We start from the raw sequence: 70,840 nt of genomic DNA, 5'->3' as shown, positions 1-70,840 counted from the left end.
AGAAAGTAGTTTAAAAACAGTTTTTATTTTATTACAAAGATGTGAGTGCAGCTCCAAACAATAGTGGGTTAAGTTGAGAAGTGATTTGTGCCCGCTGAACTGATTGTGTTTGTTTCTTGAATTCTCAAAGAGTTATTTTTTCATTCTCAACTGGTTTGATAGCATAAATGCCTCAAATAGGCTCTCTGAAAGGAGAGCATGGGAAAAATAGCAGTCGTTGTGGAAACTGCTGGGAAAAGACTGAGTTCTCATTGGTAGCGGTGCAGGGCATTGTGGGATGTGAGTGAGCACAGAAAGACTGTTTTGCTCCCTGTGAGCAGAAGAAAACATGGAAACATGGACACAAAAAAACAGTGATTAGGCCAGACTGAGCAGAACCAACTCGCTGCACTTAATGCTCTGCTGGCCTCACTTCCCTCGGCGATGGGAAGATCAGAAGGTGGACGGAGAGTGACAGTAAGTGTGGCGAGCCGGTGCTGGTGGCTGCTCTGGTTTCTCATTCGACTGCTCCGGCCGATATAAAATCCCCTGACGTCAGCCCGAGCAGTGGTGGCCTGCATACCGACATACCAGGTTGATGGTTGCCAGCCCATTAGCGAGGCCCAAGTGGTGGAGCCCACCCAGGGCTGCCGACCCTCTCCTGCCCACCTTCTGCCTTCCTGCCCAGCCCTGGCTCTGGATCAGAGGCAGGCCGCACGTCGGGGGACAGCGCTAATGATGGCCGCGGCCATGCCGTCTCTTTCAAGCCCCAACCCAAGAGTACAATTTTGGCTAATGCTATTTCCTGAAGATAAGATGCAAACAAGCTCCTTTTACTTCTTTTTCCTCATCAGAGCTTTGGGAGGTGAGGGCTGGGTGAATAAAATACGTGATTGATGTCTTGCTCTGTTTCATCATCATCTGGTTGGCTGTTGTTTACCTCCACCATCAGATTGTATTAATTCACTCAAGAGTATATATATAAAGTGGAATCGATGGAGTTAAAGGAAGATTGGCCACTTTCTGTGAGTTATCTGTATCAAACCATTTTGCTCTCCATCAGTCCCTAAGTGGCTTAATCGAGGCTGTGCAACGTGATTGTTTTACTCACCCAAGACCTTCTAAATCGTTTCCAGCCTAAAACGAGATGGTTGGAGATATTCATGGTGCATGGAGTTGTTTTTCAGCTCTGTGGCTACGCATCGTCGTTCTTAAAGAGTCAAAATAAAAGCTAGTTAGTGCGTCTTTGGACTGTTTTTCACTGTAAAGGTTTAAACGCAGCCCTGGCCTTCTTGCTCCAGTGCATCCAAAAGTTATTGTGTTCTTTACTACACACACAACAAAAGTCTCATTCATAGGAGTGCATCTAATAAATGTTATGCGTGTTTTTTAAAATCAGGTTGTTTTTCTGCATTCTAAACATTTTGAGATTAGATTTTGCCTTGTCATTTAAAACAGACAATAATCAGATTAATTTTAAAAAGGAGAAAAATACATGAGGTGTGATCAGAAAGTTCCAGGACTGAGTTAAATTTGTCTCCTCGCTCCTCTACAGCACCTGTAATCTGGAGGTGCTGTTCTCTAAACATGTCAAACACTATCTGTGAAGAGCAGTGAATCTCCTAAACGCTGTCAAGACAACAATGCTTCAACTTGAATTTCCGTTTGGGGAAGAGGAAGCCGTCACCGGGAGCTAAATCTAGCCAGGAGGACGGGCAGGGAGCGGTGATTGTGTTGTTGTCTGCTCATTATCACGCACAGTGCATCACAATGTCCTCCCTCAAACACCTCATGACATCACAGGACAACTCTTCCTGGAAAGCCGAACCTTATGAACTCATTTCCAGAACACAACAATGAGCACGCAAACTGCAAACTCCTCGATTGTAGAAACTGCTGCGTCTTCTCTCGGTGGTCGCTGCAGACCCTCCTCTCGTCACCAGCGATGATCCCCGACACGACGGTTGACTCATCTAAGGTTGCTGACTGACACCAAATGTGATGTTTGCTCTCTGATTTAGGTTGCGGTGCACGGAGACATTGCAAATGTGCGCCTACGTTTGGTCACGAAAACGTGCTGAGCTCTGGTCTGATGACGCGAGGTCACACAGTCTCCTGACTCACGGGGTTTACTGCTCATACGTTTGCATGCACACGACCTTCTTGATCCTCGTAGGTTCTCCTGTGCAGAACCTTGCACTGGGTCGGCTCACTAAAATAGCAAAATCACAATAAGACAGATTGAGCAAATTTGCTAATTTTCCTCTTGATTGGGATTTAAAATGGCACGTTATTATCCTTTACTGAGCTCATCTGACTCCTGATACATCACCGAGAGGAGCCCTGTTCTTTAATAGTCCATTTGAAATCAGAACAATGATGCAAAACAAACTGACTCCTGGATTACATAAACCGTATGATTTTCTGTGGATGACGTCTGATGAATACCGTGTGATATCGTCACATCAGACTACGTGTTACTCCAAAGGAGGAGGGAAAAAATGCAACAAATGTGCTTCCTCTTTCAAGAATGTGCATCACAGGAACAGGCCAGCTGTTTACAGTTTGTGTTTGGTAATTGTGGATCCACTTGGCATTTGCTATTATCTCTCCGTCTGTCTCTGTCTCTCTCTCTCTCTCCGTTTGAGGACGACAGCGTTGTCGGAGGAGGTTCGGGATTGGCACAGAGCGCACGCATCCGTCCACGTGTCCGTCTGATCCCAATCATTCATAAATTCAGCCGGAGAGATTTGCATCCGCCATCCGCCCTGCAGTGTCTCTTATCTGTGTCCCCCGCCTCCCCCCGGCTATTAAGAAGGAATGAGATGTCACAGTACACAACAACACGCTCACATGTCTTGTGATGACAGCTGTTGGTCTCAACGTGCTCTCGTTGCTGCAGCACATTTTATTCTGTTTTTTCTATGTGCAGAATTTTGGTTTGTTTATGCTCGACTTATTTCATTTTTTTTGCTAATAATTCTCTCAAGACGCAACTTTAGCCACGTCTTTTGTCTTTAGCTCTAATTTTCCTGTTTCTTAGCTCTTTCTTGCTGTCGTATCTCCAGTTTCTCACCATTTCTCCCTGTCCCTGGGCCAGAAAAGAAACAACAACAACAAAAAAAACCAGCAGTGAAATTTCCCCCTCAGTCATTTAGCCCAGATTCAACAGTGCAGGCAGGCAGGCAGCGTAGAGGCTGTAACTTAACAGAATGTAAATAGAGCAGTGTTTTTCACATTACTTCACCACTTATTTTTAGTAGCTGAACAAGAGCAGGCAAGGGTGTGCCTTTTCAAGCCCCGACTGTAAGTCTTATCAGCTGAATACACAGAAGAAGAAGAAGAAAAAAAAAAGGGGGGGGGGAGAGAAATTATAAATCAAACAAAACAATAATGACCCAATACAGGAAGTGATGTGTTGATTTATGGTTTAAGTTTTAACTGTAACTGGCAGACAATCCTGGAGCAGCTTTTTTAAACATAGGGAAAGAATGTTGTCTCTGTTTTTCTCTTTCTCCCTGATGTACTGCACACTAACTCAACATGTCATAAATTTTCACTTTAGCTCGAATGCAGCGTATTATGTTATAATGTTTGGTGCTGTATTTATGCGGTCTTAAGCGATCAGCAACAGACACCAGACTTCCGTCATTTGGATTTTCCCACCCAGTGGTACCTTTAAAAGGTAGCTTACTCTAATTTTTTGTGTACACAGTGAAAGATTTTATTTCATCTCCTACCGCCAACTAATGCCCCTCTCTAGGGAGGTCAGAACCCAACATGAGCCGCAGATCACTTTGGTGGTTTGCCTAAAGGCTCTTCAGCAGCGTTTTTCGAGCGTGGCCGCCAGCCATTCCTTGATTACTGGTCCACATCCAGCCCTTACCTTCCCCTCACTTCCAGGGATCAAAACCAGTAACACCGGGCTGTTTTTAGCAGACGCAACATCTGCAGCAAGTGGGAAAGCGGCGTGGTCTCGCTGCCTTTGTGCATGGCAGTCGTTCCTCCCAGCCACCCCTTCGCTCACACCAGGAAATGTCTTTTTCCAACTCATTCTCCAAAGCACTTAATTCCTCCCTGTGCTCTCCAGCGACAACGCCAAAAGCAAAAGAGATCAGTTGCTGGCGATTGTTCGCACTTCTCTTGCATTCGCTTGTCGTCTGCCACCTCTTTGATTTTCCTTCTGCAGAAGTTGCGTGCGCCGAACAGAAAAGACCGTATCAGCACTTGTGAACGCGGCTTTGAAAATCAGACCACTAAGCGAAATCTGCGAGGCGACGCGCGTTGCCGTTCTCACGTCGCGCAGACGAGCTCGCTGTTTTCTGAACACGCAAAAAAAAAAAAAAACAAAAAACGAATGAAAGCAGGTTGAGGCGTTTGCGTGCGTTCCCGTGCGTGTGTCTGCGGAGGTTACGTGGAGGTGCTAAAGCCTCCATGTTCGGTGCAGCCGCCGAACATGATGACTCAGTTGAATTTCCACTGAGGTAAGCTGTCACTCTCTGATGAACAGTGAACTCAGAAGCACTGAGTCACACACACACACACACACACACACACACACGCCATCTAATGTCCCCAGCAGGCTTTCGAGCCAGCTAGAATTATATGCTGAATGTTTTGAATTGAGCCGTCAATAAATACAACAGAACACAGCACTCTTTCCTTCTCTGTGATGATCTTGGTGCGTAGCCATAGATACACACACACACACACACACACACACACACTTGCGCTTGGCCTTGTCCCTGTCCAAACAGCCCTTCTATAGTGAGAGGCTCCAATGGAGTGGATCAGCTCCAGCTAAGACACCCTTTCACACTTCCTCCCTCCCTTTTCTCAAAAAAAAAAAAAAAAAAAACCCTCCCTCCTGTGTGACCGCAGGGCCTTCCTTCCTTCCTCCTGACACAGAGGCCTGGGGGAGTCGCAGGGGAGTCAGGATGGCCGGATGTGGCCCTGATCAGACGGACGCACAGACAGACAAGCAGACAGACAGACTGACAAGGAACAGACCCGCAGACAGGAGGATGCTGCCGCTACTGTGGACCTTGGGCTTGAGGGTTCTTTTTTTTTTTGTGTTGTTTTTTTTTTTTCACTTCCCATCCGGAGCTACAAGGAGAGTGACATCATTCCTGTTTTGATAGGACAGCAGGAAGGTGGAGGGGAGACAGAGGCCAGCGGGGTGCGTGGGCGACGGCGTGAAGGAGAACGTGGACAACAAAAGGGAAGCACAAGCGTTGATCGGACAAACCGGAGCTGTCGACGAGCCGGCGGAGGCGTATTTTAAACTTCGATTTGCCACACAGGGACTTTTTATTGTAGGAAGTGTAGCATAATTTAGCTCCTTTTTTCTCTCTTTCTAATAAAACAATAAAATAAAAAGAAAAAAGGTGAATTAAAACTGGAGCTGGATTTGCCTAACAAGAGACCTTTTATACATCAGTCAAATACAGAGGGTTAGCAAGCACAGGGTTAGCAGGTGCAGCCTGCGCCTCACACAGGAAGAGCCCCGGCTATACAAAGCAACCTCATGTCTTAGCGTAGACAGCTCTGCACCTATTGGTACAGCCAGACCCACAGCACTTCTCAATGTAGTTCATCTCCCCTGCAAGACAGCCATTTCCTCTGTCGTTCTCTGGGGGGGACAGAAAAGAAAAGAAGTGATTGCTGGAGGGGAAAGAGAGGAGAAAATGAAGGAGCGAGGGAGGGTGACAATAATAGCAATCCCTCCCCTCCTCTTGTGTCTTTTCTTTTTTTTTTGTTTGTTTCTTGGAAGAGGTTACAGTGAGTGGCAGCTGTGCTCTGCTGCTGCTGCTGCTGCTGCTGCTGCTGCTGCTGCTGTACAGTGCACACTACTTCAGAGAAGTCAACCTAACTGCACTCCATCCATCCACCCCATTGAACTGCCAGCTCTGGTAATCAATTCTGGGCCTTGTGCTGTCACTGCGGGCCTCTGCACACAGCAGCTGGCTGCAGGAAGACAAGCGCTCTTCCACAGTCTGTCCAAAGATCAGCTGCACCCAGCTGTCTAGCAGCAGCCCCACTATTCAGAGCACTGCTGCTGCTGCTGCTGCTGGTGAGGGAGGCCTCTTTTTACTGCTGTCACCGGCCTCCGCTGACTGGAGTCCCCTTCACCGTACTTTCTTTTTCACTTCTTCCTTCCTAAATTTTCAACTGTACACATACATCCGCCCCTTGAGCCGCGCAGCAGGCCTCGTATGTCTGTCTGGGCTCGCTTTCTGTCTTTCGTTCTCTTTCTTCCCAAGTCAAATTGTCCATCTGTCTCTGCATTTACTGACTTTTTAGTCCACTATTTTCATCTTGCTTTCTCTCGCCCGGCCATTCTCCTCCTGTCCTCCATGCTGGGTCCTTAGATTAACTTTCCTTCTCCCTTTTTTTTTTTTTTTTGCCGTCGTTGCCTTTCTTTCTATTACCTCCATCCATGTCCCTTCTGTCTCTCTGTTTTGTGGTACCCATTCCTCTTTTCCTTCTTTGTTAGTTGCCATGTCTCAGTTTCTCCACTCCTTTCTCTGCAGTTCTGTCCCCTTTTTCTGCCACTCGCTCTTATTTCCGCACAATTTCCATCTCATTCTTTGTCACTCTGCCGCAATCTAAACTATGCCCCCTTTTTTCCGAATGTCACAATACTGTATCTTTTCTTCCCCCTTTTCTTTAGAGTAACTTCTTTTTCTGTCCCCCTTTCTGCTGTATTTTTTTCACAGGTGTCTGTAAGGCGGGGATTTACATTTTCTCAGGACAGGCAGCCCGTGGAGAGAGGCCTGCTGGCAGATCAAAGGCTCCGGCTGTAAAACGATCTGAAAGAGTCCGGCATTAGCATCCATCAGGGTACCTTGAAAGCTCCCTGATCAGCCGAGAGGGAAGCTGAGGGCCCCCCAAAGTGAAAGCCCAGTCTGGAGAGGGGTGATGGAGGGGTGGAGGGAAGGTAGAATGAGGGTGGAAACAGAGAGAGAGAGAGAGAGAGAGAGAGAGAAAGAAGGAAGGGAAGGAAAAAGGGATGAAAAATTCCCACCACGAGATTTCTCTATTCATCCCCCCCATCTCATCCTTCAGCCCTTCCTCTATCTTTCTAACTTCTTCTTTATTGCACCGAGGCTGAGAACATCTCCATCTGTGCACCATCTCCACGCTGCTCACCGAGCCCAGAGTTTTACTACCCCACCCTGGTGACTACTCAGAGGGTCATGTCTGGTCTGGTATGGGAAGGAGAGTAAAGGATGGAGAGGGAGGGAAGGAGGGTGTAGGAGGGAGATAAACCTGGTCTGGCTTCACGTGTAGAACAGAAAAGTGTGAAAGTAAAAGAAGTGGCAGCAGCGTCTAAGCATGGTCCGCAGTCTTGAAATGGATAGGTACCCGACATGTGTGATAGGGATCAAGATTAGACCTGCATTCCTGCTGCGTTCCAGGGCTTCGGTGTTTGTGTCGTTTTCAATAATAATAAAAAAAAGAAAGTAAGGCTCTGCTCGTCACATAAATCATGAAAGGTAAATCAGCGTCCTCCGGGCTGGTCTGCTGATAGAATTCCCTCAAGAAACGAGATTTATAGACGCCCAGACCTGCGGACACTGAGCTCCTCGTTTTCCTGGAAAGAGCCACGGCGGCGTGTTACGCACAAATTAGTTTCAAATTCACAAAAGTCAGATTAGAGGTTTTTTAGGCTGTGCGCTGTCTGAACATATCGTCTGACATGATGTATGCGGAGACGTTTTAGTGCCGACTTCCTCCCAGCAGTCGCCTGCTGTGATACATGCTTGCACATATGAAGCACACTCACACAAAAAAAAAAAACCCAACAACACTCATGGATGCAAAGTACTTCCCACAAAGGGTCACCCAAACACACACACACACACACACTCAGATACACACTCCCTGGTTGTGTGCCTCAGTGTGCAGCTTGCTGACATGTGTGGAGTCTCCTGCGTGCAGGGCCAGGGCTGCATGCCACTGTCTCAGCTCGGTAATGGATGTCCCGTTTGCTGCACACACACACACTCAGACAGACAGACAGACAGACAGACAGACAGACAGCGGCGGGGCTCAGCTTGGCCGTCCTGTCCACCCGAGGATGAGTTCCTCCTCTGTTTAGGGAAAAGGATGTGATCTCACTCGTTAAAAATCCAACCTATGTCGCTTGCCACTCATGACTTAATCCAGGCTTCTCCTTTGTGCACAGCGCCCTCCCCTTCCCCTCTTCTCCTCTTACTTTCTCTCGCTCTCTCCGTCTCTTCCTGTATCTCTGCTGCCCGTCTGTCTGTCAGTCGGTCTGTTTTCTTTGCTTGTCTTTGCTGTTGATGATAAGGGAATATGAAAGAAGACAATGCTTGTGTAACTTAGGGTGGACATGTAACTTTATAGGGTGCAGATGTTCCTGTTGTCCTCTGGCGTACACAGCACATGTGTACTGCTCTTGCAAAGAGAGAGAAGCCAATCAAATGGCTTTGCAAAAGTTTTTTGGCTCTTTAGATGATTAGATTCTTTCATCAAAGAATACCAGAGTTTGCATTTGGGCAGTACAGGCATGTGTCTTAGGTGTGTTTTGCGAGGACAGGATTGTCGTTAACAATATTTGAGCAGATTTCTTCACATCATCTATGGAGAGAAGTAATGTTATCGTTCCGATACGCCCTCGTACGGGATATGTTTCCAAGATCACCAATTTAGACTTATTAACTTTTATTGGCTGATGCCTCTGCAGCACTCACTGCCAGACATTAGCTCTTTTTAGACATGCATTCCTTTTCTGTTAATCTGACGTCATTTAAACGTGTCTGCACCGTGGTTTCCGTGAAGTTTCAACAGCAACAGTTTGAACCTGGTACTGGTTCCAGCGAGGTACCTCGAGTTATGTGAAGTAATGCTGCGAAGGTTTTTTAAACATTTCATACCAATATCTGCAAAAGACAAAATGTTCTTACTAAGCAAATTGAAATGTGTATAAAAATAAAACTTAACTGCGATGAAGACAGAACAGGTCAGCTTAATGAGACTCACCAGTCATATTATAAGGGTTTGGGAAGAACTTTAACACTTTTGTTTAGTTTGTGGCTTCCGGCTGTTTGTAGGAGTCTTTCCTCAGAGTTTTTGCATCATCAGACAGCAGCAGGATTCATCTGAGTGTCAAAACAAGAGAGTTGCACATATTTATGCACATGGAAAAACAGAAGTAACTTCATTAAGTACTTATATATTTAGATAATAACATAAATTGATTTCCAGTTTACTCGTCTGCACAGCACAAACAACCGCAGGGCCGTAGATATCGTGCCATGTCTCCACAATAAAAGAGAAATGAGCTGCTTCACCACTCAGAGTATAAATATTAGAAACTAATCAGTCAGGAGCCATGCAGATTTAGGAAATAATGTCAGCTAATATTACTTAACCATACTAGTTAGCGTTAACTAGCGTGCTTCTGTCATCCGTACACAGTCTGGCTGCAGGAGGAGACAAACAATGAGAGGACACATTCATTTATGAGTCAAGTTTCAGTCTAGAAATCTCGCGAAAATTTCACCATTAATCAATTATTTTGTTTGCAGGATGCACAGCAGCAGGCTAGTGAAGAAGGGAGGGCTGATGAGGACACATGCAGGGTTTCAGGTGATAATTATGAATTATAGTCTGGAATCAGAGGCACTGACGTTAGTTTTCGGATTTTCAACAAATGTTTTTGAACATGTTTAGTCATGAGTTTATTTTGAACAAGTTGGTTTCATAAGTTCCAATTTAGAATTAGATAAAAAAAAAAATGTATTAAAAAATTGGCCCAGAATCAAGTAGGATTTTAAGTTCAACCATGTGTTATATGTGTGTCATTCTTTACTTTTCATAGAAAATTCAGAAATCAAGTGCAGATGCTGTAGGTTGAGGGAGAAGCAGCTGAACCTTCAGGGCTGCAAATAAGGTTTTAAGACACTACTGTAGTTAAACATATAATTTATGATTATAAATTAGCAAGTTCCCTTTAATTTAACTGTAGTCTATAACTTCTATAACTTCCTTTTAAGGTAATGAAGTCCAGGATGCAAAAGAAAAGTTCTCTGTTGTTGATAGAGACCAGGGTTGGGTTTTGTGATCTCTGTCAGCGTGAGTGACCTCGATGCAAGTCAAGACGGCGTTAAGTCATGCCAGCCTGATTCCAAATTTATCAGAGTACAGCACCTTTCAGACGAGGCGTTGTGGTTTCATGCAAACTGGTACAGTCAGTATGCATCACTTCACTGTAGTCTAACACTGAAACAATGAAATGGCGAACTTTGCTATGAAACAAAAACATTTACAGCCTGTGGATTGTATTTAAATGTAGAAGCGTGTCACAAAACGGTCCATAACCCCGAGGCGTTCGCTTGGCCCTCCTTAGCTCTACTCTCACTCTATCTTCAGCTTTTGGATCAGCTACCAAGATGACCAGATACAGCACGCTGAGCTCACTGACCCTCAAGAAACCTGTGAGTGACGTCTCATCTATACTTTATTTGCATCAGCAGATTAATCCAGAGCAGGCACTGAAACAGCATCTCCTTCAAGCGTGTACCAATCATTTGTTTAACAGTGGACACACAGCTGCTCTTCACAGATATCCTCCCATCAAACTAGCATTACACTTTTCTCTTTACAGTAAGTTAAGCACTTGCATGCTTCCAGACTTTCTGTAGTAATATTATTAAGGTGATCAACCTTTAAAGAACATGAGTCTACAGATGCAGAGACAAAGCAGGGCGACGGAGGTGGAGTCGGTGCTAAATAAATAGAAACCAAATAGATCAGAGTTTAGTGCCGGGGCCGTGCTGAGCCCTTTATTCTGGTTCTGTACGGGTTCTTATTTGGTCAAACAAAACAAACGGTTGTAGACTCGCGCCAACTTTAACAACAGATTGTGCATCTGTTACTGTTTTTAAGCTACTTCCCTGTATGTAGTGCAACATGTTGGTCCAGTTTTCCTGTTCATATGCGCATCCAAAGAAACTCTGACGATTGTTGTTGTGCTTCTCGTTCGGTCAGCCTACATGCAGGTCCATAAGCACGGCGGTCGCACCGAGAACAGAACATTTCCTGAACACCAAATACAATGCGGCTGTTAAAAAGACCCAGTAGTGTCCAATCTGTGTACTCCATGATCACAGCTCTACAGCAGCACAGACACCAGCTTGTTATTTTTTCTCTTATTTTGGTCCAGACCAGCCATGTTGGTGCTGGTGTGATTTATTGCGTATATATGCACACATACAGTCAACCTATTTATTTGTTATTACTAAACCCTTGTTTCCATCCTGGCCAGTGTTCCCCATCTCCCTCCAGCAAGTCCTGAAACCCTCACGTCATACACTTGCCACAGTTTGTCAGGGCAGCTGTCTGCATTAAGCCAGTGATCGAGGCACCTCATAACTCAAGCTGCAGGGAGAGAATGAAAACGATGAACTTGATCTACTTCATGCCAACAAAACCTGTTGGACTGAATTGGTTGAGGGTTTTTTTTTTGTTTTATTTTTTCTTCAAAACCTCCTTAGCCACCATGTTTCATTCAAACAATAAGCGTCTTCCTGGTGATTTGCAGCTTCTCTTTCATTTTCTCTACTTCCTCATTACTTCTTAGAGTTGCAATCTGTCCTCACACCTAAAGGACAGAAAAGGGTGACTGCCAGTGACTCGAAAACAAAATGAATGTGTTTGCAAATGAAAGAGCAACAGGGGCCACATTCAGAGGAGGCAGCATGGTGGTGGCATGATCCTAGTATGAGTAATACTTCTGCATTGACTCTACACTGGAAGTAAAGCCACATACGCTGTATCCGAATATGCAGAAATATACTGTGATTGCTCCACTTGCTTGGAAGTTACATGCCGTTATTACTGAATGTTTACATGGCATATGACTGCATTACATATTACATTTTGTTTCATAAAAGCATTATTATCTTGGGTTGTAATTGCACTGGTTTGGTCATAATGCAAACACAGGAGCCAGTGTGCTGCCAACATAGTCATATACCTGTTTCTCATTTTTATAGCTCTACTAATCCACGTATTGACTTAATCTGTTGCACTGTCCTTTCTCTCTTTTCGGTAAAAATAACTTTTGTTTTGTGCTTCAACTCTAACATCATGTACTCCATTTCTGTGGCCATTGTTTCAGGCACACAAAGAAATGCAAAACAGTGAAGCAGCACAACACGGCGCACCGCCAGCTATCATTTTGGTCGTGTCATTGCAGAGTGACGCAGATGTAGACTGCATAGATTCACGACAGAAACATAAATCAAGCATTAATCACAGGACTCTCACCAGGAGCGTATGCGAGCGTCTCGTATGATTCACTTACTATTTGACTTTTTTATATTATTGTTATTTTCGGTGTCAGTTGTTGTTCGGTTGGTTTCAGGTCTCAAAGCCTCGTAGTTTAGGAAAAGATCATAGTGTGAGTTAAAATCAGACCTTCTCACATCTGCAACAGGCCTCCACTCCATGTCCTTGGATTGCCAGGGTGATTTAAAGGAGTGACGATGACATCACTGCTGTTTTCTGACATTTTACATGCACTTATTTAAACTCCCTTAAACAACCAAGGGCTTTTGCAGGTGAGGTCGAGCTGTGCAGTTGAAGTAGGCTGGGGACATTAAGACACCATCGCAGGGTTTTTATAGTCACATAAACAGAGGTGTTGTAGAGATATGTGGAGGACTCTAGCAACACCTGGAATTATAATTTTAGACATTTGGTCATCTCAGTCGTCTGTATTGTAAGCAGCAACATTTATTGCATGCCGGTTTGTCCTGGTAGAGGGCTTTTTGAATTAGGTACAGAAATAAAATTGACCGTTTATTTTGTGATCAGTTTGCTACCAGTTCTTCAGAATGGCTTGATATTGATATGTATCACAAATAATGACGTCTTGCAGATAAATGGAACAGAGAAACTGCCAAAGACGATTTATGTTGAGATTTCAGATTGTTTTTTTTACCATAATAACCTCTTCAGATGGATGATTTACTTACTTGTATAAGTGCGACAACAGATGTATTAAAGGGACAAGGGGGGTCCAGATTTTTTTTTTTTTCTAAAGATATGCTCACAAACCACACAAAAGATCGTCAGTTTTTCTTTTTCTCGCGACACCCTGTTGAACCAAACTACAAACAATAGAGAGGAAGGTTACTTAAGGCTGCTGTCCAGAAAGTCAGGATGTCTGACCCCCTCTTTTCACCGACATCCTTCAAAATCAAACAGACTGGTGCCAAATGGGGTCAATTAGGGGGAGCCACAGCGATTTTACATTTTATTACAGTAGACCGAGAGGTGTGCGGATCCACTGGTGTCTGTGGAAGCCTGCAGGCTCAAAGACAAACTAACACGAGATGAGGTGCGAGATAAGACACATCCTGGACAGGTGACGTGAGGGACAGTAGCAGATAAGGAAATAAAGAAGCCGCCCTCGTCCTCACGAGGGGCCGCTGAGAGATGACACTCACACATAACACATTTATTACCTGCATTTGCATCACCCGGGGATATACCGGCATTTCTAGCTCGCATGCAAAAACTCCAGGGGGCCAAACTGTCAAGCTGAGAGTTTCATCAACACCAATAAGACGGGAGAAACTGGACCAACCAGATGTCTGCCGATGGAAACTGGAGTAACACATGGATGTCAGGAAGCATCCCTCTGGTTCCAACACCCTCTGGCTCAACATAGATGTTAACATCTGCATTAGCATATTTAATAGAAACGCAGCATGTTTCAGAGTAGGTGAAGTAATCAGGAGTTCTACCTGTTAAACTAATATCACTTTAAACTGACTTTTTCCTGCTTTATTTCTGGTCATATTAGGAGATCTCATAGAATACATACACCACAACATCGAGACTAATATTGTGTTAGTCCCATTCGTGCCGTGAAATCAGTTTGGAGGCCAAGTCAACACTTTAGACTTTGTTAAGTGCCTGCAGCCATTGTCATAAGGGGTGTGCTTGGTTTGCAGCAGTGTTTAAGTGGGTGGTTTGCCAAAGGAACATCCACGTTAATACCAGGAGCCGAAGTTTCCCAGCAGAACACTGATAGGAATGAGATGTCCATAATTCACCTGTCAGGGGTTGTAGTGGTGTAGTACTACTAGAAACGGCAGTTAAATATATTTTACATGTATTACTGTAGTTCCGCATACAGATCTAATATCCTGATATAATATAACACGTATACAAATGTCGGAAACAAGACGTTATTGTTTAAAATATGTAAGCTTCAAACGCTGTGAAATTGGACTGTTTATTTGAACCCAACCAAGTAGTTTTGGTGCCTAAACTTTACCAAGCTTCTAACACACAGTTATCACTGTAAAAGTATCAGCCAGAACCTTAACCAAACAGCAAGTAAAATCAATAAAAACGAAGCTAAACTGAAGAATCAGGGTCCCACACAGGATGCAGATCCTCCTATAAGGCACATGTAGTGATGCCTTTCCTACTACGTCACAGTCTTACCTTCAGGGAAGAAAATGAGTTTCTTTCTGAATGTTAATGAGCGTTTGGTTGAGTTGCACAGCAAAGCTTTGAGCTGCACACACCCACCAGCGCTGAACAAAACCTGATCTTAGCATGCAGGCTAACTAGAACATCCAACAAGAAAATGCTTTTTTCCCCTCATTTCTCAGGACAAAAACATCTTTACACCTCAAGTGTTATCATAAGAGATGAGCAGCTGTAATATAACAACAGTGACTGAAAATCTTCTCAGCAATAATTGTAATGTAGTTGCTGGAAAAAAAGTAATCGCATTACTGTGACATTACTCAGTTATGTAACACTGCTTTCCTGTATATCCTAAAAAGAAAAACTCTGTAAACAGAACCCTGTGTCGACTTTTCATCGCCGTTGCTCATACATACCTGTGTGACATGTGGCTCCTGGGAGATTGTTGGTGTCGGTTGTGTGACCACACAACGTGCCCTCATCGGTGCGCACACATTCAGCCGAGGAATGTCTCCCACAATCGGCCTTATCGGGTGTTTTGTCTGTTTTGTCTGAGGGGCATCCGAAGAGGGCTTGGCGTTACAACTGATAGGCGTTTTTGGAATGCGCACCTCTCTCCTCTGTTTTACGGGATGAGAGCGGGTCGTCCTGCATCGTTCCCTGCCTCCATCTTACTCGCTTTGCTTTCCTTGTTTTGTTTTTTTCCCTGTATTCCTTGTTTGTCTGCATTTTTCTTACCTGCCTACTACGTCCATTGGCTTCTCTTCTTTAAAGCCGGGCCTGGTACCTCGCTACCTCGTTCCCAGGCCCACCTCCCGCAGCACCCCTGACCCGTTAAAACCGATTGATTTATCCCCCCGATTGTTAGGAGGCCTCTGGAGCTGCGTCTCGATTGGCTCCATATGAGAACAGTGCCGAGAGGTCATCTATAACAATCATTTTCAGTGGCTCATTATTCCCGGGCCAAACAACCCAAAGACCCAATTTCCTACCACACTGTTCATAAAAGTGACAGATGGCCAAAACCTGGAAAAGCTTTCCTATAATCGTTAGCCTGCTCGAGCGCTACATACAATGCTCTTTAGTATAGGGGAGGTTGCTCCCTCTCTCTCACCCACTTCTTCCACCTTCTCTATCCTGTTCATTTTTTCCAAGGTGAAGAATGCGAAGGAGGCGAACGCAGTGTGTTTAATAGCTTTAGGCCATATTCCACCCAGTTCAGCTTTCCTCCTCTTCGTATGGGCCACAATGCGGATCCAGCGCACAAATATTTGCCAGGTAGTTTGTCTCTCTCTAAAGGCTCACTCTACCTTAACGTGGGGCAGCACTTAAAGTCACATGGACAGACAGAGACCAAGACAAGGTCTCCTTTCATCCCGCAGACCTGCCACTCTCTGGTATTCAGGGTCATCCAGTCACTTGAGCAGGTCTGCGCCCCTCCACGGCCGCCTGTGAGGGTCTTTTCTTGCCGGGGAAGTGCCTGTGTGATAAATGTGTGGCTTGGAACAACAGCTGAGACTAAGACTTGGCTCGGCCTTCCCCGCTGCCTGTTTCAGACACAAGTGTGGTTTCCTCATATCTTGGCTCTTTGTCATGAATGACCTCTTTCATTTCTCCCCACCTCCAATAATAACCAAACTCCTCTACTCAGCATTTAAAAGAAAAACTTTTTTTTTCTCCTCTCTCTCTCTCTCATATTTGTTTCCACTCCTGTCTTCTTGGCAGAGGGAAGCGCTAGGTCATTTCAGTAACTGTATTCACTGCATGGTAGCTCGCTGGATTTTGTGGGCCGGTGGGTGGCCGCATGGATGGTTTAAAAGATGTTTAAAACATTTGTCGTCTTGCCAGTGAGGTTTTTCATTCACGAAAAAAAGGAAAAGAAAAAGTACTCCCACTCTGCACCTCTGTCTTTTTTTCTTGCCGTGTATGTGTGGGCTCGTCTCCTGCAGCTCGGTCATTGAGATCAAAAAATGTCACGACACTGTTATGATGCCTTCTCCAAAACTGTCACCCCCTCCATAAGCAAGCTGTGCAATTTCCAAATCTTCTTTTTTATGTTTTTGTTAAATAAAGCACCCCCTGAAAGTCCAGTGCACTCAGTGGAAGCGCTTGCAGATTTACCTTCTGTCAGTTCATTCATCGTGGTGCCACTTTCAACCACCGATCCATCTTATAAAAATAGGGGGCCTAACCCCCATCTCCCTCAGCCATCTTTCATCCTGGTTTTGTGGCCCTCCCATATGTGCCTCTAATCTCTCCCTTGTGTCTCTGAAATGTCAGTGCGGAGGAGCGAACATGTACTTGCTCGCTATGGATTTCCCATGGAATGCGCCATTTTCGGTTCACCCTGCGTACGTTGCCTGTTTTGATAGGCGGTGATTATGGAGTATTTATTTTCCTACTGGGTGTGGGAACCCAACCTGTTGGTACACTACCATTGTGAGGTGGGTTGCCGTTTCTTCAGAAGTTGTGACTCATACGTGTTGATGCACACAAACACACTCTGAAAATTAGATTAGATAGGATTAGATCATATCTGTAATTAACATCGAGGCCCGCACTGAAAGCCACCCGAAGGTGTTTTGTTGACAAAGGAACATGAAAAGAGTGAAGTGGACCATGCGGAAACAGAGCACCTGTATCTGAAGTGACAGCGGAGGGACGAGTGCCGAGCCAGGACGCAAAACCTGGTGTTTGTCTTAAAACACTGTTATGCGCAGGTTTTTTTTTTTGCATGCATGAGCGTGCGCGTGTGCTCTTGCATGCGTGTACGTGAGGGAGTCCGGGTGTGCATGCCTTTTCCTGTTTGTTTGTGTTTGAGAGAAGAGAGCCCGAGCGAGCCACAGAGGTTAAGCCCCAACTATCTGACTGGTCGGTGAATGGTGGAGGTCTGGGATCGGGGGCTTAGTGGAGGAGGGGTCAAAAAAAAAAAAAAACGGAGAGAGAGTGAATGATGGAGGGAGGGGAAAAAAGGGAGGCCCCTGCAAGACAATTCCCCTGACGTTGGGTCATTCACAGACACAGGAAATGCTTGACCTCACACCCTGAGAAATGTCCACAGCGGCCCACTTGTGTTAAAGGTGTAATTGGGCATAATTAGAAGCTGGCAGAGGAGAGAGAAATGTAGACGGACTCGCGCACCCCACATGCCTTCCTTCCCCATGCCTGCCTCCGTCTGGCAGCCTGCGACACACCGGAGCCGAGCTCTTACTGCACAGATTTACAGCAAACACCGGCTCTAAACAAGCAAAGGAAAAGCTTCACAACAACAAGGATCCTTTCAGCTCAGCTGCTTATTTTCAGACTGTTTCCAAAATCTTTGCACCCTGTCTTATGTAAGGGTCAACTGCATGCTCTGAACATGAAATAAAATAAAGTCCAAAGCAGCAGAGCAGATAGCAGCCGTGCATTCTGACCCCTTCACCTTGACATCAGCTTCAATCCCTCCTTTGTCCTTTGGCCTGCAGCTCCCCGGAGGACCAACCTCAGGTGGGGAGGCAGCATCTCCGCAGGAATTCTCAGCCTCCTGAGCCCCATTTGTTCTTGTTGATATCCTTTTTTATCACATATTTCTTCATCCTCCTCTTCACTCTTTGCTCTTTATCATACGATACTCACTTCTCCTACACGGGACGTGGACGTAAAACACAGACATGAACTCACCCCCCAGGAGCCAGCTGCTTCCTTTCAGAGCTGAGGCAGGAATGCACTTTCGTTGGGGTCCTTCATTCATAAGAAATAAACCATCAACCCGCATGCTGGGGTTTTTAGTGAGAGTAAGGGCTGTCAGCCATTGATGTGATGGTGGGGGGGAGGTTGGAGGGAGGGTGGGATGAGGTTCAGGAATGGGAGCATGGTGCGGATCTTTCTGCAGAAACATGAAGCTAGTGAGTGCAAAAAAAAAAAAATCTGATTTGTCCCGTCGTAGTGAAAGAGAAGGAGGAAGGAAGAGGTGCAATTAGAAATGGAAAGAAAATGAATACAGACTAAATGTCAAGAAAACCGAAGGGAAGTGGAGAAAAGAAGCTGGCTTGGAGGAGGAGGAGGAGGTCTGGGTGGCGGGGGGGATGTGGGAGAGCAGGGAAGGGGGTTGAAGTCAGAGAAGTCAGTGATCACTCAGGAGGTCTGGAACTCTGACCTCCGACCCCACAGCGGAGCGGATGCCACCATGGTGAAAATGTGAGAGGTGAGGTATGTGAGCCCCCCGAGCCCCGGCGGAAACCATTCCCCCCATGATGAATGGGATGTTAGCATTGACACAAATTGGCCCATAATAATGACACAAGGCCGCTAAGCACACAGACACCGAGTGACGGAGTGGGAATTACAGAGCGAGAGAACGAGAGAGAGAAAAGGAGAGGACGGAGGAGACCGAGAAGAGAGTCCTGCAGGAAAGCATTACCTTACCCAGTGGGACAGCCAGCGAGAGGGAGGGACTGGGGAGGGGGGCAGATTTATGACCGAGGGTATCTCTGGTGTTTTCTCTCCACTCTCCTGAACGGTGGGATTGCAGAAAGTCCTGGAGTTCAGAGGGCCCCCGACACACACATCCAGGCCGATGGAGTCACACACACACTCTTCAGACTGTTAGCTTTGCATTCTTGCAGGTACCTCTTTTATATCCTGGCTTCTTTTTTTCTTCCTCCCCCCTCCTCCTCCTCCTCTCCTTTCACACACAAATCCAATAACCCGGAGTGTTTACATCACCCTCCAGCCGCCACATACGCTATATCTACGGCTAAAAATAGACTTCCCAGGCTGAATCACAAGAAAAACTGTGGCATCCCTTTTTATAGCTTCGGCATGACACAGCATGTCGATGAGTGCGTCTTCTCTCTTTTTTTTTTACTTCCCCCCCTCCTCCTCCTCCTTCCACCAAAACAAGGCATCCCTCTGTCTTTTAGGAAACACATGTATTAGATTAGGCATGTTGGGAGGCAAGGGTCACACTCCTGTCAGTAATTGAAATGCGATTATGTATGAGCTAACATGATTACAGGGGTGAGGGGCTGCAGCGAGTTGGGGAGGGGGGGGTTGATTGAAAGGTGAATGCCAGCCTGTGATGTGCGGCTGCTCCCTTATTCCACAGTAGACATTCCAGAGGTAATGGAACATGAAGGAGGCCGCCGCCGCCGCCGCCGCCGCCGCCGCCGCCTCCTCCTTCACGCCGATGGGAAACGGCCACAAGTTGAGTTTATGTCTGTTCCTCGCAGTTCCTGGCGGTTCTCAAGGTAGCAAACCTGCTATGAATCACACGCTGCGGTAGTTAGGTAGTAGTTAGGTCGGCTTCCTGAAATAGACTTCCTCCAAATAAACAACTGATCTGGAGCCGGAGTCACGAAAACAGTTTAGGCTGCAGCTGGCTCTTGTTTTATTGTTGTGGTTCTTGACCTTTTCGTGGTTTCGATCACCTGTCGGGTCACGTGGAGCCGCATTAGTTATCCTAGAAGTGTTTTAATTAAGGATTTAATTTAGGGGCTGTAGATCAAAGACAGCATACACAGTAGAAGCAAAATGGCACAGTTCTTCTCCACGCTTTCCAAAAACACAATCTGATCTGATGCCTCTATGGTTATGGTTTGGTTAGGTTGAAAAACAACCTGGCTAAGAGAAGGTTTGGCCGGGAAACAGTCGTGGAAATGATTACAAGAAGAATCAATTCTACCTGTGTTTCTATGTAATCGTCAAGACAATTTAAAGCAAATGTAAAGATAAAGCAAATTATTTCCATTACCTGCGATTGAACTGCTGTTGAACTGCAGAAGGTGGCGCTATAGGGTGCATCACACACGTCTGTAATAAAAGAGTAGAAGAAGACGGAAAGCAAACCACCAACAACCAGCTAAAAAAAACACGGCGACAAATACAAAACAAAACTTTGACCATCTACGAGGGGGAAAAACTAATTGAAGTTTTTGGGAGCCGCTTCCAATCGGACAAGTTGTAATGATTCTGTCATGACAGCTAAAGACTTAAACTTACTCCAAAAAGATGTTTCATTTTCTATTAAGTGCCTCGTGTCTGTTTTTTTTAAAATCAAAAATCACCTCAAAGCCAATGTTGTTGTTTTTTTGTAAACCTGTAGACGTTCGTTTTCCAGTTTTGCTGTTTCTGTTAACATCTGAGATGCAACACTTCAACCTGTACATAACATACGATGGAAACACGATTATTGACTCTCAGACACTCGTAGTAAAAAGCTGTCACACTTGGTTCACGTTTGCCTAATAATAATAATAATAATTATTGACAAAGATCAGATAGTTATTGGGATATCTGAAAGAGCCTCAGCGTCGATATTAATAACGTAGAGGAATCTATAAACTAGAGCTCATTTTGGAAAGTTCCCTGAGAGTAAAAGCACAGACGCTGGAGTCGGTTTGGTGGCGACGCAGCGACGCAGCGACGCAGCATTCAGTTTCAACTAATATGGTTTGTGCAGGGCTGATGCTAATCGTTAGCAATAAGGAGCCTGATCAGCTGATGTTTGGAACTCATGTATTTGCCAATTAAATGAAAATCTGTCTTTAAAATTTATTTAGAATAACACAAACTCCAACTCTACATTTTGTGGAAATGCTTTTGTTTATGTCTGTTTTACATGTGTTTAATTAAGAATAAATAAATAAACTTTTCAACATTTATCTATGTCGTTAACAGGCTTTTACTCGTAATGAGGATCGCAGCACATTTCTAAACCATTTTAAACAAAATAATGCTGCTGATAATCTGAGAAACTCATTCATTCATTCATCGACTGACAGAAAACTCTGTGAGCAAAGATTATGGAATTTGCACAATGAAACCTGAGCGCAGCGCCAGTCATAATGAAACCAGACCCATCAGCATTTTCCTACTTGAGCTTCCATCGATGGCTTCGTTAGCCTTGTTCTGGTTGTGTGCAGGACAACAGTTTTGCCCACTGGAGTTGCCATGGAGAGGTTATTTAGATTCGTGAGTCACTGTGTTCTCTGCGTCTACCTGCACACACATGCATGATAGGAGCACCTTCACACTGAGACGGAGAGCTGAAACGGTGATACTGAGAACGAAAGGCAGAAGTCCATCAAGTGAGGAGGAAACGAACACGAGAAATGTGCAACGATACGAGAACCTTAAAGGGGGGAGGCACGGCTGATAGAGACGACTTGAAGATAAAGGAATGGTTTCTGTTTGTGTCGTACGTTTAAAACAGCATGTGTTGAGCCAACAGAGAAACAGCAGGTTTAGCCAATTTAAATATCAATATGAAGCACCTACAATTTAAATACTAAAACATACAAATATGTAGAAATGTACAGAAACTCTCAAGTAGAGAAAAGAGGGGAAGCTGTTGAAACAAATTCCCGGTAAAGGCAGCTCACCCATAGATCACCAACCAGAAATAAAAGAGCTGAATTACTTCACCTGACTGAGTCACTGGTGGAAAAAAACCTGATCTTATGATCTAATCTAATTAATTCATCCTGAATACAATCAGCGTCAACATTTCTTTTTTTTGAAAGCCTGTTTGTTTAATTTTGTTTTTGGAGGTCGATGATGTCAGCTTGACTTTCTGCAGAACAAAGGACGGCTTGGACTCACCAAACCAGTATAATTAATGTGCTCTCATTCATAAACCCGTTCCAGAGCGCCATTCATGTGCAAACTGAGTGAAGCGGTGAGCTACAAGCAGGTATTTGTGAGTAAATGTTTATCTGTACGCACCTACAAATAACTGATTAGAAGAAGAAAAAAGGCGCCATGATGATGCCAAGTTTAATTCTGCAGCTGAACACTTGCACCTGACTGCCTGAGTGCATCCCTCGCTGCTCTAGATGTGGCTCAGAGTGCACCTTTGCTCATATCCGGCTGCTCTCACAGTCAATTCAGCACACATTTGTTGCAGGTTTCCCTAATTGGGTATCAACATTCGTTACATGTGCAGCGAGAGAGCGTCTGCAAGAGGCCACTGCAGATATCGTGATAAGAACGAGGCTCATCGCGAGCTGGCACACAGCGAACAGGTGCAGCCGACACACTCAGGAACCGGTCGTTTCTGAATTACCCCCGATATGGGTTCGCCTCCTCCTCCTCCAGCTGTTTGATTAGTCAACGCTGCTGGCTGCAGCTCGAGTCATTTTGTCGAGTAGATCATTAAGGATAGTGTGTGGAATCCCCTCAGTGATAAAAAAAAAAAAAAAAGTCCCCAGTGTTTTAGTTAAATCATCCTCTAAATACTTTAACTGGAATAAAAAACATTCTCCCATCTGTGTCACTGAGGCATGAATCAGCTGCTGCTTTCATTTTGCTGCCTCGCTGATGTTTCTTCTGTGTAATCTGTGACTGATTCTAAATTTAAATTAATGAGCTGAGGTGTTGTTACTCATCAGATTTCAACTCTTTAAGAAATGGAAATTTCCTCTTTTAATTACCAGGAAACCCAACATGTGTTTCATTTTAGTTTCTAGAGCTGAATGTAAAAAATGTTTGTTTATAGTCGGTTCGTGTGGAAGCTGTAGTCGTTTCTAATGGTTTAGAAATAGGTTATCTCAGTGTTTGACGAACACATCCGAAATCATATAATTAGCTGTATGTGGTGTCTGTGATATGCTCACTGGAAAATGTTATTTTCATTCATTTAATTTTTTTTAATAAACTTAACGAGAGCTGCTTAAATGTAGGAACTCTCCAGATGGATCTGTGATATAATAATATTAATAACAGTAATGATAATAATAATCATTAGAGTTATTATAGCTACTAGTATTTTTCGTTTTTATGTCTGTACATTATCCAAAATATCACTTTCTTGTGCTAATTATTGGCAGCAATGTTAAGTTTTCAAACAATTAAAATTAGTTTTTTACTCCGACAGACGAGTAAAGAACCCAGAAAACAGTGAAAATGAACGAGCTGATCTTGTTTTAATTATTCCCAACAATGTTCAATTTTCATGGAAATAAAAAAAAGCTTTTTTACTAAACTGTTAAAACCTTTTAAAATGTCTTAATTTATTCACAAAGAACAGACAGTGTGGTTGATTTTAAGTTTATTCGGTTTCTGCTATCCGTCTCGAACGTTTAATCAATACGTGATCACTTATTAATAATAATAACAATAATAACAATAATAATAATAATAATAATAATAAACAACTTTGTACCTATACACCTTTGTAAACTGCTTTACAAAAGACACAATAGAAGATTAAAAAGCAGCAATAAACCTTTAAGATACACATTAAAACATTAGAAAAGGGCAACAATAAAATAGACAAATTAAAATAATAACATGTTGGTGTATTTTTAGCTTCATCTTTTCAAAATTTTCTGACAAAAGGGAGCTTTCAGAGCGTTTCAGCTAAAATTATTAAAATTACTAGTTCTTAGATGCAGCACAGAACCAGACCAGTCGTGAGAATCCTGAGTTCTGTAACAAACGGGGAACCGGTGCGTTCACTGTTTGTGAGTAATCCTGCCGTTGTGTCTTTAAAGCGGCTGAATAATGAGAAGGAGAAACTAACGGGTGTGGACGAATGGTTCAGTTGTGTTTCTGGGAAGCACTGGTTTGTAATATTTCTAATTTGCAAATCTGGATTGAAGCAGAGTCTTAATATGTTGATTGGAGTCACTGTAGGTAGAGGTATTAGTCAGTTAATGTCCTGTTTTCTAATTAACCCCCAAACTGGACGTGTTTTACGTCAGCATGTGATGCTGTTTTCTTTATTAGCTCCTGGATAACTTTGGATAAAAACCAGCTATGATGTTAAACTGAAGAATAAATCCACAAATAATCATTTAAAATGTTTAATCGTTTGCATCAACCTGTTAATAACAAAACAAACAGCAAACCAAACAAAGAAATAAAATGAAATTCGATTAACCAACAAACAAAAACACATTTTCATCGCTTCCCTTCCCTCTCATGTTCTTTTCATTTGTGTTAGCGTTCACTCATTCCTGTATTCTCTGCTAGACATCACTCCTAAATGAGGACGACAGCTAGTGAGCATTCAGTCGGTTGTTTTTGTGATTCGTTGTCAGAAATGGTGAGAACATGTCGACCAGTGTTTCCAAAACCTCCCAAACACGTTCAGTTTACCGCCACAGAGAAGTACAGAAACCAGAAAATACTGAAACTTAACCAGCTGGAATCAGAGACTTTTGATTTATTTATTTATTCAAACTGAAAAATCTAAATATTTGCTGATTCATGTGATAGTCAACCGCTCACACTGGGTGACAACAAAATACTTTTTTGAAGGTTTCTCAGATTTTTTAACTGATTTAGGACATTTTTTGCAACGCCGAATCCAGAAATGAAATCTGTTTTTCTGTATCAGGCTTTTATGCCAACTCGATTTTTAAAATCAATTTTGCCACTAAATCGATTACATTTTGATTTATTTTAGTATTTCTCATATAAAATCGGATTTTAGGGGGAAAATTTCATTTTGTAATCCTTCTCATGAGCTAAATGATCCACAAGTTGATGAGCGTGAACATTTGTAAACGTAAATACGAGTAAATTATATGTTTTAGCAAATCAAAATTTTGACCTCATTGAGAAAAACCGATGTCACATCTGGATTCAACACATTGCTGTTGTCCCAAATCAGCTCAAAAAGCTTTGACACCAAAATGAGTGTAGACCAGTGGAATCGATTAACTGATTATTTGCTTCTTTTTTTTAAATCTTAAATTAAAGTTGTGTTCGTCTCAAAGTCATTTTTATTGGTGCATTAAAAGCAAACCACATGTTGTAATTAACACGTCACATAGAAACCCGTCAGTTTGCTGAGCTTATCTATTAAGATTTAATTTAGTTTGTGGATTCATTTATTCTGTTCTTTGATTATTATTTTTTACATCTGTGTCCGTCTTATCTCGATGTGTTGATGCTGCAGGCGGCTCATGTGTCGTTACAGTCTGATGTTGGTAATACATTTATTATTTTTATATAGATTTATTATCTAACTTAAGCACCTGCTCTGGTTTAAGTCGCATTCATTTAAAGCCAGACTGATGTAAATAAGGATCAACTGGACTTGAGATTCCTGCACATTGGGGACGTATTAAACCGTTTTACTTCCTGTTTTTACAGAATATAATCTCTATTTATTGATTGTGTGATACGTAGACGGACTGAATGTGTGCTGTGAAGGCAAATGTTCGGTGTAGGATTGTGTTGGGTAGCTAGAATAGGCTGCTGCTAGCCATGCATGTGTTTCCTGATTTGATTCCAGAAGTCAGGACCTTCCAGACAATGATGTCGGTGCATCGTGTTGTTTACGCATAAATACATGAATTAATTTGGGGACTTCTGCTGCTGCGCGATTAAAACAACAGGAAAGTGAGCGACAATCAAGATGAGCAGTAAATAACGTGGAATCTTAGAGTCACGCTTCGCTCAGCGAGCCCTCCAGTGGAATTTATTCAAAGCCTCTATTTACTGTCGATGATTTACCGTCACATTTTGGCCCACATGCCTTCACAGGGCATCAAAGCACGGCGCTGCGGCCAAAGCAAGTAGGTCAACAAGCATCGAAATCCTTTTAAATAAACGCTCTCCAGCCAGAGTTTTCTTTTTTTTCTCATCACATAGCTTCTCTTTGTTCGTTTGCACAATGTTTCCTCTTTTTTTTTTTTTTTTTTTAAATAAAGCCGATTGCGTTCATGTTAAAGGACTTTAATCTCAAGCTTCATTCACGAGTTCTTCTCTCAAACTGACTGAATGAAAATCTGCATCGAACTCGCTGCAGTCGATTCAAAGCATCCTCGTCTCATTTTTCTGCTATATTTTGTCAACATCTTGCAGCCCCACAGCTGCTCCTCCTGGATCTCCCCAAAAAAAAAGGCCTCTGAGTGCAAAGTGTGACTCAAGCCGAGCCGCGGTGCCGACCTGCCAGTTGTCCGGCATTATCATAGATGTACATTATGTATAGATTCTCTGACCCCGACCGCCGACTGTAGACTGGAGATTACTGGTAGTGGGCCTCCTTCCTGCTCCCATTTATCTTTCTTTCACCTCCTCGTACCCCCAGGCCCACCCCTTCCCTTCTCCCTGCCTCTGTAATGTCTCAGCTGTTCCCTGCAGGCAGGGCTCTCTGACTGAGTGCCTGCTCTGTTATGGGTTCATTGGGCTGGTATGCGGCAGGAATCTTTGGATCAAGGTAATTTCACACTGTTCAACTTTTTCCCAGGCTGTTAAGCTTCCCTTTACCTTTGTGCCACTGAGAGAGCGAGATAGGGAGCGACACATGTAGCCGTTAAACACACACAGTGGCTCAGAGGCTGACGCCACCAGCGGAGCCCGGGGAAAGACTTGAAAGATACGGCCTATAAATTACAGTCCAACACCTCAGTTTCCCAAAAGGATCAGATTATTGCAGCCTGATCCAAGCGTGGTGGTGGTGGAGGAGGGCTGGTGGTGCACATTCATGTGTGGTGCTGTAATGAAGCTGCGCCGTGGTGGGCCCCCCTCATTTGTCTCTACCGCTGATCACTCAGATGCTCCGAGTGCGTGGGCGGGTGGCCGGGCGCGCACGTGTTGTCGTCGCTCGTCTATTTTAATGCGTGTCGTTTGTTTCCGTGCGTTTTCTCGTCAGATGTTTCCGCATCATCCTGCACACGTGTGCGATTCCATTATTAAGCTGTTTGTCCCAAAAACAGAGTAACACGGGTGTTATTATTAGAGGCAGATAGGCGAACACCTGACGCAGGTGCGGCAGGAGGGAAGCCCTCCATGATTGCTGCAGTAATCTCGGTGTCATCTCTGCTCTGTTTGTGCCATCTGTCACCATGTGCAGGCGCCACACAGAAACAAGGGCAACAGTAAACAGAGCTGCATGCACTCAGGTGTTTAGTTTTTGGGTTTATTTTTAATGACTTGTGTTATTTTTGGTAACTTTGTGGTATTTTTTTTATGCATTTCCCTTTTGTTTGTTCAATAATAGGAGCAGAATCAGATTAAATAAGATTTGGCTCCACTTATTGGGTTGTTCTGCAGAAACTACCTCCAGTCGTTCTGCATGCAGCTTTTTAATCCCATATCTCCTAGCATGGCTGTAATTACAGTTTTTTTTAAGTTAAATGCGATCAGATTAGCGTGTTTCCTAATTTGTGCAGTCATTTAAATGTCTGCCGGCTTTGCTGATAAGCTGTGAGATCTCTCTGACCTCAAGTCCTGGTGTTTTAGTCTGAGCTTGTTGTGATCCCAGGTGGAAGTCCTCAGGATGTTGATCCTCCCCGAGCACCAACAGACACAATTTCTGAAAGTTTTTTCCCGTTAAAAGTCCTTGCATTCTGTATGCATCAAGGACTGTGCCGGATTAACAATGCCTTTGTTCTTGGTGTGCACAGTGAAAGAAGAGAGACGAGCAGGAGGCAGGGGGGGCGATAGGCTGGAACAGTGATGCGGTATCAGCAAGCAGCTGTTGAATGAGTGACAAAGTCAAGGGCTAGTGATATGAACATGGGAAAATCCTGGAGGAGCTGGAGGGGAAGAGCCGGCAGCGGCAGCAGCTGAGCCGCTCTGAGCGAGGCAGCGAAGAAAAAAAAAAACGTGTGAGAAACAGAAAAGAAAGCAGTTTATCCTCCGTTAGGGCAGGGAAATATTGACATTATTTAGCAGCCAGTGCTCCAGACCCACCTCTGTATCGGGCTCGTTTTAAGATTTGATGACCGTATGAAAGGTTGTTGGTGGAGTTCAGAAGACGGGGTCAGGCATGTGAAAGAGGGGAGGGATGGAGGCAGGGATGAAGGAACGGGGTGGAGGGGTGGAAGGAAGGTAAATGAATACCAGACGGTTTGTGTCTTGTGTTAACCGAAGGTTTGGCCGAAGCCGCCAGACCTTATTGTCTCAGCGTTGCTCTGTGGAGAAACGTCTCCGTCTCTCATCGAGCTGCCACCAGCGCCGTGATGGATTGAGACGTAGCAAAAGGCGGCTATTTTTTGTTACTAATGATGCTTTCAGCTCGCATTTTGAGCTCCGCTGAAAGGCCCGATTGTGTGTGAAAAGGTGGGAGCTATCTTCCTCAGATGTTACTGTAGTTAATTGGAGCTTCTGCAGTGACGTCGGGAAGCAGCAAAGCATCCAAAACTATTTTCCCACAGACGGTTGCACCTGCAGCGTGGTCACAACCAGAGAGGAGCAACACAGTAGCAGCACATACGAGTAGCTCTTTTTGTTTTGTTTTGTTTAAACTGTTCTTGCTGTGCTCTGGAACGAGAGGCGAAGCCGACGTCTGAGGAGAGCGTTACTTCCTCAGACGGTTTGGCAGGAGGAGGGAACAGAAAACGTTCCCCTCAGCAACTTTTTAGCTCAGGAAGACAGTCGAGTCCTCATCACTGCTCTTAGTGGCCACAGAGGCTTTCTGATGGCGGGTGTGTTTGGCGGTCGTCTCCGTGACGCCAGGCGATGTGAAGCAACCAACGATCAGTTAGCGTTTACCTGAAGGAAGCATGCTACCCCAGTGTTTCACACAACCTCAGACACAAGGCGGTCTGGTGAAGGTGTCCACCTGGGACAGCCTGAGCTGGACGTCTCCTTTTCTTTGTGCTGGTTGTTTGACTTAATGACGCTGTTCCCTTTGCGCTGCCATTCTGTTCGTTAAAGAACACATCCGATAAGCTGGAGCTGTAACACGAACCTGTTGGCGTGCAGATATGACTGACGCTTTAAAACATTTTGTGAAACCAAGTTGTGCCGTCTGACATCCAGCCAGAGGGAAACAGACCGCTGGTGTTTCATAGCTTTCTCTTTTTTGGCCTTTGTGCCTTTATTTGATAGCTCAGTGAGAGAGAGAGAGAGAGACAGGAAAGTGGAGGAGAAGGACCTGTGGCGAAGGGCCGTGAGCGGGATTCGAACTCATGACCTCCACATCGGGGGCTGTAGCTCCTGTACACGGGACGCCAGCTCAACCAGGTGAGCTATAGAAGCACATCTCGTAGCTTTCTGATTCAAACATGAAGCGTTTGGAAGTTTATCGGCTGCTACACGTTTCTCAGCGTGAATGTTTCTAAGTTTATAAGCTGCTTTAATTTCAACCTGAATCCAACATGACATGAAAATGGAAGAGAAACACATTTAGATGCAGTTCATTAACATGGAAAGGTTCCATCACCACGATAGAAACACGACTTGTTTAGATCTTGATAAAATGGTGAACTTAAATGCTGCTTTTGTTACCAAAATAAAAGCATCCTGGCGCTCATTTGCTCAGTTGTGACAGAAAAAGTGTGTGTTTAAAACCTTTTGGCTGAATTTTTCTTGAAAACTTGGTTATTTTTTGTCTCATCTACATCCAGTAAGCTCATCTCTCTCTCTCTTTGTCTGCTTTCTTAAATAAAATGCAATGAGTGCCTTGTCTTTGAAATTTGGCTGCACCTCCGTGCACAACGTCACCGACTTGGACATGCACGACTGAGCTTTATGCTCCCTGAACTGCTGTAAATAATGAGCTTTCTCAGCTAAACTGATGAGGATCAAGAGAGGAAAGTCAGACACATTCTGGAGGTAGTTTAATGACCTCCAAGCAGCAGGTGCGTTTCGACCAGGAGCTCCGTCAGACGCCCACCTGACGTTTCCCTTTTCTCCTGCAGTCAGCATCCAGAAGATGTCAAACGACTGCAATTATCTGTTTTGGCTTTTCCACTTAGTGATACGAGGGCACGTCTCAAAGAATTCGGGAGGAGATGTTTGCGTAAAGAATGTCTGAGGGAGTCTGAGGGAGAAGCCGCTCAGAGCCGGAGCTGCATTGTTGTAACGTCACACATGGAGGGGAATCAGAGAAACGTCCCGCAGGTGGTTGGTGGAGATGTTCAGGGAGGCTGGAAAACACTCACATCACACGGCGTGAACACGGGGGGGGACGGTTCAAACAGCGCAGGAGGTGAAGAGTCCTGTCTGGTGCTTTGGAGAAGCTGCTTTTCATCCCATCAGCTGTTGGTTTTCTCCTCTGAGTTTTAGGAGTTTTATCCTGATCTGAACTGTTTTTTATGGCGGTCTGCTGCTTTTCTGTTTGTTTATCTGTTCATTCTGACACCTGCTCTGAACCCACATGTGCTGCTGAGCTCGTCTCAACAGCTTCACATTAATAATCCAAGTATAGAAACTGCTTTTTTTTTTTTTTTCTTGCAGTGTGTCATTGTGTCGTGATTCACGCGGGCTGCTTGTTCATTTAAAACGAGATTCCAGTTGTTAATGATTTTGTGTTTAATGACTCAAACACTTCATGGATCAGTGAGATGCAGCAGAAACAAAACAAAAAAGCTCCGACACATTATCAACACATTTCTAACAGCTTGTGATGCTTCGGTTGGACGCCGGCTTTTCCAGCCGAGCTTTGCATGAAGTGCTGTGTGTGTTTTCTTATCGTGGATGAGTGACTCTTCTCTGTATTGTTGTTGTTCGACGCACACATCTGCAGCTATTCAAGCACAGAAAAATACAGCAAGAAAATGGGGAAATGTGGGCAAACAAACGGTACGAGGCGATGTATGTTTTCGTGAGAATTAGTTTGTGATTCATCAGGAGGCAAACATGTACAGCGAGCGTTTAGATTTTAATTACACGCCTGGTGCGCTTGTGGTGAAGTTTAAATCCCGACTGGAACATGTTGCTGCTGTTTGAGATGTTTCTCTGCATCCTGCTCTCTGCTCGCTCGGCATTAAATCATCTCAGAGGTTTAGTTAGTCGTCGAATCCCTAAAATCTTAACTGGAGCAGCGACTGAGCAGGCTGCTGGCTGTTGGAGGCGTCTCACCTGCTGCTTGTTGTTTCTGTGATATTTACTGTTGAGCTGTTTCATTGTGTGACACCTGTGCAGTGTTTCTGTGTGTTCAGGCGTATTTATGAAGTTAAAAAAAATCATCAATTATTACACAAGATGAGCTTCTCCTCCTCTGATGTCCACCTTCCTAAACATCACCTCACATCTGTTATTTTTACCCACTGGGGTTTGATATGTTCATAGAATCAAAACCAAACAGAAAACAAACAGATTTATCCTCCAGAAAATGAAGAAATGCTCAGCTGTGAATTTTAAAAATGAAATGTTTCATTTTATTCGTGTTGTTTTCGTGCAAATAATTAATTCTGATGTAATTTCAGTAAATCCGTGTTTTTTTTAAATTGATTTAACAATAATCTATTATATTTAAAATGTTCATATGTTTATCAAAAATCTTCTAAAAATCATTCTTAGCATCTCTTGTGATAAAAATCAGGACAACATGTATAAACTGTCTAAACACAGATAAATAAACAATTAAGACAAGAGTCAGACTGAATGGACACAGGTGGGATTTCATGTAAAGTTAATTTTTTACATTAAATTCATGCTTTATTTCTGTTTCTTTGAATGTTTAAAAGAAGCAGGATGAACTGAAATTAGGTTCCAACAATTTATAACATTGTGCAATTAATCTTTTTAATTTTATTTCATTTTATTAAATTAATTTTATGGAAACAAGAGTGCCCTGTCTGCTTGGTGCTGACCTGCTGATGCAGGTGTGCTGCTTTTAGATAGTTGCTTTGCACATAGCTGAAGAGATCTTATCAGTTTAAACCAGATTATCTACAGTTTTAAAAAGTCTGGCGTTAAAAAATGTATTCTGGTTGATTTTAGTTTTACTTTTGAGTTAATAGGAATGTAAAACAAAAACTAGAGAAGCTGCTTCACACGAGTTCTGCTGTTTTAATCCACATTTAAGAACATTTTGTGTGCAGAAAATTATTACATAAAAAAATGCATTATTTGTGAATTAATTTTTAGCAATTAAATTGATATAAAATGAATGTTAGCTCTTTCAGAAATGCTTCTAAAGTGCACGTTGGCAGATTCAAAGGAAACAGACAGTAAGTTTGAAAGGCAGAGCTGTTTTATTTTGAGTGTTTTACTTCCCAGAGCTGACTTACTGTCATTTCACAACTCTCTCTGCCTCAGTAGGAACCTGCCAAATTCCCCTCCGACACTTTCTTCATGTCTTTGTGTGACATTTTTTGTCAGCGGCAGATTCCCGTGTTGATGTCGGTAAAAGCAGCAGATAAAAGAGCCTCGGAGCCACATTTATGATCGGGCTGTTGACTGTGTCTGTGGTCGCTCTGATGCTGATTTAAGCTGTGAAAGGTGCTGATGAGTCACTGGTCGCTGCAAAAAGTGACCACCTTCACTCGTTCTGATTCGTGTTTGCAAGTCGGGTTTTTTTTTTTCTAAAACACAGCTAGAAAAAAATGTGAAAGTGTGGGTCTGTAATTGTGCTTGTTTTGATGCCTTTTATTCGGGAATTTTGTCGAATATTCTGTCGTTGAAACCAAACAGAATAAAAGCAGATGGCTGCGCTGCTTCCTATGAAACGGAGTCATTTGATAAGTGCGGACCGGTGGAGCTGTCCCGCTGTCTCTGGGGGATTTTTAAATTATTTTTAGTCACGAAAACAGGATTTTAAAACTTGAGACTGAACAAAGTAATGCGTCCCGACAGATATTTCTTGCAGTGTGCAGCGCAAAATGTGCACCAAAACTTTTTAAACTTCGGGATCTATGGACTGTTCGCCTCCTGATGCGCCTTTGACTGAATATTGTTAAAAGTTCGCAGCGGTTCTGAAACGCAGGGTGTCTTATTCAGATGCGATAATTGATTGCTTCCGGGGACAACATGCTTGTGATCTGAGCAGCAGTTGGCGTCACTGTTCCGCTGCAGGAGCTGCAGAAAAAAAGAAAAAGAAAAAAAAGTCCTGACAGTTGTGTTAATACAGAAGTGTGTCTTTTTATTTTATTAAAATGCTTAAAGAACCCGGAAACAGCTGTGCCTCATCCAGTGAAGTGAGATACGTTTCTTGGTGATATTATCAGCCTTATTTAAACTTGTTTTTTGACTTTAAAACACCTTAAAACCAGCGAGTCTGTTGCTTTTCCAGCTGGCACTGACTGGACATATTTTTTTCGCATTTTTACGCGTGTAAGAATTTAAGATTAAACGGTGTCCATGTGGATATTTTGCAGCACATGCTTTTGAAGTGATACTAGCTAGATCTAACTTCGGGGATTTTAAAACTTTTAATGACTTATTTACCTGTATTAATGCAATAACGGCCGTTATGTGCTTCATTCTGTGATGAAACGCTGGAGACGGTGGCTTTGGGATGCGTAATTGCGCATCCTGGTGAGCTGGGAGCAGCTGATGCTGCTGGAGGATCTGGAGCACCTGCCTCTGCACCGCAGCTCTCTGTTCAGACACATTTCAATCCGTTTGGCTACTTTTAAACTTGATCTGATCAGAAATAATAGACAACAACTTTTGGTTATTTTAAAATCCTTTTATTTTTTCTGAACCTGCTGTGTGTCAAAGTAGAACTATGAAATCAAGAAAGGATTTATCCACGTTTTTACTGCCTTAATGAACTGAAAACTGCACTTTAAACATTTATTTTAATCCATTATAGAGTGTAGAAATCCACATTTTTCGATTAAAAGCATCTGCTATTAAAGATGAAATAATTTCGATTTATTTTCTGACTATATTCAAAGTTTTATTAATTTTGTTGAATTAATAATCGATTTGTTTGTATCACTGGGGTGACCTCATTCTGGGTTGTTTCAGGTTACAGTCACTTGTTGTTGGGTTTTTTATTATTATTATTATTATTTTGTTGTTTTTAACTGTGATCATTTGCTGGACATGAAGTCAGAGAACTTCTCCAGCTTCAGTCCTGCTTGGTGCCACTCAGGACGCGGTGATGTTCGGATCAGGTCGAGTGTTTAAGCAGCAGCAGCAGCGACATCCTTTAAAGAGTGAGACTGATAAATGACCACAGCAGTGGAAGGAGGAGAGAGAGAGAGAGGGGAAGGTATAGAAGAAGTCTGCCCAGTAACAATCGCACAGCCTCGGTCGAGCGCTGAGGAGCTATTGGCTATGCAAATAGACACACAGGGAGGAGGAAACAACTTAGACTGGAAAAAAAAACTTTAAAGAGACATTTCCCTCACTTTTCTCACAAGCATTGCTATATAGCCACCGAGCTTCGGATGGAAATTAACAGCTCTAAAGCTCTGAGGACTTTACAGTCCCCAGTCTTCCCCTGATGCACTGATGTCTCGTTTCATTCAAGGCTCAGGTCTTTGAAGTTGACTAAGAATGGGACGGGGATTAACATATTTACCCATGCAGATTCCCTTTGTGACTGTATGTGAGGCTAAATCATTTGGCAGTCATTTTTTTAATTATCTCCTCAATGACTTACACTCTCAGCTCCGTTTCCACCTGCTTGTTTTCCATGTAAATGATAACACAAGTCTAATAAATAAACAGAAAAAATAGTGATTTACAGAAGGAATTAGCTGCTGTTATTGGAGCACAGCGTCTCATCTTTGTGTTATCTTTAACAGAAGAAGAAGAGAAAAAAAAAACATGTCAATGCTGCTTCAAATTTCCTAGAAAGCTATCTCATAAACCGCAAGAAGCTTGTGGCTGTTATAAAAAAGAAAAAAAGTTCGTAAGACCATGTGTGTCCGTGTGTGTGTGCGCGCGCGTGTGTGTGTCACTGTGGGTGGGTGGGTCTGTCGTGTGCGCGTGCCCGTGCGCGCCCACACACCGCCTCTGTAAGTTAACATGCAGTGTTTGGTGGCTGCGTGCCCACATGCATCATGTTCTGCACACTGAGGTTCACTGAGTCCATCAGAAAGCTGCTTTAACGAGAAATCAATACAAATTAGTCGCGTTTTTCTCTCTCATCTGAACCAATATGCTGGTTGTTTTCAGAAGTGGTGCACTTTAGGTGGCTTGTTGGAGGCTTTGTAGTGCTGAGAGTGTGCGTAAAAATCACGCTGGAGTGAATAAAATGCTGTTTGATTCGTTTTGCTCATGTTAAACGACAACATGGTGTCAGTGAGGCAGCAACACGAAGGAATTAAACCATAAATACCGTGTACACCTCAATGTAGTCAAATAATCCTACATACAGTGCGTATTTCAGGCTAAAACAGTCATTTAATGCGTAAAATGTGGTCACAGTGGAGTTCAGATGGATTTATTGTGAACTACATTCTGCAAAAAGCCTTTCAAATGTCGAATTAAGACAAGTTTACTGAAAGTTGTCTTGCACACCAGGACAGCAGAAAAGAGGGAGAGGAGTGCAGCATGTTGCGTCTGGTCTATACAGAGGTAATGAAGTGAATTGCGTCAGTAGCGCATGCAGGGCAGGCTTGAAAATGCGCCTGATCTGGCCAAGCGGATGAAAGTAGAGGCGCACTGTGTGGAGAGAGGAAAAAAGTTCTCAACAAGGAGAGGCAGGACTACTCTTTACGGAGCCCCTGCAGTCTCACTTTTTTATGCCTCTAAAAGACTTTCCCTGCCATCTTTTTGCAAATTTTTCGCTCTGCAACGCCGCTTTTACGCTTCCGAGAGAGAGAAAATCCTACTTTTTGACTTAAGCGAAAGCACCAGCACCATGGAGCTGCTCTGCCTCGAAATGGACACCATCATACGAGCTCGTCCCGATCCGAACCTCCTGTGCGATGACAGAGTCCTGCAGAGCTTGTTGACTATAGAGGAGAGGTTTCTACCCCAATATTCCTATTTCAAAGGCGTCCAGAAAGATATCCAGCCGTTTATGAGGAGGATGGTCGCGACTTGGATGTTGGAGGTACACCGAAAACACCGAGTGCTGACAAGTCTTATTATTTCCGTGCTCGACTTTTTTTTTAAACCCTCTTGATTTTGTTTCATTCCTGCTTTTACGCAGCTGTGTTTGCACATTTTTAAACGGCAGATGCGACGCTCGGCTCTTATTTCGTGCTGCTTATTCCTCACATTAAGCAAATGTGTCGTTTTTCTGCGATTTTTCTCGCCGTTTTTTTTTTTTTTTTTTTTTTTAAAGTCCGGGTCGTGAAGACTTTGTGAAACTGCGATACTGTGTGACACCGGAGAATTTCTCTCATACGCCTCACATGGTGTCTCTCCAAGCTGCCTGTTGATTCTTTAATGTTATTAGGGCCTATTTTAGATAGCCTGAATATTTCCATGCACACGTATGCACTCTCCGATGCAATGCTGCCTTGCGCTGCTCGTATCGCCATGTTGGTTTTTTTACAGGAGCGCTTGCGCTTTTAAGAGGATTTACAGTGTCATAAACGCAATAACAGCGGTTAAAAGCCATCGGCAATGACAGAGGAGGGTCTTGGGTGTCCACCGAATATAGAAGTGATCACAAAAAGCGCTGCAAACATTTTTGGTATCTATTTTAAATGTCGGAAGGGGCGAGGGCCTTATCAGTGCTTTCGGGCTTCCCCCCGTCGCTCCGTCTCGCTCTGGAATTATGTTCAATTTCGGACACTCGCTCCGATATTTCTGATCAACATCTGTCTGTAAACAATCCCGAAGCTTTCCCCTTTATTTTCATGTAATTATTGTGAGAATCCGAGCCGCTGGGGATTTTTAATTAATTTTTGAAATAAATATATCGGCTCGGCGGTGACGCACGCCACACCAGCCGCTCGCTACTTGCCTTTAATTTTGACATTTTATTCCTATTTACCCCGCATGGATTTGGATAGGAATTGTCGGGTATGATGTGGAAGACCCTAATGAACATTATGGTGCGAAGAAAATCGCTCTGCATAATTTATTTGTATTTTTAATTATTTTATGAAAATATGACGAATGAAAAAAAGTGTGTTTCCGTGTGCTGCGCTGTCGGGGTGTTTTTTGGCTCGGCTGATTGTGACTTGAATTCATTTCTTAGTGAATGAACTGCAGGAATGCGACTCTATTGACAGTATGTGTCTGAGACGCATTTCATTCTTTTGTTAAAAATAATTTGGAATTAATGTTTGATGTCGCAACCGACTTGGGCAGGGCGCAGATTCTTGGCCGGGCCCCAACTATGAGTGTCATTGAATTTATATGTGCTCTTTATGTGATTAGTCTTTTGTTTCGTTATCTCATAAAAGTTTTATATACATTTCAAGTGCTGGAAAAATAAGTCAGGTGACTGCAGGGGCTGGTTACTGATTCCAAATGCTCAACATTGCTGCTTTGTCTGCTCTCTCTCTTTATTCAGGTTTGTGAGGAGCAGAAGTGCGAGGAAGAAGTTTTTCCTTTGGCCATGAACTACTTAGACAGATTTTTAGCAGTGGTACCCACCAAAAAGTGTAACCTGCAGCTGCTGGGAGCAGTGTGCATGTTTCTTGCATCCAAATTGAAAGAGACTCGTCCATTAACCGCAGAGAAGCTTTGCATCTACACAGATAACTCCATCAGACCACAAGAGCTGCTGGTAAGCAACAGTTGGTTCCACGCATTTCACATAATTCACAACTGTGAGAATTCATGCTGTCATCATCACCATCACCATCACCAGCTGCTTAGACGTATCGTTATTTGTATTCTGCATCATATGTGCTTTGGAGCATGTTTGGAAACCAAAGAGGTTTATTTCAGTTCCTCTGAGGTGTTGATTCACCTAAAATATGCTCATCTCAGCCACTCAGCTCAAAATATCAACACCTTGGCTGATCTCATGGTGTCCAGTCTCCGATTTGCGCTGCGCCGTCATCAAAGGTGCATGAAAAGTGAAAGCCCCACAGTGGATTGTTCCACAAGGGCTCTCTTTACTGTACAAGACCCCTCAAGGCTGTACAGTATCCCTGTGAGCCTGTGCAGTGGTCTCCATCGCCATCTAGTGGCAGATATTCTCGCACAGAGCAACGAGGTCAGCTTGAACCCCAGCCAAAGTTCTGACTCTGTTCCTGTCAGCTAGAGAGAGGGGAGAGACGCAGAGAAATTCAAGTTTGCCTTTTACAGTTCAGCGTTCGTCCAAAAATAACCGTGGATGCACACATTTCTGATATTATGTCATGCTTCGCTGTTCCTGGTTTTCTTGCACACTTTGGCCGGAGCATGCGTGCACTTTGAATTATACATATAAGAGATGATGCTCCAAAAAAAAAAAAAACAAAGTGTCCTATTTTATTTGATAAGACTTCTTTGGCCTCGTAATACCAGCTGCCTTCACCAAGGCAAACCAATTAATTAACTGAGCTTCACATCAGATAAGTATTTCCCCACTGCGCTGTGGTAACATAAACATTCCTCAGTAAACAACAGCCAATCCCACCCATGTTGTGAAAGAGGCCACATATTATGATTCCGACGTGGCTGATGGTTACAGGCCTGCCTCGCTGCCTGACTGGCGGCTCTACCCACCGAGCTGATTGCTGCAGCGTATTCCAGTTCCTGATGAGCTGCTGTTGCTCTTATTGGTTCCTGATCATTTTTTCTGGAAGGCATTTGTTGCTTGACAATATTGTGTTTGATTTCTCCACATGCCGGCTCATTTTAAAGAGAGTTTAAAAAGTAAAAAAGTGCTGCAGTGGCTTCAGGCTTCAGCGTGCCGGGCTGCACTTCACAAAAAGTCTGAGTCCATCCTACCTTTATGTTCACACTGAAGCCTTGAACTGTTTTTTTTGCTGAGGCCTCCTCTGTGTTTCTGTATAAGGCAGTATTTTGGCTGACATGCAGATACAGGAAACAGAGATCAGCTGCTCGGGGCATGTGATCGTTTTTTCTTTTTTCTTTTTTTTTTTTTTCTTGTCCTCATCTTTGGTAACAATTTCTTGTAAAGAGAACCGCAATGTTACAATGAAGGTGTGACCAGAGGGGAAGGCAGTAGCAGAAGGAAGTGGGTGCTTGCCTGCTTGCCACTCTGTCAGCACACAGAGCCTGTGTTGCAAGCTTTTGTCACAGTTCTTACTTGACTATCGCCTGCTGGAATTGATGGAGGAGAGAAGCTGGGTGTTGTGATTTGCATATGTTGAACGCTCACCTAGAAGACACCTTTCACCTTCACAAGATCTATTTTTGTGAGTAACTTTTATAAAAACCCCTGTTTTCAAAAAGCATAATCTCCGCTGCTTATTGCGAGGAGATCAGCTGAAAAGGTCACTTTGATTAGACGATTGGCCGGCTGGAAGCAGGGTCAGGGGCGGCCATGTTGAATTGTCTCGTGACCGAGTCCACGTGGTCTGTCTCCCTCTCTCTCCGTCTGTCAGTCTGTCTGTCTCTGAAAGGGAAAATGAAGAGCATCCGTGGTCCCGGTCACAAGGCTCGCAGTGCGGAACCAAACCACGAAATTTTTTCCCAAATTAGTCACCAACTCTTCCGTTAATCACCTCCTCCTCTAGGAAGTGAAAGTAACAATACACTCTCAGAGAAGAGGACGCCACACCTAACACCCCCACCCCACCCCGCAACGCACGCACACTCGTGTGTGTCATCGCATTTCGCGGAGACGTCCACGTGAAATGACTTGTGAAGTCGAGAGCCGACAATCCTGGTGAATCTGATGTTAGAGAGAAAGAAAGGTGCGCTGAGCTGAGTTTGTGCCCAAAACATGTCATAAACTACATCTGACACGTGGTTTTGTTTACATAAAGCTGAATTTTAAATGCTACAGTATGCAAACATCTGATTTCTGCGTAGATTGGGAGGTGAAATGCTGTTTTATTGCTGCTCTGCAGACGCAGGCTTCCTATCCATTTTCACTCCACGCTCACACAGTAGAACCTCTGGTGGGCCTCTTTAGGAAAGTCCCCAGATGCCAGACAGACAGACGGGGAGGGAGACAGTGTTGTGAGGTCACCTGGGTTGGTGGCGCTGCTGCTGGTGTTTCTCTGTCCCAGGCCCGGCCGAGCACAGACTAACGTAATAACAATAATGCATAACCTCCATACGCTCATCGCCGCGTAGGACCAGAGGGCCTCATTCACGCACACAGGCCGAACGACTGCAGTTTAGCCATGTAGCTCTAAAAGTAGATCTAAAAGTGCGGCTGTTCGTTTGTGTCACTGATCATCTTCCTTGCCTTCTACTCTCTTGCTTTCTCGCTCCTTCTCTCCAGGAATGGGAACTGGTGGTGTTGGGGAAGTTGAAGTGGAACTTGGCAGCAGTAACGCCGAACGACTTCATCGAGCACATCGTGAGGAGGCTGCCGCTGCCCGAGGATAAGCTGGCACTTATACGGAAACATGTCCAGACCTTCATCGCCCTCTGTGCCACAGGTAGGACACACTGAGAGCTCCAGCAGATCCACATTACTACCAGATGTTTGTCCCAAAAATAACTGGGATCCTAAACTTGGGAAGAAAAAAAAAAACTGCTCCAAAAGATGACCATGCAGATGTCATCTTGACATCTTTATTTTTTTTATCCTTCTTCTTTTTTATTTTCGGTGTTGCAAGTGACACTGGTTATGGATAAGCTGCCAAGTCAAACCAAGCGATAATGGCTTGCATCAACATGCTTTCTCATGTTGCAAAATATCTTCATCTGCACATTCTTCTTTCAGCGCCTGTATCAAAGCCCTCGTCTCTCAGCAACATGCGGCAACAGCTCTGCTCAGAGGTGTGCTGTGGGCCAGTCATGGCTAGCCGCGACTTTAGCGAGATCCATTACCTCGGATGGGAAAGTATTCCTCCCTGAGAGGAACGCACGTGTCGCGGAAGACATTTCGGCGTTGCACTCTTAAGGTCCGACGTCCATCATCTGTCTTCTCCCTGGGCCGGTATGCGGTCATGTTTTCGAGGCGTATCGGTGGCTTCCAGAGCATCCAGTAACACTTCAAAGCCTCGGTCGAGTTGTTGCACATGGAGCGATGGATGGGGCGGAGGCAGGCCATTGTCTTTCTGCTCTTGAAGTGAATTGTTCCCTTAAGATCAAACGAGCCACGGGAGGAGGAGGGACAGGGAGCCCTTTAACATGATATGAAGCGACGGCGAGGTGGAGAAGATGCAGGAGGGAGTCAGGGAAAGCCAGAGGAGTGTATTGTTTTTGTACTGCCAATTCCAAGGCATGTCATGTTTTCATATCTCTTTCCCCTGCCGCCTTCCTTCCCTCTTTCTCTCACCCCGAACTTCTCACGCCTCCCCCGCCCTACAGCTGGAGGACATGATAGCTTTCTCATGTTGAGATTCTCCATAGGGCAGATTTCTGCTGTTTGCGTCACCTCCAGCTCAGAGGCAGCGAAAAAATGTACACCTGAAGGATTTATCGTAGCTTTTAATGAGGAAAAATACATAAATTTCTTTCTCTCCTTTCTGGGTGACCCCCGCCGCCAGCAGCAACAGCAGCAGCTTCGTTTTCTTCAGGCGGCAAACAGGAATGCTAGCTATGCTAACTGCACCCCCCATGGGAAACGGCTCCTTGTGCTGACATCATTCAGAGGGGTGTGTTTGGTTAGATGAATAGATACGAGGGAAGCGGCAGGTATTTACAACATGAAGCGATCTCCTGCGCTGATTGTGCAATGGATTCGGTTAGAAGTATTTGCAACGAAACTTCACGTCTGCAGAGCTTTGAAGGAGAAGTGCTCCGTTTTATCATGTTATATCTCGCTCTGTTCCTCTCCAAGTCTCAGCCCTCACGTCTCTCGCCCCTTATTTTGTGCCAGCGGATTAATGTGTGGTGGAATGACAGCGTGTCAGTGATCGGACCTATTCCCAAAGCAGCGTTGTGAAAGACTCAGCATGCACTTTGTCCTTAATTGCTTCAATGAGGCGGTGGAAATAAATTTACGAGTCTCCCGGAGTCGTCCTCCTGACATTGTGTTTTAGGAGACGTTCTGGAGATCGCTCTGGATCAGCAACAGGCCATTTATCTGCGTACGCTCTCCGCGGACTTGTATCCAGGCAAACAGAAAGTGAGGGCAAAAAACGGAGAAAGAAGAGAGTGAGTCAACAATTTGGTGCATCTGAAGATCTCTGGGAATTCGAAACCCCACTTGCGGAACGTTCCCAGCCGTAAATCTTTGGGGTTATCTGGTGAGAATCCTCATTGAGACATCCTCCGAGCAGAGTTGAGAAGGTAAAGACGCGGCAGAAGGAGGAGATCTCTCAGGAGGATTTACATTTGCAAGACAGTCGACAACGGGTCACCTGTGGCCTTCCTATTCCGTACAGTCTCATTCAGCCCACCACCCACCACTACTCCCACCACGGCCGTCCCCATATACCGCAAAAGAAAGCACGCATAAAACCGTGGCTCTCTGTTTTCAGGGGAACAAGAGAGAGAAGAGGAGAAGTGGAGAATAAGGCCTCTCATTCCTAATGGCTCCTCTCTTTTGATGAAACAGTTCCGTTCGGGCCACTCGGTGGGATTTTGTCAGGTGGCGCAGGCTGGCTCTGTATTAATTAATAACATTGGCTGGTCCATTCAGGACTATGCAAATGGCTCGGGGGCTCAGCTAGAGGCTGGGAGAAAGGAGACAAAAGGCTTGGCCCTTACATTTCATATGCAGAGCCATGTGAGGGTCAGCGCTGCAGGGCCACTTGATAGGAAACACCAGCGTTTCCCTCAGGCAGGCCGCCGGATAATAGCCCAGAAACAAGCTCATTAAGGGAGATTATGAACCTCCATTCCTACACACAGACACCAAGCACTCCGAGCTTCCTCTTCTATTCTTATTCAATTGAGGTAAAGTGGGAGAATGGACGGGGTGCATGGGGCAGACAGATGCACCCCAACCTGTCTGCTGCGGTTATTGAGCTCCGTCTTCTTGCCATATTGGCAGGGATTATGGTGTATTTTTTTTTTTTTTTTTTTTTTTTTTTTAAATACGGGATCCAATAGCCTCCTCTCTGTAATGGTATGCATGGAATGGTGACAATGGTCATAGAAGTTGATCAAAAGAAAATTCTGGATTGGGGCCAGCAGTGCCGTCCAAGAAGAGAGTCGATTGTCTGTGGGGGGACACAATGAAGACTTCGCTACAAGTTCTGGACCTAAATAAGCAGTGATTTATGTAACTGGCTCCTTTATCTGCGACTCGTATTTGATCACTACTTTCTGGTATGTGGAAGTGTCTTTGAACTGTGTGAGAAGTAACTTGATGATTAACTGGTTAGTTTCTCTGAGACCAACTAATGATTCACCGGCTAACAAACACGACGGAGCCTTTCTCACTTTCTCCCTCGTCTTACAAATTCGCCACGATGTCTTTTATGCGCCATGTTTGCGTAGCTGAGCTTTAGATTTACACAAAGTATTTACAAATGAAGTGTGCGGAGCGTATAAACCCTGCATTTTTATATTTTACACACAGTTGTGGTTGGATTTAGCGTAAATTATAGAGTGTAGTCCACTGTTTAGTTTGTAATACAGCTGCTAACCCAATAGAAGGTTGGATGGGATTCTCACATGCAGTCCATCTGCTGTATTTCATTTTTATTTTGAAATATTTTAAATTCTCACAGAGCTGTCCCACACAGGTCTCCGAGCAGTGTGCCTCAAATTGCGGAGGATCACATGCCCCCCTTTTTTTTTTTTTGCAGCAGTAACCACTCGAAATATCGTAATGTGATTCATAAATCCTCTCTTGTTTTGGCTGTTAAGTCTCTGTGGTCCGGAGGCAGGAATGCTCCTTGTAGCTTCCTCTCCAAGTGGCTGCTGCATCGGAGAATCCCCTCCAGGCTCGGTGCAGCATTCTAGAGATGGGTGATTCATCTCAGATGTGGTCAATAAAAAAAGGTCTTTACTGGTGTTTGTTTACATAAAACCCCCTTCATGTTTGATGAGTCAGAACCCCTGACAAATTAGCCGCCTCCTCCGACAAATTATCATTTCTCCGGCGCGCTCCACTGATGTGAGGAATCGCATCCGGTCCGGCTGCATTGTCAACACATGGAGCAGGAGGAAAAAGCTTCCTGACGGCGGGTGCCCAAATATATGACACAGAGGGGTGAATCATGGAGTGGCATGTCCTGAGCTGCCCCCCCTTCACCTCGCTGGTGTAATCAGCACCACACTATAAATACTGTGGCCAAGCTGAGTCACAGCAGAAATACGAAGAAGGAGCTTTTTTTTTTTTTGCTTTTTTTTTTGCTTTGGATGCTACAATTATCCCACCGAAAGGGTTTAGAAATCCAGATCTTTTTATGCTTACATGTTTACCTTGGAGGTCGTGTCAACCACAAAGACTAATATTTGTGATCCGAAGTAAAGTAAATGTTAGTGTGAGTTACTTTGACCTGGACGTTTTTGTCACGACACCACATTGTCCCGTTCATTCTGGTTTATGGGGTTTAAATTCTCCTGATCTTCATTCATTCAGATGTTAAGATGATAGAGGAAAACACTCGTAATCGGACCGACACACTGGGGTGTTGTAAAAATCATCAAGTAGTACAGTTTCTAAAATTCCAGTTTTAAACTTCTACCAAGACACACCTCAGGGTAGATAGCTGCTGGAGCGTAGTTTGGACCTTAAAAAAAGGAACTCCGATAGAATATCTGTCATCTTTATGGTCTGAACTGGACAGAACGCTGTAACTCTCCCCTCTAGAAGCCTTTCTGTCTGTTTATTCCTCCATATAGACAGACATAGGTTTCTTCAAACAGCTGCTTCCATGAATGCATTCCAGATTCGAATACTTCAACCAGGCCGACGATTTGTGCTCTTCCAGCGTAAAGGCGAGTCACCTCTTGTGCCTCCCCTCTGCCCTTGATCTCATCCGAAAATCTGCTCAACATGCTCCTCGGCGCTGACGTTACCAGCGCCTCGAGGCTGCAGCTGTGACGGCGGAGATGATGGTGAAAGAAGAGCTGTCACAGGATGCTACGATTAAGAAGGAATTCTGTTTTCTGGCAAATGGGTTGAAATCACAGTTTGAGCGCGTGACTCAGACCGAGCTCCTCTCCAGAGTGACGGCGCAGAGCAACGATTAGACGACAGCCGGCGTCATCCAGTTATTGTTTCGGTTATTTCTCCCCCTTGTTGGAGCTTCTCAAAGCCAGTGGGGACGCTGCTGTTGTTGTTGTTGTTGTTGTTGTTGTTGTTGTTGTTGTTGTTGTTTGTGTGAGTTGAGGAGCTTCGCTGAGGTGGACCGTCTGAGTAGTTCCTCACACAACTTGTTTGGACTACCAGTCTGTGTTGCATTAGCGGTGAAACGTTCTGTCAGGCCAATCCCCAAATGATGTTTGTTTTTAACCTTAATCAGTCAACAGGCTCCGGCTCCACGTAACGCGACTCCTTTAATAAACAAGGTCAATAAACGCTACACGTATAGAATACAAGACCCTGATTTGTAGCTCTGGACGAGAGAGCAGGAGAGGGTTTTTTTTTTTTTTCTTTCTTCGTTTGGCTGTTGTTCAACTTTCCAACTTTAATTAATTTACAATTTTAATGTGCATACTGTGCATCGCAGCCACCCAGAAGGAGCTGGGCCATGTAGGGCAGCAGACTGTGTGACCAGAGGCCTGAGGATGAAGTTTCATGGGGTAGGAACATGGAGGAATGGAGACGAGGGGGCACGGGGAGGAGAAAGGGCCATTGAAGGGGGTGAGAGGCGTGCAGGCCAGGCCAGCCAGCCGCTGCTCACAGGGAGCTTTCCATCGCAGGCGTCCCCACTCAGCTACATACACTGTTTATCCTCAACATGAATATCAATGAGGGCCTCCTAAAATACAGCCATTCTTCCCCCCACATGCAGCAGCCACCAGGCCGGAGTGTCAGCCTGCATCGGCTGCACGCGCACGTCCTTGTTCTGCTACAGACCTGTCTTGTCTTGAGTGCGAAAAATCAGATTGCTGCCCACTGCCCGCCACTCAGCTCTCCCACAAACCTACATCTGTGCCGTGTGTGTGCGTGTCGGTGTGTGTCGGTCTTCGTCTGCGTCTTAAGGCTTGCGGGGATCGGGGCATTGTTCCTCGCCTGTGTCTCTGAGGTGTCCGTCGCCTTGCCTGTCAGTATGTGCTCACTGCACACTTACAGTAAATCCGTGTATGCCTTTGTCCTCTTACCCCTCAATAGAAAGTTGTGCTCTTACAGCAGTGATGTAATGCTGAGGGGCTTTGTGCGCTCTTTCCTCTTGGCTCGAGGTATCCTTTAATAAATCGCCCCTTGGCAGAGGCCCAGCAGCTAACACAGGGGTGTATAATAAGTTCATTTGTCAACACTGAGCCCACAAGATGAGAAAGCGCCTGGCTGTGCATGTTAAAAAGGCAGTGAGGGGCTGCCTTTGCAGCTATCAAAGGACCTACCTCTTTGATTCCAGATAAAAAAAAAAAAAGAGAGAGAGAGAGAGAGAGAAGGAAGAAAAATCTCCTTCAGAGCCATCGCACGCAGTTTGCTTTGCAATTGAATATGGCAATATGTTAATGTGCAGGCTGTTTCTATGCCCCCGCTGCCCACTCCTCCAGCCCATAGGTGGCCCAGGAACAGAGGGAAGAGGGGGTGGGTTGGATGGGAGGCAGGAGGTGAGGGTCACTGGAGGGCGACTCTTTTCTTCTTCCAAAACCTCACAAGGGTCTGGACACAGACTTGAGAGTGATGTGCAGCAGAGTTGTCTACCCCCCTCTCCTCTCTCACCACGCCCACCACCTTCCCTTCTTTTCTCGCTGTCGCCTTGTCGCCACACCGTCCATGCCTCCCTCTTCATCTTCCTCCCCCTCCCCGCCGACCCCCTGTCCCCATGTCCAGCCACAGGCTTTGTCCGGCCTGTCTCGCTGAATTGGTATCAGCAGAGAGGGGATGGATGCTGTGTCTCTCAATTGGGTGAAATGAGGTGATGACTCTGGACAATGGAGTCACACTCTTCTGCCTTCCCTCTCGCAGGCCCGCCACTCTATTAATATGCTAAAAGATAGGAGGGCCGCCAATGCAAACCGCTGCCTGTTGTAGCAACAAAGACTGGGGCATGTGTGCCATTCACTGGCCCATCTAAGCAGGCCATGTGTTGTCCAAAAAGAAAGGTAGAAGTTGAGCAAGACATAAAGAGAGAATAGAGAAAAGTGGTGCGTGTGTGTGTGTGTGTGTGTGCGTGTGCGCTTGTGTGTGTGTGCGTGTGTGTTTGTGTGCACGTGCGTGTGCGTGCATGTGTGTGTGTGTCTGTTTGTGAAGAAAAACTCTCTCTCCCTGTCTGTCTGTCTCCCTCCCTCACTGTATGCCAGTTGCCTTGCCTTTTCGGGCTTCTGGCCCGTTCACAAGCTGTCTCATTTGCATTATGAATGACAGTGAGGGGAGCTAACAAGGTTATTGGTCTTTGAGACGCACGTCTGTGACCACACGTGGAAAAAGGACCTACAGCAGTGCGCATTGGCAAAGGCACTGAGCCTCTTTATTCCTCCTTTTCCAAGCGCTATGGGGCTTTTTTCAGCGAGCACACGATTTACTCAGGAGATGGAAGAAAAGGGGCCGGGCTGGGGAAAGGGGGACTGGATTGGGGAGCGGGTGAGGGTGGTTGCTTTTCAGCTCCTTTACAAGCCAAGTGAACCCTCATTATCCAGGCCCCTGGTCATTAGTGAGCACCGCGTTCAGATCCAGTGCAATAGAAGGAGTATTTATTAGCTGACTGCTAGATTACCAAATCATATTGTCTCTGGGAGGGATGTGTCCGTACCCTTTTTGTGGGGCGTATGAATTCAAAAGTGCAATTTACAAACTGTACCAGGTGAATAAAGACTCGGGTGGTAAATCTGTGCAGTGGTTAACCATTTACCCGCTGGACCGAGGAATGTGCCTCCTCACTTAACACAACAATAAATACTTGAATCTGTTTTGTTTTTTTAAAGAAAGCCCAGAAAACACATGTAACTCAACCAGTATTACTTCTTCCTTCAACAGATTTCAGATTCGCCATGTACCCTCCCTCCATGATTGCCACAGGAAGTGTGGGGGCAGCGATCTGTGGCCTACAGCTGGACTCAGCCGACCAGTCGCAGTGGGGTGACAATCTGACAGACCTGCTGGCCAAAATCACAAACACAGAAGTGGTGAGTTTGTTTAACACGCTTTGATCCCATCGAAAACACTTGTTTTAGCTCGTTTGAGGTTTTTTTTTTTTTTTTACCCTGAAGCTATAAGTAATAATATAATTTACAAAATTAAATTCCAGTGTGGTTTTCAGAGTTTAGCTAAGAGTTTGAGAGTTGCGTGTGGAAAGTTTAAGGGGCTGTTTATGAGTAATATTTGAAAAAGTCTGAGTAGACGTCAGTCCCTCTGCAGACATCAGTTAGCTGTTCACTGGTATTTATCTAAGTTACAGTAACTCTGTGATTCAAAGCTGAATCGACGTGTTCTCACGCTGGAACCTTTTCATCTTATCAGGCGGTTCACAATTTCAGTGAAATGCCACAACCAAGTCATCGTGCTACTAATGAAACACACAGTTTTACCATCAGTCACTGTTCATGAGCAGGTTTACTTATTTCAGCCGTACTCGCTGCTTCTGAGAGGAAATATTGCTGCTTTCTGTCAAAGGTTAAGAAACGCCTCGTGTTTGTTGAGTCTGTGTGTTTGCAACAGGCGAAAGTCGACATGTTGAAATGTCACGCTCAGATCTGGCATCGCTTGGATTCAGCTTCCCACAATCTCATTTTTTGGAGAGATGTGCTGCCAATATTTGTCATCATGACAAAAATTTAAAAAATGAGCATCAAGCGAAGACAAAAAAATGTCCTCGTTAACCCTCTGAACCCCGAGCAGTTTTTTTGGCGCCTGTCACATTCTCACTCATGGTGGGCTCATTTTTCACTGCCATATAAAGTTCTGTATGGAAACAGCATGACCATGGCGAGGAGTAGAGAGAACTAGAAATGTAATCTCTGTAGTATAGCAAAGTTATACTGCCATTTAAAAAAAAAAAAAAAAAAGAGAGAGAGAGAAAACCAAAGTTGACTTGTTTGTTCATTTAAAAAAAAAAAAGGAATCAACATGCATTCTTCCATGTGCCCACAGCTCTTACTAATACTGGTTTAAAAAAGAAAAAGGTGACTGTACATACTACACATAGTTTTCTACTTACAGTTTTAGCATGTTTCCGTACTCGTCTCCTGTCTGCTCTGCGTAAACACATCCTGCAGTTCAGTCCAGTTCAGCCGAAAAGTCCCTAAACTTTGTCACGTTGACTGTGCAGCTGAGTCACTGATGGCTTCCTGGTTGGAAAAGAGTGCAGATTTTTTAACTTTTTTTTTTTTTTGCAAAATCTTGTTAGAGCAAATGGCTTTGAAGCTTAGATTTGGGTGAATTTTCCAGTGGAACGGCACATCATGGATGAGTAGCTCAAGGACTGTTGGAAAGTTGAAGACCTGATGATTTTTTGTTTATATATTTTCTGGCTTTTCTTTTCTTTTTTTACGGTTAAATGAAAGAGTCAAAAGGCTACAGCAAGCTGCATTGGTTTTAACGCAGCCTCCACTGGACTTTAAGGTAGCATGTGGCAGTTTTCTTTTCCTCCCCATCAGTCCAGTCCGGCTGTTCGAGGCCCCTTCATATAAAGAATCCTCTAAATCGAGCCAGGTTGAGAGCGTATACTGCATGCTCTGTCGCTGACAGGAAGGCAGGCAGGCTGTTGTGTGGCTGTCTGGGTACAGTGAATGTTGCAGCGGTGGGTGAGTCGAGTCCAAACACAGGCAGGGCCCCTACTGACTCTGAGATGCCTGGCTTTCATCACGCAGATGGGAGAGGGCTCCAGCTCGCTATAAGCTCACTGCTCAGGGTGAGTAGGTGGGCAGAACTGTAGAAGGCAAGGAGACGGAGACTGTGAGATGATCAGTCAGGTTATGAAGTTATTCTTTATGAGTCTCTGCGGGGAAATTAGTCCTCTGAATTTCTACCCATCCAAACTGTTGAGGAGCGGCGGGCGGCCGCAGAGCAGAGCTCAGGGAGCAGCTCCAGGTCTGAAGCCGCGGCCTTGGCAGCAGCGCCCCTAATACCAAACATGATGAAAAAGGCTTTTGGTTAGTAATAGCAGACTTAATATAAACATTTGAGTTAATGTGTGCACAGTGCGCAGGGAGCAAATCAGCGGGCACGACGCTGATCCCGAGCGTCAGTCCTGGTATGTTAAATTCTGTCCCAAAAGGAGGCAAAGTAGGAGGAGGAGGAGGAGGAGGAGGAGGTGGAAGAAAGCTGTTGAAGTGTGAAAAGGACACTGAGGGGGTGTCATGCCTCCCTCGCGACAATCAGCCCTCTCTCGTCTCCTCCTATGGTCCATAATGCATCGCTGCTGGAAAGCATGGCTCCCTCTGGTGCGAGCTGTGTGAAGTCTCGCTCAGCAGCTGAGGAAAAACAAATAGCTGGCCTCAGCAGCACAGGGCCTCAGTGTGTTTAGGCTGCAAGGTCTTAGACGAGAGGGAATTAAGTCGCTCTGTGTCTCTATGATCAACTCCTTACATTCCTGGATTCAGACAAGCCATGGCTCGCTGTAAACACAGGAGGCAAAGCAGAGGGCATCCTTCCTAATTCAACATATATGAAAGGCTTTAGTATAAATTAATGGAGAGCCAACCCAAACTTAATACACGCTATCTGTTGATTTAGAGCGTTTATTAAGAACTTACATCAGACGCGTGCTCCACTTGTGATACGATCTAGAAACCACAGTCTGGTGGCAAATGCCCAATGTGCATAAGAGGCTGCTATGTACACTCTTTGTCACTGGTTGAGTTTTTAGGCTTTCCTGTGCACGAAAAAAAAAAAAAAGAGGAAATGACTGACTGTGTCATTTTAACACTTACTCTACATTCTTCTCCGAAAAGCTCAACCACTTTATATATCAAAGTGACACCCAAAATGCCACCTCATCAGGGTGGTGGTACGAGCCCGAGGCTGAATGTGTACACACAACATACTGTGTTGGAGTCTGGCCGGCAGCGCAGAGGCTCGGCAAGATGGTAGAACAAGCATCTCGTGGCCGGTCAGCCAAAGAGCCAGGCAAAATATGAAGGCAAAGCAAGTTTCGCCAACCTCTGCAGCTGCTGCTGCTGCCAACAGCATCATGGCCAACGCCACCCCCCCACTGGCACCCTGCTGGCATCCGTGGTATCCAGAAGCTGTGGTTTTCCAGTGGAAATGTGATAGGGCCAAGTCACCATCTTGGGCCACTGGAAGAATGTGTGTTGCCTCACATACACCTGGTGTGGCCAAGAGGGGCAGCTATGAGTCAGAGAAACACGAAATATGTGTGAATGTGATGTTGGGTTTAAAGTGGGAGGCAATTGAGTTGTGGTTTGATAAGAAGGATGGAATGTTTGCTGCATGTCGACGAAAGTTTAAAGCTTCTGTTTATTCTTGATTGATTAAAACAGGAAAAGGAGGTCAGAGAAGTGAGAGGGTTTAAGAGCACTGCTTCCTAGATTTAGTTGTGTTGACACGCGTTTTCTCTCAGTATCTCATTCATCTTTTTAAAGGGTCACACACTGAGAGACACCGGAAACACATTTTCCCATTTCTCCCTGGGTTCCTCTTTTTATCGCTTGTATATATCATCAGTAACGCGTTGGAGCGCTGACAACAAAGATGCATTTATTAGGACAGATTCTCACTATTAACGCAGCCTGTGGCGTTACCGCTTGTGGTGTTTTGGCATGCCGGCCAAAGAAAGAGAAAGGTCACATTTTCTATTGTAACTTGTGGAAATTGGAGTCATGTGGTGACTTCTGATTTCCAGTGTCAGCCCCCAGATATTTGGTTTTAAGACGGCCTGAGATCCGTAGTGTGTGTCTGCCTGTGTGTTTGCTTCAGCTGTCTGACCACCGAGTCCTCCCAGAGTAGCTCACACTGTCTTGTGTGGTGCAGTCAGCAGTTAAAACACATTCCACGGCTTCACACATTTCTTCCTTTTGGTTTTGTCTGTCTGCACGACTTCCCCCTGCTTCCAGTGTCACAAAGGCCGCCCATGGATACTGTGCATGCCTTGATTTGTCAGAATGACAGATTGTCGCAGTGTGATGTATGCTTGAGGTGGGGCAGATGGAGGACTATAACTACAAGGGAGGATCTGAGGTGGTCATGTGTTTTCCGGTTTGAGGCTGCAAAATAAGATGCTTCAGTATAGCAGCACCTCCCATGGCCAATTTATTCAGTGCTGTTGGCCCCTCCATTGTCCGAGTACCTCGAGCTTCTCTGAAAACAGCATTGGTGTTTCCAGTAGTCACACATTGAAGTCATTAAAGGTTCTCAAATAAAGCCCATGGGGCTTGGCATGGGATCCGAACTGCCGCTCTAAAGAGCAGCAGAGACGGGGGGAGAATGTCTTTTAAGAAGTGAAGGCGTGCATTCTTGCGGTAAGACACAGGCAGTTCCTTTACATGTTCTGCGCTTTACTTAATTTTCTCACAGGAATTGAGATTTTTATGACCAATGGGGCACATGTTGGTGGGAAGATTCTGTGTGTGCGCGAGTGTGCACGCCCTCACGTTAGTGGCCACCCTCTGGAGAAGATTAAGGGACAGACGCTGGTCGGGTTTCCTCCACATCAGACCCGGGGTTGAGGAAAATGTTCTCCCAAAGGCACGCAGCCCAGATCAGTCCATCCTCCTCAACATCAAATCCGTCTTTATGGATCGTAAGGGAAAGAGCTTACATGAGCTAATTATTGGTAGATTCCATAGAAGTCAAAATAAAAGAGATGTCAGGGGAAGATTTACTTAATATACGTTTGAAAAAAGGCTCGTCTGTGGCCGTGTAATTTCATAGATTTCTTAAGCTGCTTTTTCCACTTAGTAAAGAAATCCCCCATAATGTTGCCCATATGTACAGCGTTCAGACAAATCACCAGTCCTGGGAGTCGGGTTCGAGTCGCGTAGCTTCCTTCTGACAACATGTCTCACCCTGTAATGTGTCATGCTGCTTGACCTTTGACACCGTGACCTTTCGTCAGTCAGCCCCGTGCAGCTCCCTCAGAGCAATGCTGATGTGAGTGAAGGGCTCAGTTCTCGTTTCATCAAGGCCCGGCGGCACCAGAGGCTATAACACAGGCTCAAACTGTGGCCCATCAGGTTTAAATTAGCTGTAAATTTCTGAAGAATGTTTCGCTGCTCCGCGAGCGGTACACTTAGTTTCACCCATCTCCGAGTCGTGATTCTCACAGACGCCTGGTGCTCTGAGGCAGGGGTGGGGTTGGGGGTCATGCATGTGTGTGCATGTGCAGAGCTGAGGGGGAGCAACAAGTCGGCTGCAGCTGCTTTACAGTGTTTCACCACCAGAGGGCAGTGTTCGCTCTCCTTCTGATGCTAGTGTCCACACTGGTATCTTCTTACTTCTGCAGATCTTTAATGACCATCATCGCTGCTCCTCACCTTTAGAACAGTTTGACCTCTCTTTGACGCTCTTGCTAACAGCCCATTCCTCTAACTTACCCCTCTCCCCCCCCCCTCTACAACCCCCTCCTGCCCCAGAGAGTTGTTCTCCCTTCCTGCACTGCGCTGTCCCCTCTCTCAACCCTCCATCAAGGAAGGATATGAGGCCTCAGTGCTGTTGAGGGGCTCTTCTCCCAGGTGGATTCTCGGATTGCCTCGGTGGCCTTTGATGGTGAAAGTCGAGGCGGCCCGGTCTCAGATGGATCCCCTGCAGGCAGGCAGGCACACAGACTGGCTCTCGTTAAAAAAGCACCACCTTTGTGTTCCCACAGGAGGTGGATGTAATTAACATAGCTTTAATACTACCTGTGTTTTCAGCCGCCGTTGTCAAGGCTACTTCTGTTTGGGTTTCTGTGTGTGTGTTTGGGAACGGCGAAAGGTGGTGGGGTAGGTGGGTAGGTGGGCGGAGGCGGCGGCGGCGGCGTGCGCATGTGCGTGACTGTCGGGGTGGTATTCAGCGCACAACCCCGGTGGGCTGATGTAATGCTCGAGTCTGGCCCGTGTCTGTCTTCCTTTTTGGCAGAGCCGCTAGAAAAGTCGACGGCCATTTAAAACCTTTTAGGGCGCCTCTGCTAGCACGCCGAGCGAGCGAGGGCCCCTGTTTCTTAATGCACCCACTACAATTTTCTGTTCCTAGTCGTGATGATAGAAGCCAGTTTCCCCTCTGAGAAACTGACTTTCGAATCAGCGAAAGCGAGCTAGCTAGCCTTGTAGCTTTGCCGAGCAGGTACCTGTGAGAATCCACACGTTGGCCTTTGTGCCAAAAGTTTTGTGTTGCCAATTAACTCATTTGTGGATGCAAAATCTTTAAATTTAAAAGTATTTGCCTACATGTTGCATCGTGAAGTCCTTTGAATGAAAAAGCTGTGCCCACAAAATGAGATAGTTGATGCTCTTAGATGGTTCAAAGTGTCAAACAAGGCAAAAAGATGGGGATCGGGATCTTGATTGGGAACTCCTCGCCACCCTCCCGTTAGCTGATTGAACATAGTGTCCTTCCCTCTTTGCATTGCAGGATGTTCTCAAAGAGTGCCAGGAGCAGATCGAGCGCGTGTTGGTGAGCAGCCTACGCGAAGGCCGGCAGCAGCAGCAGCAGCAGCAGCAGACCCAGAGAGGCACCAGCGGCAAAGGCATGGACGAGCTGGACCAGTCCTCCACCCCGACAGACGTCCGCGATGTCAACTTGTGAACCAGCAGAGGGCGTCATTGCACAGGATTTACGACGACAACAACAACAACAAAAAAACAACAAAAAAAACATCGTGAAAAAAACCTCAATTTTAATTAAAAGCAGAAAAAAAAGAACAAAAGAACAAAAAATGTTTAAAAACACAAGCCCTTTAAAAGAAAAAAGAACAATGCTTGCTAGTTTTTTTGTAGATTTTTCTGTTCTTCGAGTCAAAAAGAAAGAAAGAAAGAAAAAAAAAAAAAACACCTGCACACAAAATAGATTTTCTATGATGTTCTAGTGTAAACGCGACAAATTTGATACGAGATGAAGCTCTGTGGTGCCTTGGATGTACAGAAGGGAAGCCAATCATATTTTGCATTCTGCCTTTGATTGTATAGTATGATCTTTTTAAGTTATATTTCAACCATAGCTTGATGACGAGGCTGTTATGGTAGAAGTTGTGGAAACCATTCAGAAAATTGCATACGTGGGATCACAGCGGGGCTTAAGTTTCTTTCTCTCTGTTTTGTTTTCTATGAGTATTATCACTATTACATTGGTGGCCGGTGTGACAGAGGAACCCGCCGGAGCTCCTCCGCCGCCATCAGAAGGTCCACATGTGTGCCGGGTGCGAGACAGAGGAAGCCGTGAGAGCGTGATGCGAAAAAAAAAAAAGTCGGTGGGGTCCCATTTCCAGGGAAGAGCTGGGATGATAATAATTATTAGTAGTATTAGTAATTATTATTATTATTATTATTATTAATATTATCATTGGACATATTTTGTAACTGAGTAGTAGAGATCAATAAGCTCCTTTTGTCAGGCTGCTTGTGTGTGTCGGTTGCATGTGTGCTGGTTGTGTCTTGGTGTGTAAGAGACACGGATGATGTACAGTCAGTGTGTGTGTGTGTGTGTGTGTTACATGTGATCTATATGAGCAGTGTGCGTTCTACGGCGTGAAGCACTTGAGCAAAGTCGTGGACTTAGGGTTGTATGTTAAAAGACGATGGAGCGAACCGAGGCTACAAACACGTTGTCCATCCGTGTACCAGGGCATCTATGCTGCGTCACTGCCTTCATGCATTAACGGTGCGTCACGGCTCACGACACGCGAGCCGCGATCGACACGGAGACAGGATTTGGCAAAGGTGAAAATGGGCGAAGGGACTTTCACGCGGAGCCCCTTGTGTTTCTAAGAGCATTTTATTTTTCCTGAGGTGTTCCACTTCAGACTCAGAGGTCATGTGAGGTGTTTGTTTATCACTGCCATTGTGATGATGAAATATTACAGATACTTCTTCACGTTGTTACGATAAGGTGTTTCCTCCGTTGTGAAAGGCTGCTTTGAGTCCGGACGGGGGGGGAGTGTTGCCTTCTCGCATGTGAAAACAGGAGGGGGAGGATGGTGCCTCGAAGAAACTCCTCTGTGTTAATTAGCGGGGACGAGGTGGGGAAAGATTTAGAGAGAGAGAGGGAGGGTTTGCAACTCAGAAGTCACCGCGGAGCTGAAGGCACACGAGTGCTCGGCGCAGGATGGTAGGACGGAGAGGAGTTGTGGTGGTGCAGAAGCATGCTGCTGTGTAGGAGATGTGGATGATGAAGAGGATAATGAACAAAAAACACACCCAGAAGCCTCACAATAAAACTTCCATGTCTGCGTATTTGGGTGGATCTACATTAATATCTCGTAACGGATGTCTACGGTGACACAGCTAAGTGAGCGTAAATGACCACGAGGAACTACGACTGTACGCTGCCAGATCACGTGATAATGAACTTTCTTAGGGGTGGGGCGGGGGGTTGTTAGAGGATGATAATATACTGTCAATGCATCTGGAGTCCCACATAGGGTTGTCTTCAGCTTCCCTATATGATTTCAATGGCAAAGCACTTTGAGAACATGCTCCCCAGGAGATAAGAAAAAAAAAAAAAAAAAGAGATGCGTTGGTGGTGATTGGAGGTGAATGGATGTTTTCTTTTTTTCCTCATTAGCCTTTTCTTTGGTTTACTTTGTAGGGCTGGTTTCCCAATCATCAGACATACCCTTTGTCAAGCAAGAGTCAAATTTAAAAAAAAGAAAAACAAAAAAAAAGGCTTTCCGCATCTTACGATGAAAGGACATTCCGATAAAAAGACAGAAAAAAAACATTCCTGTTCCAACAAAGAGCAAGTTGATGAGGAGTCCGACTTTTTTTCGGAGAATTTAAACAATTTTTTTTTTTTAAATGAGCGATATGAATTGGATGATACCTACACACACATACGTTGTGATCCATGGGCTCTATTTGATTTTCTTTTACATTGTCAAGAAATGAAATATTTGTTTTTACTTGAATTTTTCTTTTTATTTATCTGCATCACAGCCACAGAGAGCCACACAGGGCAGCGGTGAGCTACGAGAGAGGCTGGTCGTAACATCCAGTATTTGCACATGTTCTTCAAAGGGCAACGAGGTTTGCAATGTTAAGACAGAGCAGAGCCTTTGTTCAGAACCACCTTAACTGATGTGTGTCGCAGTGGTTGGTCAGTTTTCTATGGTGCTGGCTTGTGCAGGGCCGATCCAGGCCGGTTCGTCTGTCCGTGAACACACCTGTCCCCTGTGAGCTTTGCTGCTTCAAATCATTGGCAAGGGGATTCATCAGCCAGGCAGACAACAGCACAAAACAAGAGACGGATGATTTTCTTTGTTTTTGTTTTAACGGGACACGAGGCTTTGCCACAGCGGTGTCTCTGACTTAATGTTTGAGGTTTTTTTTTTTTTGTTTGTTTTCATGACAGTATGTGACTTTGCTGAGTGTATGTTTATCAGTCTTGAAGAGAAAATGTGGGGATCTGATGTTTTTCAGTAAAACTGAGCAGTTTAATGACATATTTGCCAAAACATCCCCATTTAAATATTTGGTGTGACCCCATCATTTTTATTTTTATTTTTTTTTTGCCTCTGTTTGCCTGATGTAAGCTCTCTCCCAAACTTAATGGTTGTGATTTTTCTTTTCCTGCAATGTATTGTTGCATGTGTTATATATTGAGACCACCTTGTCAATTTGTGTTTGATATATTTTATGGGGTGACCAGACCCGCAAAAGGGTTTTTCTAAGATTTAGAGATACTGTATTCCAAAGTGAAGAGAGGACAGAGGAGGAGGAGGTGTGAAGACATCAACAAAAAAGTGTCAATATTTTATTGTTGTCTTTTTGCGCTGCTAAAAGCTATGAATTTGTTTCATTTATACAAAAAAAAATAACATTACCTAGTTGTGATGTGTCACTTGAGTGTGCTGCTATTTTATAAACATTTGTATTATAATATAATTATTTTACTGCTTAAGAGATAAATTCAGAAAAAAAAACGAAGTAGATGGTGATAGAAGAACATGAAATGAGTATTCGACTGGAAATGTTCTTTGTACAGTTTGACAGTTTGCTTAGATAGCATGTCTCCTTTCCCCTTTTATTTTTTATCTATTTTTTTGCTCTCCTTCTTCAGTCACATTCTGCATCAGTGGTATTTCCTATACCTCAGGATTACTGGACAAATAAATCACACATTCATCACCTATACCTCTGCAGTTAGGGAGCCTGGAACGGAGGAGAAAGCATATAGTTGGAGGATGGGGAGAGAAACGGCAGCACATTGTTTTTGTGGATGATTCTGCAGATTGTGAGATGGGAAACAGGAATTATGCAAGGCTTCCACTCGGACTATATTGGAGGTGTGTTTTGGGGGGGAGGGGGACACATTACATTTTCCTTTGAGGTGTTTATGCCGCAGATAGTTCGAGCATGTTTGTTTCTGTCCATGTTGGTGCTACATCTGACTTGTCATGTGCGAGAGAGAGGGACAACCAGCATTCCTATGACGGCCAAAGTACAAGTTCTTGCTTTATTCAACCATAATCACTCTGAATGTCAGTCAAATGTGGATTCTGTATGTGAGGAAAAAAAAGAAGAAAAAAAACAAAAACATGTTTTGGTCTCAAATAACCGTGTGTGCGCACCATTGAAACTGCCACGAAATAATGTGTTGAGCTACACCTGTCGTGTCCTGTCGTAAATATTCCGATATCTGGAAGTTTCAATGGTGCAGATTTCCCTTTGAGTTGCTCCCCTCCCCTCCCCCCCTCCACTATAACTCATATCATGTACCTCAAATGTCTGTTGCACAACCTCTGTTCAATAAACTTCTGCTTTAAAGGGTGTGACACCACATCAGCTCACTATTTCCCACGTTTGTGTTCCTTCTCAGCCGCGTGTCCGGTTGCCTCCCGATCGATAGGCTGGTCTGTGAGCAGGGTTTGGATGTAGGAGTGAGTCAGCTGCAGAGCCACTAAATCACTGGACAGGCAGAACATTAAGAACTTGGGACAATGTGTGTTCACCTGGCCAGGATTTAAAACTATTTCCTGCTAATGTGTACGCACCAGAAAGATGGGAGATAAATTAGCTCCGTCCAGTAAATCACATTCAGGGAACAAACAAAACTCCTCATTTATTGGGGCCATTATAGCAGCCTGCATAGCAGACCTGAATATTGCCATTTCTGAATTATCCTCTCTGCTGTTGATCTCCATGCAGAGCCTTCAGCTGCTGGCATTAATCTCAGTTTTAGATTCATCAGTAAATAGGATTTTTTTATCCACTGTGAATCGCTGCTATGTCTATGCTCAACCCAAGCATGTGGTCTCACTTCCATCCATCCATCATCTCTACACCTTAATCCTCACTAGGGTCATGGGGGGCTGGAGTCTATCTCAGCTGACTCGGGGTGAAGGCAGGTTCACCTGGACAGGTAACCAGTCTATCACAGGGCTACACTTAGAGACAGACAACCAAGCACACTCACATTCACACCTACGGACAATTTAGAATCACCAATTAACCTCAGCATGTTTCTGGACTGTGGGAGGAAGCCGGAGAACCCGGAAAGAACCCACGCTGTACGGGGAGAACATGGAGACTCCCATGTGTCCTCACCGGGATACAAACCGGCGACCTTCTAGCCGTGAGGCGACGGTGCTAACCAACGAGCCACCACAATGAAAATATGTTAATAATTCTAATTACAGAATAAACAGAACTTGTATCATTCACCAAGAAACCAAGACAAATAAAAAAGCACGATGCATAATTACAAACTAGAAATGTGTGAAAAGAAGAGCTGTGAGTTCTGACATTATCTCCAAGGATACGTTTCAGTTAAGTTTGTACAGAGTGACTTAAGATCTCAGACTTTGCTTTTCATTTTTGTAAACAGCGGTGCTCTTATACTGTTGCTTGGACCTTTACAAAGAAGTGAACACGGTGCCACAAGTTTGTTTCAAATCTGACTAGAAATCGTGCAGAATCCTAAATGTTTTCCTAATTTTACATATTCCAACTTCTTGTTTTTTTTTTTAATGTTTCCAACTCTTAAACTTTCTCTTCCAGCTTTACATGAAACAAGTGAAAAACCACCAAGCAGCAGCAGCATCAACAGCATCAGGCCTGTTGTTTGATCAGCAGTGTTTCAGGTGTTCCAGACTTTTTTAATCCGGTGAGACGAGGGGTGGTTCAATAATGTATCATGCAAAAGTCGTGCACTTTTCTAATACCTATCCAGCTGCTTTGCGACAGCTGTGTGCTCTCCGTTTTTAAGGCACTGGAACACCGTCACGTTTCACTGCAGTCAAATGGGGATTGAGAAACGCTGGTATTGATCCAAGAACATCAGCTTTATACAACAAAGTGCTTCTCTCACACACACACACAATGTTCTCTGCTGGTATTTCATGGTGTGTTTCAGAGCAGCGTTACATATTCCTGTATGGCTGTCAGGTGTATGACACTGAGCTAACGGTGCAGCAGCGTTACCAGGAGGCCTGATGTAAAGTGTAGCCCTGTGATAGACTGGTTACCTGTCCAGGTGAACCTGCCTTCACCCTGAGTCAGCTGGGATAGACTTCAGCCCCTCGTTGCCCAAGGTGTAGAGATGATGGATGGATGGTTGGACCCTTGTTGGATAAGTATAGTTTTGACCTTGTCTTATTTGCATTTTTTACATAAATATCATCGCTTATACAACTATCTTCCTTGCTCTGTGATTGGTCCAATGAGTAACACCTTATTTTTGAGTTTTCCTTTACATAAATAAAAATATTTCCACCATAAACTCATGCATAAAACTCACACATTTGTGCATAAAACTCACCAGAGTGCAGGGCGTGTCTGATGCTCTGAACTCCAGCGGTGATGGTTTTGCCCTTTTTTTAAAAAAAATGATGTTCACATTAAATCTGCGCTCGTGACTTCATTCAGGAGAATGCGGCGTTCGAGGACCACCACAGAGCGTCGTTTTTTTCGCCACCTGTAAGCAAGCGTCTCCTTTTACGCCGCTTTAAACAAACCACGGTGTAAAGAAAAGACGTCCTAGTACGCTGGGGGGTTTTTTGTCTTTGAGAAGGGACCTTTTCGGCTGTCGGTACCGGCCGGTCCATGCGCCTTCACCCCGGTGTCAGCCTGCAGAGCATGAGAGCGCTAACGTTTGGGCTAACCCTGGTCCGACAGTAAGTGCGATTCACGGATCATGTTTAGTTTTTTTTTTTTTTTTTTTTTTAATTAACTTTTATCGCTCCCGTTTATAAAAGCTACAGTCTGTTGTTGTAATTATTAATTTCGATAGAGCAAAACATAGATAAAGTCAGGTGTGGACGAGTGTTTTTGAAATAGTTGTTAAACTGCTAGCTTGTTTGTCATGTAGCTTGATTCTGTGCTGCTCCGACAGGTGTCACACACATCAGGGACTGGAGGTTATTTATAGTGTAGCCGGATTTACATTCACACCAGCTCACACTGAACAAGTTTAAAGGCTAAAAACTAAAACAAAAACAAAAAACCAAAGAGGACAGTCTCGTTAAAACAGCAGCTAAACGCTAACAAACGTTCATGACCCATATTCAGTTTACTTTACGGTCCTCAGTCAGCACCAGTGTGTGCAGTGTCTCGTAGTGACCACCAGGGGGCGGAATGACACCACACAATTACGTTTAGATAAAACTTTATTCATTCTGAAGCCAATTCTTGTGCTGCTTATTTCTCAGAAACAAGAAAGGAAATTAATATAAGAAATGCAGCACATAAAAATAAAATGCAATAAAAGCGTTGCTACAAAAGAACAGGAAAAATAAATAATGGTAGTAGTACTGAGGTAATAAGCAATATCAGACATGACAATAAAATTATGAAATTAAATACTAAATGTTAGAAATGACAACAGGAGCCAGGTCGGAGAATCTGCCCTCGAGTGAAACAGTAGCGTTGCGTACACATGATAGTAGGGATGAAATAAAATGTGTGGCAGCTAGAAATAGACTTTTTGGAGCTTCTTTAATGATCTGTTTCTGTGATGTTATCTTGTGTATTTTTGCTGCTGATAAGTCATTTATCTCCTGCAGTGGGGAAACACCGTACAACAAAGAAGGACTGCTTCAAGGTAAAATGTGATTCAGATCATCTGCACTAACAAAATATTATCATTTTGTTTGACTATCTTTCTAAGAATCTGAATCACTAGCAGGTGCCATTTACACGTATCCTGCGTTTCTTATTCTGTTTTTATTGTCCCTCCACCCAGGCCAGGCTATAGATTCACCTTTATCCGAGGTCGGGCTGCAGCAGGCCGAAGCTGCAGGACGATACCTGAAGGATGTCAAGTTCAGCAACGTGTTCGTCAGTGACATGCTGCGAGCCGTGCAGGTAGTTGAACCGTGGACGTAATCTGTGAAAACTAAATCAAAACAAGGCAGGGAATACTTATTTTTATGCACTACAGTGTACCATATGTATATTAAAACACAAGTTTAGTGATTTTATTGTAGCATAGTTTGTGATATTTGTTCCTCTTATATTCTTATATTAGCCATAGTTAGCAGGAGCATATATCATAGAGGGCTGCTAGGTGGCACTGTTGCCTCACAGCTAGAAGGTCACCGGTTCGCGTCCCGGTGAGGACACCCGGGATCTTTCTACGTGGAGTCTCCATGTTCTCCCCGTGCAGCGTGGGTTCTCTCCGGGTTCTCCGGCTTCCTCCCACAGTCCAGAAACATGCTGAGGTTAATTGGTGATTGTAAATTGTCCGTAGGTGTGAATGTGAGTGTGCTTGGTTGTCTGTCTCTAAGTGTAGCCCTGTGATAGACTGGTTACCTGTCCAGGTGAACCTGCCTTCACCCTGAGTCAGCTGGGATAGACTCCAGCCCCCTGCCTCCCTAGTGAGGATTAAGGTGTATAGATGATGGATGGATGGGATATATCATAGAAAACCCACGAACCTCTCCCTTCCTATAGAGCGATGACATTTTGTCTTTGTTTGTCCTCCAGACTGCAGAAACGATATCGAAACACAACAGCAGCTGTTTGGGTCTTCCGATGGTGCGCGATCCTTTACTCAAAGAGAAAGTGAGTCACGCTTTGCCTGTTGTTATCACACAGTAAACACAGTTTATTGCTAAAACATTTACTTCCCGTCAATGATTTGTTGTCTTCCAGAGCTTCGGGATAGCTGAAGGGAAGAAAGTGCAGGACTTGAGAGAGATGGCCAAGGCAGCCGGTCAGACGTTTCCAGGCTTCACGCCTCCAAACGGGGAAACTCAGGAGCAGGTGAGGCTTGTAAAAATGTTGAAGAATATCTGTTCCTCTGCTAGTTTATTATTTATGTAAGTATTTTTCATTTTTGTGTCCCTTTACTCTTCCCTGAGTTTGTTTGTCTCCCTGTTTGCTGTCATTGTCTTCTGGTAAATTCATAGTATGTTGTCATTTACAGAGAAACGCATGGGTTAAAAAACAGAATTTTGCATTTATTTACTAACTTACTTGCTTGAATACATATTTTAATACGCTAATAATCCTACAAGAGACACCTCAACAAACAGAAAGGCGCCTTAAATGCTGCAAATCATTGAACAAAGACCCCTCATTTATTGTGTTTTGCAAAATATATCTTCTTGCATGAACACTGGCCATTCATCTCCAGTTCAGCGCTGGCGTGTACAGAAACGTGACAGATTATAGGAAAACCAACTCGACCCTTTGGTGGCTCTGTTTTGCTTTTTGGGGGCATTTGCGGCCATCGTTTAGTTGTTCCCCCCTGAGAGGGAAAGAGCACTGAAAAGTCGCCCATCTGCACAGCATGACAGTTACAGACATTAAACTTAATCATTCAGAAATAGCTGTTGTCTTGAATTACCCTGGAAGTTTTCCCCCTTTTTCCTTAAAACATCTGAAAGGGTTAATGAACCTTCATTACTGGAGGACGTTGTCTGACCACGTAGTACTCATAACAGTCTCAGCATCAAAAACTCTTTTAGAGGAAATTATCTCATCTGTATTTATAACCGTTGACCAGCCTTAACTAGCCAATGATCTGCATTCACTTACCACAAACCTGTATTTAACAGTGGCTGACCTGTTAACAAGCCTCTCACCTGTCCTTGTGCAAACCTGTGTTTACTAGTGAACAGTCTGAGATGTTTCACCAGCCTCGGACCTTTATTCACTAACCACTGGCTGACGCTTACTAGCTACTGGTCCATGTTTACCAGTCAATAACCTGTATTTACTCGTCAACGGATCATTTTTACTGGTCTCTGATCTTTATTTGCTCTCCACTGACACGTCTTCACGCTTCCGTCCACGCTGGCTGCCGTCTGACGTTTGTTTACTGACCAGTAACTGCACTTTACCAGCTACTGACTGGTGTTTGCTAACCACTGACTGGAGTTTACCAGCTACAGACTCCACTGCTGTTCACCTTTTCACGTTTATTTTTTTCAGTGCTTTTGTCTCTATTTATTTCTACTGTATTTAGTTGTCGGCGCAAATCTGAGAGGTGGATATCCCAAAGACATGGGACCTAAAACCAAACCTGTGCGCGGCCACACACCACTAGTGGGAGTAAAATTCTACCTTAAGCAGAAGAAGATCTTTTCCAAAGTCTTTTCTCAGATCAGATCATCAAGGACTTTGGTCTCCTGAACATAAAGTCTTTATGCACATTTACATGTGGCCTCGATACGCAGTCGTTCTCCTGATGTAATGTGCCCACACTACCACTAGGTGTCAGAAAACACTCGTCTCCTCAGTCAATCAGTGGCTCTGCAAGGATGTAGCTGGTATGTCATGGCCTCTTTGCATCCGCACGATTGTATTTCTTCTGTATCTGCCAGGGCGCTCGGTGTGAATCAGGGGGGGATCAAAGTACATGCCCCTCTACTGTCAAACAACTGCAGAGCGTTCGTCACTACCCCGATTAAAAAGTCACCACATAGCTTCGTGTTATTTGTGTTAAAGGCCGCGTGGGAGGCGGGGGGTGTTGGAAGGAAGGATGTTCTATTTCAAAGACACCTCGTCAGCCTTCATCCATTAGATCCTGGCTTGGACGTTAACTCCAACGTCCAACCCAGTACGTGACCGGCACATGGTGCTGACGATGATGCAAAGATAGACTCCGCATTAGCACAGAGCGCCCCAATCATCGGCCGCAGCGAGCCTCCCTCCCTGCGTTTCCAAACAGGTTCCAGCTCAGTGCGTCACGATGACGTGTGTTTTTCATGGCAAAGATGCGTCGTGATGTTTTCAACACAAGCGACCTTTAACTTTTGTCTTGCACAGTTGCAAAGAGTTTCCATCACACTGCATGCTGTAAAAAAAAAAAACCCTTAAGAAGCAGGGAGATGTTCATAATGCCTTCTTTGCTCTGCCCAGGTGAAGCAGCGGTTCAAAGAGTTTTTGGAGAAAATGCTGCAACAGATCGGTGCTGAACACTGGCACCACAGAGGCCAGGATGAAACCTCCTGTTCTGCGCCGCCGGAGACGTCTCCTGTCGAGGGGACGGCGGACGACGGGCTCAGGGGCGTCCCGGTCCACGCCTTGGTCGTCACCCACGGGGCTTACATGTGCGTGGCGGTGCGCTACTTTGTGGAGGAGCTGCACTGCTGCTTGCCTCAGGGTTGCGACAAAGCGCACATGTTCTCCTTGAGTCCTAACACAGGCCTGTGTCGTTTCATACTGACCGTAGGAGAAGAGCAGAGTAGGTTTGTTTTATCTGGGATCCGCTGCGTGTTCGTCCACAGGGCGGATCATGTTAAGCAGTAGGAGAGGACAGAGATCTGAAGGACTGTGCAGGATTCAACGGGACAGAACAACAACCTGCTACTGAACACTTACAATTTAGATGATAAATATAAAGTGTGGATCTCACAGTGATTAAACTTCTCAAATATCAGATTCAAGTAAAGAGATGAAGCACTAGTTAATAAATTGGAGATCGATAAGTTAAGGACTAAAAGCACCTTTAATATTTGATGCAGCTGCAGATCATAAACCACGTTTCATGCGCAGGATGACAAAGCTGTTTCTGGTGATGAGCGCCTTCGTTTCACCTCAGGCGGATAGTTTGTGTTGCAGGGAAGTGTCATCATCACACCGTTACCGCCTGGCTGTTCATTACTGTAAACGTGGGCAGCTTTGGGCTCTAATGAGTCCGTGTTTCTATTTTTATCCTCCGGTAGTTCACAGATTCTACGCAGGCAGTCGGAGCGCCGCTGCCTCGGTGTTTACTTTTTGGAAATCAGTGACTTTTTCATTGTTGTGAATTAACACTTGAGTCAACAAGGACAAAACGAATGCCGCAACCTTGTGTGTTGTGCTGCAGAGTGTGTTCTGCTCTGCACTCCGTCCTCCGTGGAAACACTTTTATTTATAGTAGATGAGCGCTTTTACCTCAATGCCATAGAATGTACAGTGAGCAACTGCTGAGCTGTACACAGGAAAAACAATTATAGATTCAGGATGACAACAGGTATTAATGACTTTGTAAATGCCTGCTTTTAGACATAAGAGGTTCGGTCTATAAAATGCTTCTGCATCACAGTGATACCTGACAGACTTTGTCTTCTTCTGATAAAACTCCCTTAAAAACACACTGAGTCTGCATCACGTCTCATTTGTTCATTTTTGCCTGATTATACCTCTGATTTTAAATTGTCTGCACTTATATTGCGCTTTTCTACCTGAGCGGCACTCAAAGCACTTCACAATGTTTCTCATTCACCCATTCACACACACATTCATACACCAATGGCGACAGAGCTGCCATGCAAGGCCCTGCCTGCCATCGGGAGCAACTTCGGGTTCAGTGTCTTGCCCAAGGACACCTCGACTGTGGAGGGGCGAGGGATCGAACCGCCGACCTTACGGTCAGAGGACAACCCGCTCTACCATCTGAGCCACAGCACACCAAACCTTTAGTAAATATGCTTCCTGATTTTTTTGGGAAGTATTTGGACACTTTTCGAGCAGGTCTAATATTTGCCAGTTACATAACCAGGTGGCCGTGAGCATGACAACTTATTTTACGACCTTATTTGGAACATGACTGGGCAAAAGAAAATCATTCTTCAGTCATTTCTGCACATTTGTGATGAATGGAGCATTAGTGAATCTCACTTCATGGTGCATTAGTAACTGTAATCACGGTAATCTGTGCAGAATTTGGGACCCAAATGAAAAAGTGGAACGCACACACAACCCACATTTTTATTTCCACGGTTTTCGTTTCTGCAGATTGCAGCGATTTGTGACGATGAAGCGACTTTTCTTCATGTTTGTTGCAACCAAACTGACTGAATGGTTGTGTAGTGCCGAAATAAGGAGCTCATGAGTGCAATTCACTTTGAACATTTGACTTATTGGCAAAATCATTTAACTTATTCTTACAAAGATGCTCCTGAACAATGTGAACTACTTCTGAATATAATGTGAAGGAGAAAATATCCGTTCCGCATTTTTTTTTCACTTTTTTTTTTCTTTCTTAAAACAGAAACAGACTCACACACACCGCTGAATAGTCACCGTTTATTTTCTCCACATCAGCAATGACACAGCATGAAATATATAAATAATAAAAGAGTATTCTAGGAAGGAAGTCATTTCACACATTTCAATAAATAAATACCTTTCATTGCTGTGACTATTGGTGTCCAGCACCCGACATATGTGGATCACGCTCATGAATACTCGCGTTTAACGGTTCTTGTTTAGCTTCTTCAACCCATTTATGTGCAAATATTTAGAATTACTTACAGATTACACTTTTTTCTTTCTTTTTTTTTTTTTTTACATATATGCAAAACAAGCATTGCCACATCTGGATTAAAATTTAACTGACAGAAGAGGTTAAAGGACAGCAGGACACCGGACCAAACCTGTGTCAAAAGTTGCCGAACTTATCCTTCATCTGCTGTTCAAACAGAAGACAAGCCGCTGTGATGTAACAGGTTATGAGTACATAACCGAGCAGAGCTGCTCCACAAAAGCTTCACAGGTTTTTGATTTAATAATAATAAAAAGAAGAAGCTCTTTTTCCCAGAAGTTGTGAAACATTGAATGCTTTCATGTCACCTCATGAGAGAGCGAAACGCTCTCTCGCGTCAGTTTGACTCTTTGCAAGTCGTTCTGTGGCGTCCCACCATAAAGACCTGCAGCCCCGCTCCACCGACCCCACCCAGGTTCAGCATCTCAGTCTTGGTCTGCCCTGTCTGCGATGTTGGCTTTGACGGGACTGACGGCCCCTTTGGACTGTAAAACCCGCAGAGGGTCATCGCAGGAGGTGATGGTCTCCTTGGACACGGCGCCGGCCCGGTCCTGTTCAGGCTGGCTGTGGTCTGCGTCTTTGGGATCTTTTGCAGAATGCGGTGGATGTGACTCTGATCTCAACGGATCAGAGGGGTTCACCTCCTCGCTCCGTCTCTGTCTCCTGGTTGAGGGCCTCCTCTTCGTTAGAGCTGAGGAGGGTTCAGGCGGCTCCCAGTGAGACTGGCTTCCCACCAGTCTGAGCAGCCGGTTCCCACCTGTGGAGTAAAACAGGTCGTGCTGGTCGGCCAGATCGAACCAAACGCGCTGGAAGAGACAGTCCTCTCTGTCCTTTTGCCTCTGTTCAGTACAAAGAGAAAAAAACACAGTCAAACAAAACATGTTAACTCTTGTTCTCTGCTCTCGTTTCATGACTCCATTCAAATAAAAGTGCATCAAAGAGTCACTCACAGAGTTGAACAGCTCTCCTGTGGAGTCCATGCACAGGAATCTCCTTCTTCTCAGATCAAATATTGACACAGAGCTGCTCGTATCCGTTCTCACTGGGAAAATGACTGCAAGAAAATAGATTTAAACATCAGAGGTTAAACATGCAAGCGTGAAAAGAATCTCGTTTACTGTCCGCTCATTTTCCAGCAGCATTTTTACTGGCTGGCAGTGAATCGTGTTTGTTTGTATAGACGACTTGCAAAATATGTTCTGGACGCCTCATTTAGAACATTTGCTTATTTGTTTTTCCAGGAATGTTCAAAATGCATCTGCTACGATGGACTAATACATTTTGTGGATGTTGTTTTAGGTTTTCCAACACTTTAAGACGTTTACGTGAAGCACAGTAGAGCCCTGAACTCAGCTCAGGAAGTGAATATTTACATGTGTACTTCAAAATGCTTTTATTTGCTGATGTTGACGAAATAAGTTGTGATGAAACAAACTGTATTTGTTCGTTGACTTACCCAGAAAGTCTCTGTGAATGACGTGTCTCATTGATCTATTTAGCTCCAGGTGGACGCGTCCCGATGTACCTGTATGCGTTCCCGTGCTCAAGCTGCCCTCCTGGTGTTGCTCCTGATCCGGGAGCTTCGGTCTACAATCCACCGGTACGCACACATGGACTGCGATCAGGATGAGCGGGAAGAAAGCCGGTTGCATGATCAATGGGGATGAGGTGCTCTCCTAAAAGCAACAATGTTCAGGATGGAGTGTGGGCAGCTACTGGAGGAGGAGAAAGTCCAACAGGTCTATTTAAACAGGGGGTCAACAAACTGGCTAACTCATTTACCAAAATAACTCCGAGCTCGCCTGTTGTTCTGTGGTTAAGGGTTGGCTAGATGGAATCCACGTCGGCTCTAACTGGAGAGAGACGAAAGAAGGAGGAGAGTTGGATTGGGTGGGGGAAAAAAACACACTAAAAATGTGTTCCTGTCGTAGATGGAGCTGTAATTTATTGTGTGTTTAAACTTAACAAAACAAATGTAATCCAGAGATTCCAGCTGTAGATCCAGAGTGTGGAGGAGAGGAGGGAGGATGAAGAAACAGCAGAGGAGGTGATGGAGACGGTGACTCAACTCTACTCATGTGTGTCTTTGACGTCTCCAGGAAGGGAAAAAAAAAACAGTGAGGTAAGAATAACATGCTGTTGACTCATGTGACCTTTGTTGTTGGACTGATTGAAGTTTGTGGAAATCAGACTCCTCAGAGAGTTTCTTACGGTCAGAATGAGTAGAGTAGCGGCTCTGGCACACACTGAAACCTGCATGGAAGAGGGGATTCAAAGGGGATGCAAAGAATACTTTAATAGTTCTAAACTGTGATGAAAGTCACAGGAAAACATTTATATCATTTATAGGTAATATATAAAAGACTGATGCTGTGTAATCAGGATTCACTGCTGCTGTGTCTCAGTGTGCTGACAGTGTGAGAATGATTCATACTTTGTTTATTAATGAACAGCTCGTGCTTCCGCTGTCCAGACTGCCTTCACCAGAGCGCACAGGTACTTATCTCTATACGCCTCGTTCAAAGAGACAAACCATAAGCTCTTGATTTAAGAATTTCTTTAATAATAATAACTATTCAAGTTCCTAAAACGTTTTAAACATTTTAAATTGAAAGGTTTTTTTTTTCTGAACATGAACAACATGTAGGATAAAACATGCTGTGATGGGATGGCTGATGTTTACAGTCTACAAGTGATTATTGCACTTAACTAGACAATAGTTCACTTATTCATTCATATATATATCTGTAGTTATTAATTGTTTTATCGTTGCTAATTGAACTCTCTCTATATATGTGTGTATTTGTGTGGTTGCTCATATAAAGGTTTGAAACAGTCGGCTCTCTCGGCTGGATCAGCCTTTGATGAAAAATAAACTGAAACCTCTGGTCTAATCAATGCCAATCTAGTTATTTCATAAAACATTGCGAGACTTTACGACACTGTGATGCACTCTTGGTCTTCATGTAAACCTTA

The 70,840-nt window shown here is 44.4% G+C and overlaps 3 protein-coding genes across 3 annotated transcripts; 2 read left to right on the top strand and 1 right to left on the bottom strand.

Moving 5' to 3' along the window:
- The first annotated feature begins 35,632 nt into the window (after window positions 1-35,632).
- LOC103376074 (G1/S-specific cyclin-D2-like) lies at window positions 35,633-54,867 on the top strand. Its single transcript, XM_008306429.1, has 5 exons — window positions 35,633-36,085; window positions 37,502-37,717; window positions 40,340-40,499; window positions 48,056-48,204; window positions 54,587-54,867. Exons 1-5 carry the CDS (start codon window positions 35,633-35,635, stop codon window positions 54,758-54,760), a joined length of 1,152 nt encoding a protein of 383 aa, XP_008304651.1. The 3' UTR covers window positions 54,761-54,867.
- Window positions 54,868-61,068: 6,201 nt separating this feature from the next.
- On the top strand, window positions 61,069-66,694 carry LOC103376073 (probable fructose-2,6-bisphosphatase TIGAR A). The gene is made up of 6 exons (XM_008306427.1): window positions 61,069-61,283; window positions 62,172-62,209; window positions 62,351-62,472; window positions 63,094-63,171; window positions 63,262-63,372; window positions 65,476-66,694. The coding sequence occupies exons 1-6, from the start codon at window positions 61,213-61,215 to the stop codon at window positions 65,863-65,865; spliced, it is 810 nt and encodes a 269-aa protein (XP_008304649.1). The 5' UTR covers window positions 61,069-61,212; the 3' UTR covers window positions 65,866-66,694.
- A 918-nt stretch (window positions 66,695-67,612) lies between these two features.
- Window positions 67,613-69,516, bottom strand: LOC103376072 (fibroblast growth factor 23-like). Its single transcript, XM_008306426.1, has 3 exons — window positions 69,321-69,516; window positions 68,815-68,918; window positions 67,613-68,703 (listed from the first exon to the last, which is right to left on the bottom strand). Exons 1-3 carry the CDS (start codon window positions 69,514-69,516, stop codon window positions 68,290-68,292), a joined length of 714 nt encoding a protein of 237 aa, XP_008304648.1. The 3' UTR covers window positions 67,613-68,289.
- Window positions 69,517-70,840: the final 1,324 nt, after the last annotated feature.

Source organism: Stegastes partitus, unplaced genomic scaffold (genome assembly GCF_000690725.1).
Source record: "Stegastes partitus isolate 25-593 unplaced genomic scaffold, Stegastes_partitus-1.0.2 Scaffold3656, whole genome shotgun sequence".
NCBI classification, from domain to species: domain Eukaryota; kingdom Metazoa; phylum Chordata; class Actinopteri; family Pomacentridae; genus Stegastes; species Stegastes partitus.
Note: the sequence above shows the minus strand (reverse complement) of the source record. Positions and strands in the feature narration are given on the sequence as shown.

What these genes read in the sequence shown, in the direction of transcription:
- LOC103376074 (XM_008306429.1), top strand. Translation starts at nt 35,633, where the DNA reads ATGCAGGGCAGGCTTGAAAATGCGCCTGATCTGGCCAAGCGGATGAAA. An exon ending in TCGCGACTTGGATGTTGGAG is followed by an intron (nt 36,086 to 37,501) that starts GTACACCGAAAA and finishes CTCTTTATTCAG; the next exon opens with GTTTGTGAGGAGCAGAAGTG. An exon ending in AAATCACAAACACAGAAGTG is followed by an intron (nt 48,205 to 54,586) that starts GTGAGTTTGTTT and finishes TTTGCATTGCAG; the next exon opens with GATGTTCTCAAAGAGTGCCA.
- LOC103376073 (XM_008306427.1), top strand. Translation starts at nt 61,213, where the DNA reads ATGCGCCTTCACCCCGGTGTCAGCCTGCAGAGCATGAGAGCGCTAACG. An exon ending in CAAAGAAGGACTGCTTCAAG is followed by an intron (nt 62,210 to 62,350) that starts GTAAAATGTGAT and finishes CCCTCCACCCAG; the next exon opens with GCCAGGCTATAGATTCACCT. An exon ending in ACGGGGAAACTCAGGAGCAG is followed by an intron (nt 63,373 to 65,475) that starts GTGAGGCTTGTA and finishes TGCTCTGCCCAG; the next exon opens with GTGAAGCAGCGGTTCAAAGA.
- LOC103376072 (XM_008306426.1), bottom strand. Translation starts at nt 69,516, where the DNA reads ATGCAACCGGCTTTCTTCCCGCTCATCCTGATCGCAGTCCATGTGTGC. An exon ending in CATTCACAGAGACTTTCTGG is followed by an intron (nt 68,919 to 69,320) that starts GTAAGTCAACGA and finishes ATTTTCTTGCAG; the next exon opens with TCATTTTCCCAGTGAGAACG. An exon ending in CAGGAGAGCTGTTCAACTCT is followed by an intron (nt 68,704 to 68,814) that starts GTGAGTGACTCT and finishes TGTACTGAACAG; the next exon opens with AGGCAAAAGGACAGAGAGGA.